Genomic DNA, 70,740 nt, shown 5'->3' with positions numbered 1-70,740 from the left:
CCTGGAAGAGTTCTTGGCCCAAGGCAGATGCCCAGGACATGGTTAATGAGTCCACATTCGATTGCTGGTTTTAGGAGCAGTGGAATGTGGGTCCCTTTTAATGACACATCACACTGTTGACCAAATCTCCCCTGTTGTTAATATCTGCAGTGGCTCTGGAGGGGGAGGGCCTCCCCTAGGCTTTAGGGCCAACTGACAGAGCACAGTGGAAACCTGGGTATCACAGGGCTCAAAGGTGAAGGTGGGGTCACCTGGAATTCTCCCTAACCAGCTGATCAAGATCTACTGGTTGATATTAGAATGTTACCTGTTAACTTTGGCCAGTCTGACGACTGTGTGTCCTGTGATTGCCTCTTTGCGATGAATCTCCCAGGTGTTCATTGAGCTGCTTGTACCTGGATATCTAAATTTCTAGCAAGGCCAGGGAAGTTTTCCTCAATTATTCCCTGAAATAGGTTTGCCAACCCCTGTGTGTTTCCTTCTTCACCCTCAGGGATGCCTATAATTCTTGGGCAAAAGACATGAACAGAAACTTTTTGAAAAAAGATAGACTAATGGCCAATAAACATATGAAAAAAAGCACAATGTCACTAATCATTAGGAAATGTAAATCAAAACCACAATGAGATATCACCTAACCCCAGATATCACCTAAAACCCAGAATGGCTTTATCAAAAAGTCCCAAAACAATAGTTGCTGGTGTGGATGCAGAGAGAAAGGAACAATTATACCCTGTTGGTGGGACTGCAAACTAGTACAACCTCTATGGAAAATAGTATGGAGATTCCTCAAAGAACTAAAAGTAGAATTACCATTTGATCCAGCAATCCTGCTACTGGGTTTTTATCCAGAGGAAAGTCATTTTATCAAAAAGACACTTGCACTAGAATGTTTATTGCAGCACAGTTCACAATCTCAAAGATGTGGAATCAACCCAAGTGCCCATCAATTTGTAGTGGATTAATAAAATGTGGTATATGTACACCATAGAGTACTACTCAGCCATAAAAATTGAATTAATACCTTTTGCAACAATCTGGATGGAACTGGAGACCATCCTCCCAAGTGAAGTATTCCAAGAATGGAAAAACAAACACCCCATGTCCTCACTATTAAATTGGAACTAATCGATTAGCACTCATGAGCACACGTGGTAGTAAAATTCAACAGAAATCATGCAGGTGGGAGAGGGGAGGAGGGGATGGGTGAAATCATACCTAATGGGTACAATGCACACTATCTGGGTGATGGGCACACTTATAACTTTGGCTCAAGCAGTACAAAAGCAATCCATGTAACCAAAACATTTGCACCCCCATAATATTCTGAAATTTAAAAAAATAGGAAAAAAAAAAAGAATGTTACCTGGACGGATGATTTCACGTGTGTGTTTTCTGCTTTGGGGAAAGGAAGTATATTTGGGAAGGGTGCTTTGTCCTTTGTTCAGCTCTGGGAGTCCTGGAAGTCATCAGGTTTTGAGCAGGTTGCACCCAAACCAGGCTGCATTTCACAGCCGACAAGGCTTTAGAAACAGACCGGCTGCACTGCTTCCAAGACACGTGATCACAGGCCATTTACTTAATCTTTCTATGAGTCAGTTTTTTCTGTCTATAAAATGGAATAATCCTAGCGCCTATATTATAGAGTGGTTCTGAGCAATGAACGAGATAATATGTGTGATGCTTTAACTTAAGCGCCTCCCTGAATGCTAGCGATCATTACTTCTGCTGTAGTTAAAGTAGAAATGGAAAGAGTAAAGCCCACTGGAGCTGGCCGTTCCGGGGCAGGAATTCTGGTCCCCTGGAAGCTCATTCTCTCTTGCTGGCGGTCTCGTGTGGAATGTCTGCTGCCCACAGGCCAGCTGGAGCGGGAATGGAGCCACAGCCACGGTGGAAGGAAATCGGGAGACGAACTCCAGGTGACAGGTATGAAAGTTGTCTGACGTCTGCAAGCTGTTGCTTGGCGTGCCTGGGTGAGGAATGGAGGGATAAGGTCAGGAATATCTTCAAGTTAAGCATTTTCTGCCTTGAGGTGACTGTATATGACAGGGGTCCCAGAGTAGTGGCATAAGCCACGGTCTCCCAGCAGACTCAGACGTGCCACGGTGGCTGGGTGGGTGGTGCAGGGTTTGCGTTGCCCACAGGAACGAGCCCACGTGTAGTTACCTGGGCAGACACATCTTCTACTTGTCTATGTGGTTCGGGATCCCGCACTATAAAACGTAAGCCCGATGCATTCAGCAGCTTTCACCTGGCTTGTTTACTGCTGTGTCCCCAGCGCTGAGAAACTGGCCCAGCTCAAGAAATAATTTGTTGAATGAATGAATGAATGCTGATTCACTTCTTCAGCAACCCCTTGTCTAGTGAGAAGGCAGAGGGTGTTGCTTTTCAACTCTGCCCTCTTCAACTCCGCCAAATTCCACTCCTCTTACGGGCTTTAGCTCCATTTCAAGCTGGTGTTTTGTTTTTTGTTTCTAAATCGCTTTTTTATCTGTCGTTGGCAGGCTATTTGTCCCTGGATGATTTGCTGTCCTGTACTGTTTTGCCACTGTTTGGTTTGGGGCGGGTTTGGGACGAGACTGCGAGTTCTGTGCCAGAGAGGCCGCGCCTGGGAACCACAGAACTCTCCGGTCCGAGGGCGCCGGGGAAAAGGAGCCGAAGCTCAGAGAAGTCAGGTCACACGGGTGCCGCACGGCCCTTCCTGTGTGTGAGTGGCCCTGCGGCTGCTTTTTGGGGAGGCTGCTGGCCTGGTCCCTCCACGTGCTCTTAGCTCTCCCCCGGGGAAGCGGGGCGGCCTTCTCCCGGAGGGTGTGGCCTTCTAAGAGGATGGCGACCTCACCCCAAGGCTCATCCGTTCCAAGTGACTCACGGTTAAAAGAAACCGGGCGGCGTTTCCCGGAGAACGTGGAGCTCCCGCCATCCGGGCATGTGCTGGGAGCGGTCCATGCAACTCCTGGAACCGGCTGCATGGACGACAACGCCTTTTTGCAGGTCTCTTACGTTTCAAGTGCTCGGGCCAGTAAGACTTGCCTAGCAGAACCGTTTGACCTTCTGATGCACCCCCTTTTGAGCTGTTTTTCAGAAACCGCGGGCTCTCCGTGCAGCCGCGCGGTCGCTGCCAGGCCTCGCACCGCCGGCTCCTTCGCAGAAGTCGGACGAGCAGCGCCCGCGGCCGGCCCTGCCCGGGACCCGCCGCGCAACCCGCACGCGCAAGGCTACAGCGACCGATTGTCACCACCTGGCTCATCGCACCGCTAGAGTCTCCGCCCTGGGCGGGGCTGACCCGCCACGTTTTGAACTTGCAACACCTGTGTCAGCACGATGTCTCATTGCGCGTGCGCTCGTCACCTCCTGGCTGACGTCCTCGGCAATGCACTTCCCCTCTTCCCTGGCTGTCCTCATGGTCTCCGTAGTTGGCAGAATTTCTGTGCCGCAGGCAACTGAGCCTGCAAAGAAAACCCCCTTTGCAGGTTCTTTCACGTCTCCTCCACCCAATGCGTAGCACAGCTGCACAAGGGAAATGATCTGTCTCACTCTTTTAGTACTTTAAAAATTATCCCTGGAATAAGCCAGACTGCCAGAGGGACATGCAGGGAGCTATACAGATGACATTGGTTTTCTTCTTTTTCTTTCTATTTGTATATGTTCTTAAAGAGCTGAACTGTGAGTCTACTTTGAGTGACATTACGACCACCAGCCTGTGAAACCCTCTGTGTGAAGGTTGCTAAGGACACTGTACCCAGCAGTACGCAGCGAACAGCTGGACTTTGGGAACACGAAAGGTGTTTCCATTCAGGAAGGAGAGAGAAACCGAGCCCCAGTTGTTGGAGAGAGTTTTGTCCTAACTGAATAACTGATTTAAAAAAAAAATTTTTTTTTTTTTTTGGAGTAGGACAACAGGCAACATGAAAGTTGTAGGGAGGAAATGTTCATGTGAGGTTCTGAGCAAAAAGCATGTAGGAGGTGACCAGTAGCTTCTTCTGGAGTCATGTGCCAATGTGCCCCCTGAGTGCTGGGAGAGAGGATGGAGTCTTGCTCCTGGCAATTTGCCATCCTTCGTGCATGGCCGACATCCTTAATCAATCACAGCACGGCTGATTTCCTGAGTGGGGCCTCGGGATTCTTCCCCACGGGGCATTCTCTTCAGCCAGGATGAGCGGGGTAACATGAACTGGGCCGCAACTGAGCGGGAGGGAAATCTGGCCACAGCCTTTCTGTAGGGCCGGCAGCCTGGGTTGTCCAAGATGCAATAATCTCAAGACCTGGGGTCTGGACAGGAAGGAATCTTTGTCCTCCAGGGAATCAAACAGGCCTCACATTAATAGTTTGAGCTTTGCCTCAACTAGAGGCTGGAATAAAGCACAGATGTGGCATTTTAGCAATCTCCTGTATTTACAGGGTTCAGTTTTCAAAGCCCACTCACAGACAGTATCTCAATTTTTCTTTGCGACAACTCTCTGAGATGAGAACTACCTTAACTTTTATAGATGAAGAAAGTGAGCTCGAGGAAGTTTCCAGTGGTCTTCCCAGACTACGTGGATGGTGAGTAGCTGAGCTTGGACCTGTGTGCACTGCCCACTGAATATGAGCCACCAAACACGGGTCACTTAACCAAGTCCACTACCCCCAAGGCAAAGGCCAGAGGAAGAAGCCTTGGAAGAGAAGCTGCAGGCAGGAACAGTGTAGAAGGGGCCCTTCAACCTGGGCCCTGCTGCTCGTGGATGTGCGTGGTGTGATATATCCCTGCCCAGTGGACGCTCCCCCCAAAAGTGACTGCCAAAGTCACTTTTCTGAGCTGTAGACAGACCATGCCCTTTCCCTATCCATCACTCTGTGTGGGTTTCCACGGTGCATTGCACTTGCCGTCTCCTCCAGGTGTGGCTGTCAGCCCGTGGCTCACCACGCAGTGCTCCTCCTGTCACTCAGACCACGCAGAGGCCTTTCCTGGTCATCTGGAATGAACACAATGTGGCCCCCACAGCTCCCCGGCCGTGCCCGCCACACGTCGCTGCTTTACTTTCTAAATTCCTCACCCTCCTCCACTCTTTGTCCCTCAGCCGGCTTTGTTTTCCTTGGCAGCGTGAGTCCCTACCCAATGTTGAATTTCATGTTTAATTGTTTATAGTGGACATTCGCTTGTTTAACTGCCTGCTCTCCACCTACGTAAACATCCCATAAAGGCAGAGGCTCCTTTGTTTGGGTGGTTGCTTCTCTCTCCCATCAAAATGTAAGCTCTAGGAGAGCTGGGACCCTAACTGTCTTCTGCATCCTGTATCCGCAGTGGCTAAGGCAGTGCCTGGAACCTAACGGACCCTCGAAATACTTTTTGAAAATGCATGGGAAAAAATAGCACAGGGTTTTGAATTGCAGTAAAGAGAAGAGATGAACAAAGACTTCAACTTCTCCGACCCCAGCCCTGGACAGAGATGTTTAGATCCCTAACTTATTTGCATGGCATGAGATACGAATCTAATTTTATGTTTTCCCAAATGACTACCTAATTGTCCCAGCACCGTTTATTAAAACGTTTATCTTTACCCTGGTGATTTGAAATGCCACCTTTGCCGTATACCTAAATTTCCATCTATCTGTATGTGGGTTTGATTCTAGAGTCCCTATATCACTGTACTGGTCTGTCTGCCTATTCCTACACGAGTACCACATTGTTCTAATTATACAGATTTTATAGTGTGTTTTAATGTCTAATAAGGATCATATTCCTTTGTAGGTTTTTTTCCCATTTTTTCAACCTGTCCTTGTATGTTTGGTTTCTATCTGAACTTTAGTATCAGCTTGTCTAATTTCATAAAATTGTTTATTGGTCTTTTATTGTGATTATATTGGATTTGTAAATTGACTTAGAGAAACCAATATCTTTATGCTGTTCAACCACTCTGTCCACGAATCAGGGCTGTCGTTCTGTTTGTGACATTCCCATCTGCTGCATGTGGGGATGTTGAAAGTGTTCTTAGTGGACAAGATGGGGACACATACCCTCACTCTGTCTGCAAATCTCACCCGACTGGTGCCACACTCCTCAGAATGCAGCTCAGCGCTATTTCTAAGGGCCATTCCTAGCAGACTGTCCACGTCTCTTTTAAATACTCGCCGGGCAATTTTGTGGCCATGGGCTTTTCTGTTTGTGACCCCAACTCAAGCTTTAGGAAGGCGGGAACTGGCCTCTCCATCCCAGGAGCCCCTGCATTGTCCCTGACATCATGGGGACTCACCAAACATCTGGTGAGTGATGAGGGAAATGGACACATGACCAGCGAAGCCTGGAGTCTCCTTTTCATGCCCCAAAGTCAACAAAATGACACAGGATGGATAAGTAAGAAGGTTCCTTCAAGGCTCCCACAAGACGCATTTGAGCAGAGGAAGTGATATTACTCAGACTATATTGACTATATTTTCTTATTTTCTGAATTCTTGATGCTTTGGAGTTTGGGCTCTTGGTTCTGGAGGGACTGCCCCTCCCAGGGTGAGCTAACTGCTAGAGACAGCAGTCAACACCCCGTGAGCACACTGATGCACGGACTAACCGATCCAGAGCCCACACATCCTTCTCTATCAAACACTCACACACCAGGTGGTTTCCCCCTGCCCTAAATCTCCCCAGAGCCAGGTTCCAGACAACTAGGGGCCACTCCTATAGCCCAGAGCCTGCCACAATTCTCCACACTCTCCAACCCTAAGCTTACACAGGGTACCTGTGCCACCTGGCCCATTCCTTCTCGCAGAGCCCGAAGTGGGCTCCAGACCAGGGTCTGCTGTCTTCCTCCCGCTGCCTCTGGTGACCTCGTCCTCCCCATGTGGCTCTGCATGGCACCTCCTGTCTCTGGGGATCTGTGAGGATGAGATGAACTCTCACGTCGGTGCAGGCTGCCCGTGCGTCTCACCATGCCTGATTGAAACAAACCCAGACACATTTTTAGAACACAGACTTTTTTCTGATGCTCTTTTGGATCTTCAAAAAAATGAATCCAATGAGGCCACACATTTGATATACCTAAGAGGAGGTGATAAACCTCAGTGAACCTCTCTCTGTGCAAATAAGCATAAGAATGGTTTGGAAATCTTGGCTGAGCCAAAAATGAAAAATAAAAAATGTGTCTGGTGGATTTCATGCTGGATGATAGAAAAGCAAAATGATGGCTATGGCTCAAAATTTTCTTGCTACAGAAGGAAAGAAGACATGTGCAGTGTTTATTGGCATTTAATATGGGTAATTTTTTATTTCATTACAAAGAACAGCAGGTTATTATAGTGATTCTCTTTGTTTAATACCTGTCGGCACACACTTGTCACGAACAGTGTGTACAGAGATGAGTTTTCTTTTCTCTGCATTATTATTAATACGTTTGTTCTAGCTCTATTTATTGAAATGTACTTTTGTGTTTGTTGGATCTAATAATAAAAATGGGACTGATTATTTGTAGGCCTTTTAAAAAGAGTTGACAGCTTGGCCCTCCCCCAGAAAACAAAGACAAGAAAAGAAGGAGCAAAGGTGTCCCAGGAGGGAACATTTGAGGAGGGTTGCTCAGAAGGCGGTGGCCCGAGGAGGGAGGTAGTCAGCCCAAGACTGGGTGCCGGGCCCAGGCAGTGGCACCTTTTTACCGCTTGTGTCCCTTGGGTCCCTGAAAGTGCTTTCTCTTTAGTGGGGGCTACGGGGAAATGAGCGAATCCCATCCCTGGGTGTCACGGAAACAACGTTGCCGCAGCAAGCAGCCCTGGCTGCCCGGAGCAGGGACCGTGCCGGGCCACCCCGCCCCGCACTGTTGGGCTAGAAATGAGCCCTCCTCGGTCCCGGGGGGTTCTCCTCCCTCCGTCACTGTCCTCAAGCCTTAAAAACCCCTGTCCCTTCTGAATAACATGAAACCCCCACACGTATGCCCCCTCCCCCACCCAGAATGCTTAGAATTTCTTATTGCCTTTGCTGCATCATTTTGTCAGCACAAGACAAGCTTCTAATCTTTCTGGAAGCTTGTGTTACAAAAACAAATCTTTTCCTTACATTTGTGAACTGTAGATGATACTGTAACCTTGACTGTGCTCACATATGTTCGACAGTTACCGTTAGCCTCGCTGCCGTGTTCCCTCCGAGGGGCGCACACACTCCTGGTCACTCGTCACTGCTGAGTCCGTGCTGAGGATCCCGGGTACACGGAGTTTTCCTGTTATTTGGACTGTGTGTCTCCCAGGGGTGGCGAGCTGGGTCCGGTGAGGTGGTCGCCAGAGCTCCTGCTTCTGCTCTGCCCCCCATGCCCTGCTCGGCCTCTGATGGCCTTGTTCTCTATTTCTTCTCCTTAGCCCGTCTCATCTCGTGGACGGGGAAGATGGTCAGAACAGTGGCAACCGCCCTCAGGAGGGAGGTAAAGCCCCTGAATCCTGCAGTGATAACTGTCTGCTCACTGGGGTCCAGGCCTGCCCCAGGGACTAGACCCCCAGAGAGCAGCAGGGCCCATCTTCAAAAAATAAGAGGCATTTGTTCCCTGAGCTTATTGCATGAAAGCACTGTTTCTTTTCTTTTTTGAATGTTAAAAAGTAAATATTCCAGCAGTTGGGAAGCAGGAAAATAGAGCAGGGTCCTCATGATCACTATCAGCCTGGACCCAGGACACACACTAAACACACAGACTCGCTGTGACGAAGCCGCGGGAACAGGGGAGCATCAAAGGGACCTTCAGGCCAGGGGCAGCCCTCGCCCTGCCTGGCAGACGCTCACTGGCCCTCACTGCAGGTCGGTCTCGTCCCTCCTCCCACAGACCTATAAACACAGGCCGACTCCTCGCTCCGCACACTCGGCTCCTGCTCTCCCTGCTCCAGGTGACCCCAGCATGAGGACCCTCGCCCTCCTCGCTGCCCTCCTCCTGCTGGCCCTCCAGGCCCAGGCGGGGCCCCTGCAAGAGACAGATGAGGAGATCCCACCCCAGGAGCTGCCCAGGACAGAGGACCAGGACATGGCCATCTCCTTTGCAGGGGACGAGAGCTCAGCTGTCAGAATTGCAGGTGAGAGACCCCAACACTGCAGAGCTGGGGCATCTAGAGAGGAAACCGGATTCCTCTAGAATCAGTCCCAACAACTGGCACCGTCTCTTTAGGTGATAACCTCCCCGGGCCTCAGTTTCCTCCTGTGTATCCTGAAAAGAAAGAACCATATAATATGAAGACACCTTTTTACTCTAAAGATTTTTGATGCTATGACAATTCTGTGAAACCCACTAATGTCATGACATGTAGAAACATAGTGGGAGTCTCTCCTGCGTCACAGAAGAGAGCCCAGTTTAAAAGAAACGTGTCTTAACATGGTCTCTTAAAGGAGCTTTAGAAACTGGAGAAGGGGCTAACGGTGTGTGTGATGGGGCAGGGGAGCGAAGTGCTGAGAAAATGGGAACGGGTCTCGAATCCTGCTGTGTCCAACGCCGCGTCTGTGTTTATTCCTGTTGATTGGGGCTGATCAGTTCTGCCTGGTGTGATGTCGCCAACATGATGAACCCGATTATCCAACAAGTACCTGCACGGGAACTCCCTTTACCACCCGCCTCCGCCCCCAGTCCTAGTGCCCAACGCTCTCTCTGTGTCCCCAGGTTCAACCAGGGACTTGACCTGCTCCTGCAGAAAAAGAAGATGTCGTTTTCCAGAGAGCGTCTCTGGGAGCTGCCTCTCCAACGGTGAGGAGTACCCCTTCTGCTGCCGCTGAGCACCGAGAACGGAAAACAATGAGTCCATCGTGCGCTTTGAGACCTAGAAGGAGACTTTTATTCCTCCTGGTCCTTGTCCCCCACTTCCTTTCCTCACCTCAAATAAAGTCCTTGTAGCAATTTCCCTGTGTTTTAACGTTTTGACATTTAATATGTGTCTTAGCAGAGACTCTTTGGAATGTGAGTGCTAGAATTTTAATTCCAATGTTTTAAAGAAAATACTGTTCTAAATTCTAGGAATGTTGGGGGTCAACCTAGGCTTCACGTAGAAATTGATATTAACACTCCAATGAAGCTCTGGATCTCTTCGTCGACTTCTTTGTCTTTCACCGTGTGTCATTTGGATGTGAATTTCTCTTGACCACAACCGTCATGTGTCAGACAAAGAACCATGGTCAGCTTCACACGTACGCAGTCATAACACTGCCATTTCTCAGGAGAGACCATCATCTTTCCGGAGGTGCTGGAGGTTTACTGAATACACCTAGATCACACATTTGCCTTTTAAGCCCTGCCTTGGTGTCAACTCTGTTGAGACGAGGTTAGCTGAGATTAGAACATGTAGCCCACAAAGACACGGTGAGCAGGACAGGAAGCAGAGGGGCAGCGCACTAGGAAGAAGTCAGTATCAGTACTTTCCAGACATATCAACTAAAACCAGAATTTTACAGTCATAAAGTTGTCTTCACACACACAAAACGTGCACGCACACTTCCGCGACTGCTCTTCGCGACATGCACTCTCTGTGCCTTAAAACTGCAGAGAAACTGACTCTCCCTGTAAAACACAGCTTCCAAGGGCTACTGGGAAAAGGAAAGTAGGGAGAGCATTTCCCCAGGAAACCGAGTCCCTGTTGGTGCTGCAGGTGCTGAGGTTCTGACACCCAGAACGTCATGCACAGGTGCGGGGGAAAGCAGGACAGGTGGGTGTGGGGAATGAGGAGTCATCCTGGCTCAGATCCACGGTACCTCCTAGGATGCCTTTAGCTCCCCCTGCTGGTAAGCCCAACCGCTGCCCACCCCAACATGCACACACATTTGGGGGCTGAGTCCTTAGCCGCTTGTCTTCCTCTTTTCCAAGAGGACACGCTCACTGCCCACACCTGGGATCTCCATGGGGCCAGTCTGACGTCTGGGTGGGCTGTGATGTGACTCTTCCTCCTGGCTCTGGCCTCTTTCTCTCCCCTGACACTCACTGACCTTGAGCACTCGTCCAACGTGTCCTGCAAATGGCCTCTCAGGCCCTGAGCACGGAGCCCCGGGGAGGAGCCCAGTGTCCACCTCTGCATCTGCTCTGGACCTCCTAAGTCCAGTTTGTGAATCCACAGCACATAGTCAGACAAAAATCATGTCTGTTCATGTCATAGCCACTCTCGTCAGAGTGGTTACTGGTAAAATGCACCAAGGGATCCAAGAGTAACAGGCAGAGCACAGCTGGCAGACAAAGGGAGAGTGTTTCAGGTGGGAATATTCACCATCCCTGATTAAAACGATCTGATGGGCCCAGACACCGCTGTGACGACCAACATTAGCTCAACTGCCCGGCCCCAGGGGAAGGGAGTGGGTGTTCTCCACGTCCGCTCCATGCCGACTCTGAGCGGGTCTCAGCCCCAGACGCAGGGTCCACCCGTCTGAAGATGCAGCCCAGGGCTCCAGGCACCGCACTGAGACCCTGCCCAGCTGGGGAGACACAGCACAGATCTCAGGGAGGACAGAGTGGGTCTGTGTCTGGCAAAGAAGTGGTCCCAGCTGCTCCCCCTTGTGTAGAGGTGAAAGTTACATATTGGGATCAGGTGTCAAGGCTGGACAGCTTCCCTGCCTTCCTGTACCTGCCACTAACTTGAGGTCATGAGGTCCCTGAACTAACTGTCCTAACTGTATTGTCTTAACTGTCCCCTGGGCCAGGCTGACCGCATCTTAGGGCATCTGTACCTGCCTCCTTCCTCCAGCCCCCGGGATCTCTGCTACAATTTCAGTTTGTCCCTGAGGTCTTTCCCAATTTCCCAATGGTAAATTGCAACCGGTTCCCCCTGGGGACCTCAACTGCCCTGCTTCCCCTTATTTTAACTGTAGAATTTTAACCCATCTCACATTCTATGCCTTTGACTATTTTCTGTAGCATTTGTCTCCCTACACTAGGAGGGAACTGCATGTTTTGCTCTTCTTTGTAACTTTGTACCAAAAATCATTGAAGATTTTATTATAGGAGAACATCATGGATACACTGTGGCTTCAGGAAGCTTTAGGATTTTAGAAAGAAGAAGCTATCATGGGTGGAGTGGCAGGGAAATATTTCATGGTGAATCTCAAATTGAGACGTAAAAATGTTTTTAAGGTGTATAGATTAAAAGAAGTGGTAGAACTGATTTTTTGGGAGGGTAGATTATGGTATCAGGGCTGGAGATATGCAGGGTAAGTTTCTAAAGCCACTGGACTTAGAGAAACTGACGTTGCAAGAGGGGAAGATGGAATAGCATTCCAAGCTGATATGTTGAGAAGCATCCCTCAATTCAAGGGCAATGCATGAGTTCCATGCATGGTGTGTTTCTTACCTACATCCTGGGCATCTGCATGTACCATTCAGATGGGAAAATGAGACGGGTTCTGATGACTTTCCCTGGGACTCACAGCAGGTAGGAGAGCGAACTCTGACATGTCTGTTCATATCATGGCTACTCTCATCAGAGTGGTCACTGGTAAAACACCCCAGGGGTCCGAGAGGAACAGAGAGAACACAGTTGGCAAAGAAAGGGACAGTGTCAGATAGGAATAGTCACCATTCTTGACTAAAACAATCTGATGGGCCCAGACACTGTTGTGACTACCAACGCCACCAAGAACTGTTCCGACTCAGAAGGGAGCAGGTGTCCTCCCCGTCAATTCCGTGCAGATTCTGAGCAGGTCTCAGCCCCAGATGGAGGGTCTCCCCGTGTGAAGACACAGGCCAGGGGCCCAGGCACCCCACTGAGACCTGCCAGGTGGGCAAACACAACACAGACCTGAAGGAGGACAGAGTGGGTCTGTGTCTGACAAGGAAATTGTCCCAGCTTTTTCAGCTTGAAGCGAAGCTGAAGGTCATGCACTGAGATTGGGGTGTGACGTCCAGGCAGCCTTCTGGGTGTCCTGCACCCGCCACTGAAGTTCTCAACTCCTTGAACTAACTCTCCATATTGTCCCTAACCGTGTCCTGGGCCAGGCTGACCCCATCTCAGGGCACCTGCACTTCACCCGGAAGGACACATGTCTCCCTCCCCAGTTCCTGGGGTGTCAGCTAAAATTTCAGTTTGTCCCTGAGGTCTTTCCTGACTTCTCAATGGTAAACTGCAACAAGTTCCCCTGGGAACCTCAATGCCCTTCTTTCCTTTATTTGTAACTGCAGAAGTTGAGCCCCTCTCACATTCTATACATTCGACTATTTACTTGCTGTGACATTTTTCTCCCTACACTAGGAGGAGAGCTGCATGTTTTGCTCATCCTGGTACTGACATGACTGTATGACACATAATAGGTGATCAATAAATTAATTCTGATTAAATTAATTATTTCCAACATCGTGTAATAGAAAATGACATTATTTTTACTGAACTGCAGAGAAGAAAGCTGAAATCTAAAAAGCTAAAGCAGTTTATACATCTAGTCTGTGTGACTGCTTCCTTTAAAAACACTAATTCAGTCACGGAAGACTGAAACATGGGTACAGTTGGCTTCATGGCTCACGAGGGCTCTAGAAGGAAGGAAGAGACCATCGTGGTCGGGGTGGCAGGGAAATAGTTCACGGTGACTCTCCGAGTGAAACACACGAGACGTGAAAATGTGGGTAAAGTAAAAGAAGGGGCAGAGCAGCAGTTTAGGAGGAGAAAACGGTCTCGGGACAAGAGAGAGGCAGGGCCAGGGCCTAATGGCATTGGATGTGAGGACACGAGGTTGCAAGAGAGAAAGAGGGATAGAGTTCCAGGCTGACAGGCTCAGGAGCATCTGTGATTCAAGGGAAGGGCCGACGCGGGCTGGGACACACGTGCGGACTCAGCGTGGACGCAGGCGCACCGGGGGCATCACGCTCCGCTGTCGCTACTACATCTACACAGGACAATGAGAGACTCAAACCCTGAGGACAGCGATGGTGGGGAGATGTGTGACCGTCTCCAAGCGACCAGGACAACTTGCCCAGACTCAGATGAGACGTGAAAGTGATTGTAGACATGCAGGTACCCTGTGTGCTGGCTGCAGAGCTACAGGATGGTATCTGCCTCAAATAAGCAGCTCCTGTGGAAGGAGAATGAAATAAAGAATAAGTCAGAGGTAGAGCATCCCTTTGAAATGTCATTTTCCAGGGGGAAGTACCCTGTCTCTGTGGAAATGCAGGGGCCCAAGCTCCCTGAGCACAAATTGGCAAACACAGATGGGCTAATCCCACCGGCCAACCGCCCGCTAAGGCCATCCAGTGCCGTCCCGGGCTCAGCCCGTGTGCCCACGCTCTCCTGCTGCCCGTCAAGAGCGCTGCTTCCCCCTCTCTCCCTACTGCCCAGTGCTGGCCCCTCCTGCAACAGTCTTCAATAAGCCATTCTTTGCGCCTTCTACAAAGCCTCTGTGCAATTTTTCTTTTAAAGTACAGGCCATTGGCTTGCTGGTGTTGGTATTTTCTGTTTGTTTATTTGAGATTCTAAACTCTGCTGACAACCTGAACAGAACGTAAGAAGCAATCAGTCCCTAAGGTGAGGTTGGTGCACCAAGACTGCTGAGGCTGCCTGGCGGTCGGAGCAGTCACAGGATGGGCTGCCATGTGCAGATGGAGCAGGGGGACCCTCAGGACCTGCCCTTCATCTTCCTGTGGAGGGAGGAGGAATTGGATCGTGAGGGCGTGGGAGCAATGGAGTGAGAGACCCAAGCCTTGTCTCGGGTGGTAACTGCCACATCAGTGGGGTGGGCTGTCACTCTGGGGAAGGAGAGTGTTCCTGCCATGTGACAGGCCCAGCAATTTCACTGTCTGAGGACATGGGCAATGGTCTCAGCCCAGAATATGAACAAATTTGGGCTATTTTGATGAACTGGTCACCAGGGGATGATTTTAGGTTCTAGTGCACTATTTATTAATATATCTCCCTTTTCCCCACTCATGGTCCCATTTACCCCACTGTGAAGAGGAGAAAGATGGTGGAATCTGACATCTTAACGTGCACAGGCCTGCCTAGTACTCCCCTCAAACAGACTAGGAGGGACCACATGAGCTAGAGCCTGCACATCCCCCACCCCCTGTTCATCCCACTCCCGCTGGGTGCAGAGTGGCTCTGAAGCCTGCTCAGAATTAGTCTGAGGACAGTTTGGGCTCAACACGAGGGGACATGCTAATAACAATCTCTCTGCTGCTCTGGCAGCCTCCTGGAGGTCCCCCCATGAGACATTAGGTCTCATGGAACAATCTCATGAGTCCTTGACCCCGATGGTCCTAGACAGTCATTCAGCATTGAGCTATCTATTGGCCATGCAAGGAGGTCTTTGTTCCCTCCAGGTACCACATGCTGCACGTGCACCATTAACTCAAGGAGAGTCCAACAGGTGTCACTCGCAAACAACGCAATGCAGGTGGTGGACAGTGTCACCCAGGTGCTCTTCAGAGTCCCTACTCTACCCAATGGCTTTGATTTGCTTTCATGGTTAGACCCCAGGTCTGGGGAGGCTGGTTGAGAATGAGAATCCAAATTCTCTATCGCGTGTATACTGGCATTTTGATCCCACTCACTTTAAAAAAGCATGTAGTGAGATATGTAGACCAGGCTTTCCAGGTGGCTCTTAATATTCCCTTGGTCCAGGTAATTCAGCCTCAGCCAACAGCCCAGGCACCGTGGGGTCCACGGCATTAGGAGTCAAGGAGAAACCATAGTTTCTTGCTGCCCGGGCTTGGCCAAGGCTGAGCAAGGTATAAGAGGGGTCCCAGTGTGGAGCCCTCTTTTAACCCTAGTTTCATGCTAAATTTCTTGTCTGCTGTGGTGACAAACCTGTTTATAGTATCCAGCAGAACTGCACTCCAGCCTGGAACACAGAAAGAGACCCTGTCTCAAAAAAAAAAAAGGAAATGAAAGAAAGAAAAAAGAAAGAAAAATTACCCAATAGAAAATAACCCCACGAAATTATGAAATCTCATCCCAAATGACCCTTAAATAGGGAAGTCTCCTGCTTGTGTGTGGTGGCTGTTGCTACAAGAGACTTGGGACAGAGGACTGCTGTCTGCTCTCTCCGGCCACCCTCCTAGCCTAAGGATCTGTAAGTAACAAGATCTGTAAGTAACAAGAAAACTTAAACTTTCACATGGTTATTTCCTCACTGAGGCCATGCCCACAGTCTGAGCCCTGACCGTGAGGCCACCCCAGGGGGACCTGTAGGTGAATCTCCAGCTGGTACACCTCTGCCTGGGGCTCTGGTGGTGCCTCCAGCTATGTTAATAGAGAAACTCAACGAGTTTCGTTCAAAACACATGTGCCTTGCTTGATATGTCCAATAGAGTGTATAGTAGCTGCTTAAAACATCCTGTTATTTATATGTACTCTAGATATAACATACCTAACAGATAAATATATGTATAACAGAAAAGTGTATTTAAATCCTTGGCCCATCTTTTTATTCAGATTATTTGTTGTTTGATATTGAGTTGTTTGAGTTTTGTATGCATTCAGATATTAACTCCTTCTCCAATGTATGGTTTGCAAACATTTTCTCTTATTTTCAAGCTTGTGTTTTTGCTCAGTTCATTGTTTGCTTTGCTGTGTATACGCTGTATAGTGTCATGCAATCTTGCTCATCTATTTTTCCTTTCATTGCCTGTTCCTTTGCTGCCATATCCAGGAAATATTGCCCAGATCAATGTCATAAGCTTTATAACTCTTTGTTCTCTGAGATGTTTTATGGTTCCAGGTTTTGTTTGGGTATTCAATCTATTGTGGGTTGATTTTTGTATATGGAGTGAGATAAAGGTCCAAATGTAAAATATATCAAATCATAAGGTAGTATTCATTAGACCAATACAATTTTTAATTGTCACTCATACCTCAATAGAGCTGGAAATAATAGACATATTTTTAGCCCTAGATTACCTTTTTATCTATACTTCTCAGAGCGGATTTCCGTAACACCTGGTGAGGTCATTGTCCTCTGTACATTGGCCCCAGCAAGAGCCTCCCCTACCTCTTCATGAGAATGGTAATGCCCTTGAACCCTACAGTGAATTAACTCTCTACTCAACTGGAATTTAGCACTGATTCCTTCTGGATCCTTGAGTGCAGGCTTTTGGCTGAATCCAAATGTTAGAGAATAAATGCTTTTACTAAAGGGATTTCCTCCGTGAAGTCTGGCTTCGCTCCAGGGGCCACACTTGGAGATCTGAAGGGGCACATGTGGCTTGAGGCCTCTGGTTCCCCAGCCCTCTACACCTGCAGACAGTAGTAGCGCCCATGGTCAGAAAATAAGAGGCATTTTTTCCCTGGGGTTATTGAATGAAAGTACTCTTTGTTTTATTTTCTTGCATATTAAAATGTAAATAGTCAAACAGATGAGAAGGAGAAAAAGAGAGTAAGGTGCTTATTTCCACTATCAGCTCCAACGTAGTACAGACATGAAAACAGAGATTCATGCCAGAGTCAGGGTGGGAGAACAGAGAAACATCTGAGGGACCTTGAGGGCAAAGGCTTTCCTCACCTGCCCCCACTCCCCTCCCCGCTCCTCCCAGAAATCCATACCTTTTCCAAATGAGAGGGTTAGAGGAGGCTTGTTGGTCCTGTGCCTCCCCCCACAGCCCTGGAAACACAGCTGACTCCTCACTGCACACACTCGCCTCCTGCTCTCCCTGCTCCAGGTGACCCCAGCATGAGGACCCTCGCCCTCCTCGCTGCCCTTGTCCTGGTGACCCTCCAGGCCCAGGCTGGGCCCCTGCAAGAGAGAGAAGAGGAGATCCCAGCCCTGGAGCTGCCTGGGGCACAGGACCCTGACGTGTCCATTTCCATCACATGGGGGGAAAACTCCCTTCCTCAAGCTCCAGGTGAGAGACGCCAACATGGCAGAGCTCCAAGGTCTAGAGCAGAGGGACAGGAGACAGGCTCTGGAATCAGCTCTGCAAGGGTCATTGTGACATAGGTGACTTTATTGAGCATTTATGGGCCTTGATTTTCTCGTCTACACATTCCACAGTGAGACCCAAATAAATTTAAGAGACCTTCTTTCTTCAGGACTTGTGATTCTAAGACAGCCTACGAATTTGCTAACTTTAAGATGAGGAGAGACCTACTGACTAGTTCTTCCTGGTTTTAAAACACTAGAACTAATCACAAAGAGAACACTTTACTCTGTCTATAGAGGAGCTCCTAGAAATTGTAGGCTGGCCAAGGGGAGCGCTCAGACGCATGTGTGATGGGGGCGGGAACACAGAGAAGTGAGGACTAATGAGAACGTGTGCATAACCCGGTGTGTGACCCATACTGCTGCTTGTATTTATTCCTGTTGATCGAGGCTGTTCATACTCCCAGCTGTAATGTAGCCAGCATTGCACATAAGCCAGCAGGTAACTCCTCCAGAATTAACTTCACCATCACTGCTGACCCCAGGACTGAATTTCTGCTGTTCTCTCTGTGTCCACATGCCTAGCGAGGAGAATGTACTGCGCTTGCAGACCATTCTGCTTTCCCTGGGAACGTCGCAGAGGGAGCTGCCAGCGGTTCTTCTCATCCTGCTGCACCTGAGCGTGGAAAAATAGAGAAAAAGCAGTTCATCCTTCTCTTGGAGAGCTAAACCACATTGCTGTCACTCCTCTGCCTTGTCCTCAATTTGCTTTCTCTTCCCAAATAAAGCCCTTGTTGCAAGACTTCTGTGTTTGCATGTCTGTAATGTTTACACGTGTCTGAACCAAGACGCTTTGGAATGCAAGTGCCAAAATCTTACTCCAAAACTTTGAACTAGATAAGGTTTCAAATTCTAAGCATTTCAAGGACGGACTGTGAGTTCACACAGTTGATGTGAAAGCTCAGATGAGGCTGCTGATTTCCGCATCTACTTCACTCTCTTTTCACTGTGACCCATTAAGTGTGGATTTGCTCTCAAAGACACCTTCCCTGTGTTATGAAAATAACAGTCGTGAGACTAAAGCGCAGGTAGCGATAGCCTCGTTAATTCCAAGGAGGTACCACACTGTATTTCCCCAAGTGTTGGAATTTTATTGAACCGTCCCCGATCACCTATCTGCCTTTTAAGGTCTGGGCTTGCATCAGCCCCGTGGAAACAACTGCAATAAAGATTGTCATGGGTGACTAACAAACGCATGGGGAGCGGAAGAGAAAGCACAGGAGACCACCCGACAGCATCTCCTTATCTGTGTCATCCAGCCACGTCTACAGACATCAGGGTTTCATATACATGAAGTGGGATTTCACACACGCAAAATGCACACGCCCAATTCATGAACTCTTCTTTGTCACATGCTCTCTCTTGGGTGCCTTAAAACTGTAGAGAAACTGATTCTGCCTGTAAAATACAGCTTCAAGGGTAGCGAGAAAAGCGAGGCCAGGGAGAGCATTTCTCCAGGAACCGGAGTCCCTGTTGGTGCTGCAGGTGCTGAGGTTCCGATACCCAAATAGTCGTGCACATCTGTGAGCAAAAGGCAGGAAAGTGGGTCTGGAGAAGCGACGGCAGCAGGAGCCCTCTCAGACCCTCAGAGTATGAGCCGGGACACCCGGGGACCCCTCTGCCACTCTGTCGGCCACTGCCCACCCCAACACACGCACCGCACTTGGGGTTTGTGTCCATATGGGCTTGTCCTCCCCCCATCCAGCAGGACGCACTCCCCGCCCAACCCTGGGGTCTGTGTGGGGCCAGTGTGACACCCAGGTGGGCTGTGACTCTTCCTCCTGTCTGTCGTGTTTTTCTCTGCCGCAGACACTCAGGGACCCTTGAACCCTCGTCCAACATGTCCTGTAAATGGCCTATGTGGCCCTGACCACAGAGCCCGGGACGGAGTCCAGCGTGAGCCTCTGCATTTCCTCTGCATCTGGTGGTTCTAGTCTGTGATTCCACAACGCACGTTCAGAAAAGGAACGTGTCCCCTCAAGTCTTGGCTCTCAGGGCAGTTACTGATAGAATAGCCCAAGGAGAACAAGCATGACAGAGAAACCAGATTGTAATGAAAGGGACAGTGTTTCAAGTCAGGCTAATCCTCACTCTCACCAAAAGCACTGTGAAGGGCCCAGACACTGAGACCACCAACACCAACAATACAGTCCCAGACCCGGGGGAAGGGAGCAGGTGTCCTCCCCGCCCACTCCCTGCAGATTCCGGGCAGGTCTCAGCCCCAGCCGGAGGGTCTGCCTGTGTGGAGACACAGGCCAGGGGTCCAGTCACCCCTCTGAGACCTGCCAGGGGGACAAACACAACACGGACCTGAAGGAGGACAGAGTGGGTCTGTGTCTGACAAGGAAATTGTCCCAGCTTTTCCAGCTTGTAGCAAAGTGAAGACCATGCACTGAGATTGGGGTGTGACGTCCAGGCAGCCTTCTGGGTGTCCTGCACCCGCCATTGACTTGAAGTTCCAAGGTCCTTGAACTAACTCTCCATATTGTCCCTAACCGTGTCCTGGGCCAGGCTGACCCCATCTCAGGGCACCTGCACTTAACCCAGAAGCATACACTGTCTCCCTCCCCAGTTCCTCGGGTGTCAGCTAAAATTTCAGTTTGTCCCTGAGGTCCTTTCTGGCTTCTCAATGGTAAATTGCAACAAGTTCCCCTGGGAACCTCAATGCCCTTCTTCCCTTTACTTGTAACCGCAGAAGTTGAGCCCCTCTCACATTCTATACATTCGACTATTTACTTGCTGTGACATTTTTCTCCCTACACTAGGAGGAGAGCTGCATGTTTTGCTCATCCTGGTACTGACATGACTGTATGACACATAATAGGTGATCAATAAATTAATTCTGATTAAATTAATTATTTCCAACATCGTGTAATAGAAAATGACATTATTTTTACTGAACTGCAGAGAAGAAAGCTGAAATCTAAAAACCTAAAGCAGTTTATACATCTAGTCTGTGCGACTGCTACCTTTAAAAACACTAATTCAGTCACGGAAGACTGAAACATGGGTACAGTTGGCTTCATGGCTCACGAGGGCTCTAGAAGGAAGGAAGAGACCATCGTGGTCGGGGTGGCAGGGAAATAGTTCACGGTGACTCTCCGAGTGAAACACACGAGACGTGAAAATGTGGGTAAAGTAAAAGAAGGGGCAGAGCAGCAGTTTAGGAGGAGAAAACGGTCTCGGGACAAGAGAGAGGCAGGGCCAGGGCCTAATGGCATTGGATGTGAGGACACGAGGTTGCAAGAGAGAAAGAGGGATAGAGTTCCAGGCTGACAGGCTCAGGAGCATCTGTGATTCAAGGGAAGGGCCGACGCGGGCTGGGACACACGTGCGGACTCAGCGTGGACGCAGGCGCACCGGGGGCATCACGCTCCGCTGTCGCTACTACATCTACACAGGACAATGAGAGACTCAAACCCTGAGGACAGCGATGGTGGGGAGATGTGTGACCGTCTCCAAGCGACCAGGACAACTTGCCCAGACTCAGATGAGACGTGAAAGTGATTGTAGACATGCAGGTACCCTGTGTGCTGGCTGCAGAGCTACAGGATGGTATCTGCCTCAAATAAGCAGCTCCTGTGGAAGGAGAATGAAATAAAGAATAAGTCAGAGGTAGAGCATCCCTTTGAAATGTCATTTTCCAGGGGGAAGTACCCTGTCTCTGTGGAAATGCAGGGGCCCAAGCTCCCTGAGCACAAATTGGCAAACACAGATGGGCTAATCCCACCGGCCAACCGCCCGCTAAGGCCATCCAGTGCCGTCCCGGGCTCAGCCCGTGTGCCCACGCTCTCCTGCTGCCCGTCAAGAGTGCTGCTTCCCCCTCTCTCCCTACTGCCCAGTGCTGGCCCCTCCTGCAACAGTCTTCAATAAGCCATTCTTTGCGCCTTCTACAAAGCCTCTGTGCAATTTTTCTTTTAAAGTACAGGCCATTGGCTTGCTGGTGTTGGTATTTTCTGTTTGTTTATTTGAGATTCTAAACTCTGCTGACAACCTGAACAGAACGTAAGAAGCAATCAGTCCCTAAGGTGAGGTTGGTGCACCAAGACTGCTGAGGCTGCCTGGCGGTCGGAGCAGTCACAGGATGGGCTGCCATGTGCAGATGGAGCAGGGGGACCCTCAGGACCTGCCCTTCATCTTCCTGTGGAGGGAGGAGGAATTGGATCGTGAGGGCGTGGGAGCAATGGAGTGAGAGACCCAAGCCTTGTCTCGGGTGGTAACTGCCACATCAGTGGGGTGGGCTGTCACTCTGGGGAAGGAGAGTGTTCCTGCCATGTGACAGGCCCAGCAATTTCACTGTCTGAGGACATGGGCAATGGTCTCAGCCCAGAATATGAACAAATTTGGGCTATTTTGATGAACTGGTCACCAGGGGATGATTTTAGGTTCTAGTGCACTATTTATTAATATATCTCCCTTTTCCCCACTCATGGTCCCATTTACCCCACTGTGAAGAGGAGAAAGATGGTGGAATCTGACATCTTAACGTGCACAGGCCTGCCTAGTACTCCCCTCAAACAGACTAGGAGGGACCACATGAGCTAGAGCCTGCACATCCCCCACCCCCTGTTCATCCCACTCCCGCTGGGTGCAGAGTGGCTCTGAAGCCTGCTCAGAATTAGTCTGAGGACAGTTTGGGCTCAACACGAGGGGACATGCTAATAACAATCTCTCTGCTGCTCTGGCAGCCTCCTGGAGGTCCCCCCATGAGACATTAGGTCTCATGGAACAATCTCATGAGTCCTTGACCCCGATGGTCCTAGACAGTCATTCAGCATTGAGCTATCTATTGGCCATGCAAGGAGGTCTTTGTTCCCTCCAGGTACCACACGCTGCACGTGCACCATTAACTCAAGGAGAGTCCAACAGGTGTCACTCGCAAACAACGCAATGCAGGTGGTGGACAGTGTCACCCAGGTGCTCTTCAGAGTCCCTACTCTACCCAATGGCTTTGATTTGCTTTCATGGTTAGACCCCAGGTCTGGGGAGGCTGGTTGAGAATGAGAATCCAAATTCTCTATCGCGTGTATACTGGCATTTTGATCCCACTCACTTTAAAAAAGCATGTAGTGAGATATGTAGACCAGGCTTTCCAGGTGGCTCTTAATATTCCCTTGGTCCAGGTAATTCAGCCTCAGCCAACAGCCCAGGCACCGTGGGGTCCACGGCATTAGGAGTCAAGGAGAAACCATAGTTTCTTGCTGCCCGGGCTTGGCCAAGGCTGAGCAAGGTATAAGAGGGGTCCCAGTGTGGAGCCCTCTTTTAACCCTAGTTTCATGCTAAATTTCTTGTCTGCTGTGGTGACAAACCTGTTTATAGTATCCAGCAGAACTGCACTCCAGCCTGGAACACAGAAAGAGACCCTGTCTCAAAAAAAAAAAAGGAAATGAAAGAAAGAAAAAAGAAAGAAAAATTACCCAATAGAAAATAACCCCACGAAATTATGAAATCTCATCCCAAATGACCCTTAAATAGGGAAGTCTCCTGCTTGTGTGTGGTGGCTGTTGCTACAAGAGACTTGGGACAGAGGACTGCTGTCTGCTCTCTCCGGCCACCCTCCTAGCCTAAGGATCTGTAAGTAACAAGATCTGTAAGTAACAAGAAAACTTAAACTTTCACATGGTTATTTCCTCACTGAGGCCATGCCCACAGTCTGAGCCCTGACCGTGAGGCCACCCCAGGGGGACCTGTAGGTGAATCTCCAGCTGGTACACCTCTGCCTGGGGCTCTGGTGGTGCCTCCAGCTATGTTAATAGAGAAACTCAACGAGTTTCGTTCAAAACACATGTGCCTTGCTTGATATGTCCAATAGAGTGTATAGTAGCTGCTTAAAACATCCTGTTATTTATATGTACTCTAGATATAACATACCTAACAGATAAATATATGTATAACAGAAAAGTGTATTTAAATCCTTGGCCCATCTTTTTATTCAGATTATTTGTTGTTTGATATTGAGTTGTTTGAGTTTTGTATGCATTCAGATATTAACTCCTTCTCCAATGTATGGTTTGCAAACATTTTCTCTTATTTTCAAGCTTGTGTTTTTGCTCAGTTCATTGTTTGCTTTGCTGTGTATACGCTGTATAGTGTCATGCAATCTTGCTCATCTATTTTTCCTTTCATTGCCTGTTCCTTTGCTGCCATATCCAGGAAATATTGCCCAGATCAATGTCATAAGCTTTATAACTCTTTGTTCTCTGAGATGTTTTATGGTTCCAGGTTTTGTTTGGGTATTCAATCTATTGTGGGTTGATTTTTGTATATGGAGTGAGATAAAGGTCCAAATGTAAAATATATCAAATCATAAGGTAGTATTCATTAGACCAATACAATTTTTAATTGTCACTCATACCTCAATAGAGCTGGAAATAATAGACATATTTTTAGCCCTAGATTACCTTTTTATCTATACTTCTCAGAGCGGATTTCCGTAACACCTGGTGAGGTCATTGTCCTCTGTACATTGGCCCCAGCAAGAGCCTCCCCTACCTCTTCATGAGAATGGTAATGCCCTTGAACCCTACAGTGAATTAACTCTCTACTCAACTGGAATTTAGCACTGATTCCTTCTGGATCCTTGAGTGCAGGCTTTTGGCTGAATCCAAATGTTAGAGAATAAATGCTTTTACTAAAGGGATTTCCTCCGTGAAGTCTGGCTTCGCTCCAGGGGCCACACTTGGAGATCTGAAGGGGCACATGTGGCTTGAGGCCTCTGGTTCCCCAGCCCTCTACACCTGCAGACAGTAGTAGCGCCCATGGTCAGAAAATAAGAGGCATTTTTTCCCTGGGGTTATTGAATGAAAGTACTCTTTGTTTTATTTTCTTGCATATTAAAATGTAAATAGTCAAACAGATGAGAAGGAGAAAAAGAGAGTAAGGTGCTTATTTCCACTATCAGCTCCAACGTAGTACAGACATGAAAACAGAGATTCATGCCAGAGTCAGGGTGGGAGAACAGAGAAACATCTGAGGGACCTTGAGGGCAAAGGCTTTCCTCACCCGCCCCCACTCCCCTCCCCGTTCCTCCCAGAAATCCATACCTTTTCCAAATGAGAGGGTTAGAGGAGGCTTGTTGGTCCTGTGCCTCCCCCCACAGCCCTGGAAACACAGCTGACTCCTCACTGCACACACTCGCCTCCTGCTCTCCCTGCTCCAGGTGACCCCAGCATGAGGACCCTCGCCCTCCTCGCTGCCCTTGTCCTGGTGACCCTCCAGGCCCAGGCTGGGCCCCTGCAAGAGAGAGAAGAGGAGATCCCAGCCCTGGAGCTGCCTGGGGCACAGGACCCTGATGTGTCCATTTCCATCACATGGGGGGAAAACTCCCTTCCTCAAGCTCCAGGTGAGAGACGCCAACATGGCAGAGCTCCAAGGTCTAGAGCAGAGGGACAGGAGACAGGCTCTGGAATCAGCTCTGCAAGGGTCATTGTGACATAGGTGACTTTATTGAGCATTTATGGGCCTTGATTTTCTCGTCTACACATTCCACAGTGAGACCCAAATAAATTTAAGAGACCTTCTTTCTTCAGGACTTGTGATTCTAAGACAGCCTACGAATTTGCTAACTTTAAGATGAGGAGAGACCTACTGACTAGTTCTTCCTGGTTTTAAAACACTAGAACTAATCACAAAGAGAACACTTTACTCTGTCTATAGAGGAGCTCCTAGAAATTGTAGGCTGGCCAAGGGGAGCGCTCAGACGCATGTGTGATGGGGGCGGGAACACAGAGAAGTGAGGACTAATGAGAACGTGTGCATAACTCGGTGTGTGACCCATACTGCTGCTTGTATTTATTCCTGTTGATCGAGGCTGTTCATACTCCCAGCTGTAATGTAGCCAGCATTGCACATAAGCCAGCAGGTAACTCCTCCAGAATTAACTTCACCATCACTGCTGACCCCAGGACTGAATTTCTGCTGTTCTCTCTGTGTCCACATGCCTAGCGAGGAGAATGTACTGCGCTTGCAGACCATTCTGCTTTCCCTGGGAACATCGCAGAGGGAGCTGCCTGCGGTTCTTCTCATCCTGCTGCACCTGAGCGTGGAAAAATAGAGAAAAAGCAGTTCATCCTTCTCTTGGAGAGCTAAACCACATTGCTGTCACTCCTCTGCCTTGTCCTCAATTTGCTTTCTCTTCCCAAATAAAGCCCTTGTTGCAAGACTTCTGTGTTTGCATGTCTGTAATGTTTACACGTGTCTGAACCAAGACGCTTTGGAATGCAAGTGCCAAAATCTTACTCCAAAACTTTGAACTAGATAAGGTTTCAAATTCTAAGCATTTCAAGGACGGACTGTGAGTTCACACAGTTGATGTGAAAGCTCAGATGAGGCTGCTGATTTCCGCATCTACTTCACTCTCTTTTCACTGTGACCCATTAAGTGTGGATTTGCTCTCAAAGACACCTTCCCTGTGTTATGAAAATAACAGTCGTGAGACTAAAGCGCAGGTAGCGATAGCCTCATTAATTCCAAGGAGGTACCACACTGTATTTCCCCAAGTGTTGGAATTTTATTGAACCGTCCCCGATCACCTATCTGCCTTTTAAGGTCTGGGCTTGCATCAGCCCCGTGGAAACAACTGCAATAAAGATTGTCATGGGTGACTAACAAACGCATGGGGAGCGGAAGAGAAAGCACAGGAGACCACCCGACAGCATCTCCTTATCTGTGTCATCCAGCCACGTCTACAGACATCAGGGTTTCATATACATGAAGTGGGTTTTCACACACGCAAAATGCACACGCCCAATTCATGAACTCTTCTTTGTCACATGCTCTCTCTTGGGTGCCTTAAAACTGTAGAGAAACTGATTCTGCCTGTAAAATACAGCTTCAAGGGTAGCGAGAAAAGCGAGGCCAGGGAGAGCATTTCTCCAGGAACCGGAGTCCCTGTTGGTGCTGCAGGTGCTGAGGTTCCGATACCCAAATAGTCGTGCACATCTGTGAGCAAAAGGCAGGAAAGTGGGTCTGGAGAAGCGACGGCAGCAGGAGCCCTCTCAGACCCTCAGAGTATGAGCCGGGACACCCGGGGACCCCTCTGCCACTCTGTCGGCCACTGCCCACCCCAACACACGCACCGCACTTGGGGTTTGTGTCTATATGGGCTTGTCCTCCCCCCATCCAGCAGGACGCACTCCCCGCCCAACCCTGGGGTCTGTGTGGGGCCAGTGTGACACCCAGGTGGGCTGTGACTCTTCCTCCTGTCTGTCGTGTTTTTCTCTGCCGCAGACACTCAGGGACCCTTGAACCCTCGTCCAACATGTCCTGTAAATGGCCTATGTGGCCCTGACCACAGAGCCCGGGACGGAGTCCAGCGTGAGCCTCTGCATTTCCTCTGCATCTGGTGGTTCTAGTCTGTGATTCCACAACGCACGTTCAGAAAAGGAACGTGTCCCCTCAAGTCTTGGCTCTCAGGGCAGTTACTGATAGAATAGCCCAAGGAGAACAAGCATGACAGAGAAACCAGATTGTAATGAAAGGGACAGTGTTTCAAGTCAGGCTAATCCTCACTCTCACCAAAAGCACTGTGAAGGGCCCAGACACTGAGACCACCAACACCAACAATACAGTCCCAGACCCGGGGGAAGGGAGCAGGTGTCCTCCCCGCCCACTCCCTGCAGATTCCGGGCAGGTCTCAGCCCCAGCCGGAGGGTCTGCCTGTGTGGAGACACAGGCCAGGGGTCCAGCCACCCCTCTGAGACCTGCCAGGGGGACAAACACAACACGGACCTGAAGGAGGACAGAGTGGGTCTGTGTCTGACAAGGAAATTGTCCCAGCTTTTCCAGCTTGTAGCAAAGTGAAGACCATGCACTGAGATTGGGGTGTGACGTCCAGGCAGCCTTCTGGGTGTCCTGCACCCGCCATTGACTTGAAGTTCCAAGGTCCTTGAACTAACTCTCCATATTGTCCCTAACCGTGTCCTGGGCCAGGCTGACCCCATCTCAGGGCACCTGCACTTAACCCAGAAGCATACACTGTCTCCCTCCCCAGTTCCTCGGGTGTCAGCTAAAATTTCAGTTTGTCCCTGAGGTCCTTTCTGGCTTCTCAATGGTAAATTGCAACAAGTTCCCCTGGGAACCTCAATGCCCTTCTTCCCTTTATTTGTAACTGCAGAAGTTGAGCCCCTCTCACATTCTATACATTCGACTATTTACTTGCTGTGACATTTTTCTCCCTACACTAGGAGGAGAGCTGCATGTTTTGCTCATCCTGGTACTGACATGACTGTATGACACATAATAGGTGATCAATAAATTAATTCTGATTAAATTAATTATTTCCAACATCGTGTAATAGAAAATGACATTATTTTTACTGAACTGCAGAGAAGAAAGCTGAAATCTAAAAACCTAAAGCAGTTTATACATCTAGTCTGTGCGACTGCTACCTTTAAAAACACTAATTCAGTCACGGAAGACTGAAACATGGGTACAGTTGGCTTCATGGCTCACGAGGGCTCTAGAAGGAAGGAAGAGACCATCGTGGTCGGGGTGGCAGGGAAATAGTTCACGGTGACTCTCCGAGTGAAACACACGAGACGTGAAAATGTGGGTAAAGTAAAAGAAGGGGCAGAGCAGCAGTTTAGGAGGAGAAAACGGTCTCGGGACAAGAGAGAGGCAGGGCCAGGGCCTAATGGCATTGGATGTGAGGACACGAGGTTGCAAGAGAGAAAGAGGGATAGAGTTCCAGGCTGACAGGCTCAGGAGCATCTGTGATTCAAGGGAAGGGCCGACGCGGGCTGGGACACACGTGCGGACTCAGCGTGGACGCAGGCGCACCGGGGGCATCACGCTCCGCTGTCGCTACTACATCTACACAGGACAATGAGAGACTCAAACCCTGAGGACAGCGATGGTGGGGAGATGTGTGACCGTCTCCAAGCGACCAGGACAACTTGCCCAGACTCAGATGAGACGTGAAAGTGATCGTAGACATGCAGGTACCCTGTGTGCTGGCTGCAGAGCTACAGGATGGTATCTGCCTCAAATAAGCAGCTCCTGTGGAAGGAGAATGAAATAAAGAATAAGTCAGAGGTAGAGCATCCCTTTGAAATGTCATTTTCCAGGGGGAAGTACCCTGTCTCTGTGGAAATGCAGGGGCCCAAGCTCCCTGAGCACAAATTGGCAAACACAGATGGGCTAATCCCACCGGCCAACCGCCCGCTAAGGCCATCCAGTGCCGTCCCGGGCTCAGCCCGTGTGCCCACGCTCTCCTGCTGCCCGTCAAGAGCGCTGCTTCCCCCTCTCTCCCTACTGCCCAGTGCTGGCCCCTCCTGCAACAGTCTTCAATAAGCCATTCTTTGCGCCTTCTACAAAGCCTCTGTGCAATTTTTCTTTTAAAGTACAGGCCATTGGCTTGCTGGTGTTGGTATTTTCTGTTTGTTTATTTGAGATTCTAAACTCTGCTGACAACCTGAACAGAACGTAAGGATGAGAAAAGTACATGTTCTCTTTTCTCCATTCAGTATGTTTTCCCTTTGCTTCTCAAAGCCCCGTGCCTATCGAGGGCGCTTACGATCATGGGGAAAGGTTCTGCTCTCTAACATGGCCTGGCAGCTCCCCCTCCAGCCTCTCTGTCCTGTGACCTCCTGCCCTACTCTTTGTGCCAGCCCTGCAGCCCAGGGCCACCCCTAACTCCTGCCCCCAGCTAGAATTCCTCCATCTCTGAGCATCAGGGACAAAGCTCCCAGGCCCTCTGCCCTCCTGACCTACTCACCTTCCAAGAGACCCCACCTCTAAATACTCTCGCCTTGGGTTTAAGATTTCAACAGATGAATTTGGTGGCAATCCACGGGAAAATCATGCTGGGGCTGGTGCCGGGTGAACACAGAAGGGACGGTCTTGCCAGGACGTTGAGATGGAAAGCCTTTGTTGCTAAAACCGCAGAGCCCTGCCAAGGTGCTGGTGCAGCCCACACAAAGGAAGGGAAGGGGACCCCAAGTGAAAAACCACCCTGTTCTATTCAAGCTTTAGAGTTTGAGAATGACCTGGGGGAGGAGCAGGCAGTGGCAGGTGAGACCTTGGCACAGACTGAGAGCCTGACGGGCCCTGGGCTGCCCTGTCCCAGCTGCAGACTCGGGAGGAGACAAGGACAAGAGCACAGCCCCCAGGGAGCCCTGGAGCAGCATCCCAGAGAAGAACGGGCCCCGGGAGGGAGTGCTGCTCCCGCCGTCTGGCTGGGAGCCCTGGTTTCCTGGACAGTCCCGGGGACCAGGACCACTGAGGTAGAGCCTGCACGTCCCCTGTTCATCCCGTTCCTGCTGGGCACAGAGTGGCTCTTAACCTGCCCAGAATTGGTCTCAGGACAGTATTTGCACACAACACCAGATCACACAGGCTAATAGCAATCGTTCCACTGCCATGGCAGCCTCCTGGAGGTCCCCCTATGAGACATTAGGTCGCACACAACAATCTCTTGAGTCCTTGGCCCCGCCGGTGCTAGACACTCATTCAGCCTTGAACTGTCTATTGGCCAAAGCAAGGAGGTGTTTGTTCCCTCCAGGGAACCACACGTTGCACGTGCACTGTTAACTCAGGGACAGTCCAACAGGTGTCATCCGTGAACAGCACAATGGAGGTGGCGGACAGTGTCACCCAGGTGCTCTGCCGAACTGCTCTGGTTTGCGGTCGTGGGGAGGCTGGCTGAGAACCAGATTCCAAATCCTCGTTGTGTGTACACTGGCATTTTGATCCTAGTCACCTTAACTACATGCTCACTGGGATATGTAGATCCAGCTTTCCTGGTGACTTTTAATATTCCCTTGGTCCAGGTAATTCAGCCTCAGCCAAGAGCCCAGGCACCGTGGGGTCCACGGCATTAGGAGTCATGAAGGAACCATAGTTTCTTGCTGCCTGGGCTTGGCCAAGGCTGAGCAAGATAGACAAGGGGTCCCTGTGTGGAGTCCCGTTGTAACCCCAGCTTCACGCCAAATTTTTCATATCCTCTTGCTGCCAGAGTTGATTCAAGAACCCAATAGAATCGTGCTTCAGCCTGGACCACAGAATAAGGCCTTTTCTCTATGAAAAAAGAAAGGGGGGGGGAAGCATCCAACAGAAATTAACCCACAAAATTAGGAAATCTCATCCCAAATGACCCTTAAATACAGAAGTCTCCTGCTTGTGTGTGTGGCTGTTGCTACAAGAGACTGGGGACAGAGGACTGCTGTCTGCTCTTGCCAGTCGCCCTCCAAGCCTAAGGATCTGTAAGTAACACAGAACTAAACTTTCACATTGTGATTTGCTTGAAGCCGTGCCCACAGTCAGACCCCTGACTGTGAGGCCACCCCGGAGGGAGCTGGTGTCTGAATCCCCAGCTGGTTCCTATCTGTCTGGGCCTCTGGTGGTGCCACCAGCTTTGTCAACAGAGAAATTCAAAACAGTTTGGTTCAAAGCACGTGGGTCCTAATTGACATGTCCCATAATAGCTTCTTAAAACATTCTTTTATTTATTTATATATATAATAGATATAATATACCTAATAGATAAAAATATGTATAATAGAGAAGTCTGTTCAGGCCTTGGCCCATTTTTATTCAGATTATTTGTTCTTTGCTATTTATTGAGTTGCTTGAGTAACTTATCTATTCTGATATTAACCCATCATCCCATGCATGGTTTGCAAATACTTTCTTTTATTTTCTAGGTGCCTTTCACTCAGTTGATTGTTTCCTTTGCTGTGCATATGCTTTATAGTTTGATGCAATCACACTTGTGTATTTTTCTTTTATTGCCTATTTCTTTGGTGTTGTAGGTAGGAAAAAAATGCCCAGATCAATGTCAAAATGCTTCATCCCTATTGTCCTTCTGGAAGTTTTATGCTTTCAGGTCTTATGTTTAGGTCTTCCATCCATTCTGAGTTAATTGTTGTATACGGTGTGAGATAAAGGCTCATATGTATGAGGCATCAAATCATAAGTTAGTATAATTAGATATACCCAATTCTTAATTATCACTTGTACCTCAATAGAGTTGGGAGTAATAAACATGTTTTTAGCCTTAGACCAACTCTTTATCTGTATCTCACTGAGCTCATTTCACCTGAAGCTTGTTGAGCACATTGTCCTCTCCACACTGGCCCCAACAGGAACCTACTCACCCCGTAACCTCAAACACACCTTTACAAGGTGGGTAATGTCTTTGAACCATGCAGTGAAATAACTCTCTACTCCACTGGAACTCAAGTCTGTCACCAGGGTCTAGACCTAGACAGTAGGAGGGCCCGTGTTGAGAAAGCAAGAGGCCATTTGTTCCATGAGGTTATTGAATTAAAGCCCTGTTTATTTACTTTTGTGAATATTGATAAGTAAATATTTAAGCAGGTGGGAAACAGAAAAAAACAGCAGTGTCCCTATTACCACTATCAGCTCAGAGTACAGACACTACAATACAGATTCATGCCACAGTGGTGGCTGGGAGAACAGAGGAACATCTGAGGCACCTTGAGGGCACAGGCTGTCCTCACCCCCCCGGTGACAGGCACACCTTCTCTGACTGAGAGGGTTAGAGGAGGCTTGTCGGTCCTGTGCCTCCTCCCACAGCCCTGGAAACACAGCTGACTCCTCACTGCACACGCTCGCCTCCTGCTGTCCCTGCTCCAGGTGACCCCAGCATGAGGACCCTCGCCCTCCTCGCTGCCCTTGTCCTGGTGACCCTCCAGGCCCAGGCTGGGCCCCTGCAAGAGAGAGATGAGGAGGCCCCAGCCCAAGAGCTGCCTGGGGCACAGGACCGGGACTTGTCCATTTCTATCATATGGAATGAAAACTCCATTCTTGAATCTCCAGGTGAGAGACCCCAAAATGGCAGAGCTCCAAGGTCTAGAGCAGGAGAACAGGAGACAGGCTTTGGAATCAGCTCTGCAAGCATCTGTGTCCCATAGGTGACTTTATTTAGCATCTACAGGCCTTGATTTTCTCATCTATAAATTTAACAGGTCGGGCGTGGTGGCTCACGCCTGTAATCCTAGCACTCTGGGAGGCGGAGGCAGGAGGATCTCTCGAGGTCAGGAGTTTGAGACCAGCCTGAGCAAGACCCCGTCTCTACTAAAAATAGAAATAAAAATTATCTGGACAACTAAAAATATATATAGAAAAAATTAGCTGGGCATGGTGGCGCATGCCTGTAGTCCCAGCTACTCGGAAGGCTGAGGCAGTAGGATCGCTTAAGCCCAGGAGTTTGAGGTTGCTGTGAGCCAGGCTGACGTCACGGCACTCACTGTAGCCCGGGCAACAAAGTGAGACTCTGTCTCAAAAAAAAAAAAATTTAACACTAAGACCCAATTAAATTTAAGAGATCTTCTTTCTTCAAGAATTTTGATTCCAAGATAGCCTGAAATGTACTAGTTTTAAGATAAGGAGAGACCTACTGACTAGTTCTTTCCAGATTTAAAAGAGTAGGTACAATTATTAACAAAACAGTTTACTCTGTCTATAAAAGAGCTCTTAGAAATTGTAGACCGCTCTGGCATGTGTTTGGGTGCATGTGTGATGTGCAAAAGCAGAGAAAAGTGAAGACTAATGAGAACGCATGTGTAACCCGAGTGTAACCCACACTGCTGTGTGTATGTATTCCTGTTGATTGAGGTTGTTCATACTCCCAGCTGTAATGCAGCCAGAAGTACACAGCCAGCATGTAACTTCTCCAGAATAATCTTAACCATCACTGCTGACCCCGGGCCTCATTTCTGATGCTCTCTCTGTGCCCACATTCCTAGGAAACCCGGTGAGCTGCAGTTGCAGAAGAGCATTCTGCAATTTGGGAGAACGTCATATTGGCACCTGCTTTCTCCGTGATAATATCTACTCATTCTGCTGCACCTGAGCATGGAGAACAGAGGAAAAGCAGTTCATAATTTGCTTGGAGAGCTGTACTCCTCTCCCTTGAACTCAATTTGCTTTCCCCATCCCAAATAAAGTCTCTCTTCCAAAATTTCTGTGTTTGCATGTCTTTAATGTTTGATATGTGTCTGAGTCAAGACACTTTGGAAAGCAAGTACCAGAATCTTAAATCAAACTTTCTGAACAAGCTATAGTTTCCAATTCTAAGAATTTTGAGGAGGAACAAGGGATTCAGACACAAATTGATAGGAAATATCCAATGATGCTGCTGATCTCTGATCTACTTCTCTGTTTTTTTCATGGTGACCCATTTAGAGTGGATTCACTCCCAAAGACAACTCACGTGTGTGAGACAAACAATTGTTGTCAGAGTAAAGTTTACACAGTTGTAGCATCACTAACTCGAAGGAGGAACCACACCCTGTTTCTCCAAGTGCTGGAGTTTCATTGAACACACCCAGATCACACATCTGCCTTTTAAGCTCTGAGGTTGTATCAGCTCCATTGAAACAACACCCCAGTATGTAATACTCTTTATCAGCGTTATCCAGCCATATCTACTGAAATCAGAATTTCCTATAGATGACGCCGGTCATCACACATATAAAATGCACATGAATAATTCCTCAATTGCATTTTGAGACATGCACTCCCTTAGGTTTCCTTAAAATGCAGAAAATCTGATTCTGCCTGTAATATACAACTTCCAAGGGGTAGCAGGAAAAGCGAAGCGAGGGAGAGCATTTCGCCAGGAACCCGAGTCCCTGCTGGTGCTGCAGGACCTGAGGTTCTGACACCCAGATCCTTCTGCAGGTTGGAGAGTGAAGACAGGAAACCAGGTCTCTGGAGGGAACGGCAGCAGGAGCCCTCTTAGGTCCTCAGAGTGTGTGCTGGGGTGGCCATACTGTCCCTGCTGCTCTGTCTCCAACTGCCCACCCCAACATACTCGCCACATTTGGGGTCTGAGTTCTGCCTGAGCTTATCTTCCTCTCTTCCAAGAGGACACTCTCACTGCCCACACCTGGGGTCTCCATGGGGCCAGTCTGACGTCCGGGTGGGCTGTGATGTGACTCTTCCTCCTGGCTCTCGTCTCTTTCTCTCCCCCAGACACTCACTGACCTTGAACGCTCGTCCAACGTGTCCTGCAAACGGCCTTCCAGGCCCCGAGCACGGAGCCCCGGGGAGGAGCCCAGTGTCCGCCTCTGCACCTGCTCTGCACCGAGCAGTTTCAGCTTGTGATTCCACAGCCCACGTCTGGAAAAACTATCACTATTCAAGCCATGGCTGCTCTTCTCAGTGGCGGTGACTGGTAGATGCCCCAAGGAATCCAACAGTGATGGAAAGAACGCACTTAGCAAAGAAGGGGACAGTGGTCAAATAGGAATATTCACCATTCTTAACAGAAAAAATATGATGGGCCCAGACACTGTTGTGACCACCACCAACAACAACAAACGCACAGATCCAGGGGAAGGGAGCGGGTGTTCCCCACGTCCGCTCCATGCCGACTCTGAGCGGGTCTCAGCCCCAGACGCAGGGTCCACCCGTCTGAAGATGAGGCTCAGGGGTCCAGGCACCCCACTGAGACCCTGCCCAGCTGGAGAAACACAGCACAGAGCTGAGAGAGGGCAGAGTGGGTCTGTGTCTGGCAAAGAAATGGTCCCAGATCTTCCACCTTGTGTATAAGGTGAAGGTCATGCACTGAGATTTGGGGTGTGACTGCCAGGTGGCCTTCTTTGACTTCCTGTACCTGCCAAGGACTTGAAGTCATGAGGTCTTTAAAATAACTCTATGGTCCTAAATGTGGCCTGGGTCTGACTGACCCCATCTCAGGGACAGTTCTCCCATCTTCAGGGATCCTGCTACAATTTCTCTTTGTCACTGAAATCCTTCCTGATTTCTCAACTTTAAGTTGCAAAACATTCCCCCTCCATTCCCCTTCTTCTCCTTTTATTAACTGTAGAATTTCAAACCGTCTCCACCTTTGGCTTCAAGAGCGCTGATTCCACCTCTGTCCCTATTACAGAGTCCTGGGCCCTACTGCAACCGTCTTCAAAGAACGATTCTTTGCTATTTCTACAACGTCTCCCGTGCAATTTTTCTTTTAAAATAAAGGACATTGGCTTATTGTTGTTGTTATTATTATTTTCTGTTTGTTTGTTTGATGTTCTAAACTCTGCTTACAACCTGACCAGAACGTAAGGATGAGAAAATGTTCCTTTGCTTTTCTCCACTCTGCATTTTCCCTTTGCTACCCAAAGCCCCGTGCCTCGCCAGGGCACTTACGATCACGGGGGAAGGTTCTGCTCTCTAATATGGCCTGGCTGCTCCCCCTCCAGCCTCTCTGTGCTGTGACCTCCTAGAGGACAGGGACCTGTCCTACTCTTTGTCCCAGCCCTGCACCCCACAGCCACCCCTAACTCCTGCCCCCAGCCAGAATTCCTCCATCTCTGAGCATCAGGGACAAAGCTCCCGGGCCCTGACCTCACCCACTGTCTTCCCAGCCTCTCACTCAGCGTCCCTCCTTCCCTGGGCACTGGCACCGATGGATGGTTCTCACGGAGCTGAGCCTCAGGGTCCCCTGGGGGGCCGCTGTCCAGGCTGCACCCAGAACAGCCGCAGTCTGCCCTTCCCGTTCTCTCCTGGTGCACTGTAGCACCTTTGCTTAAGGTCCTCTGGGATTGGCATGTTCGAAGTGCACCATGCATGTTAGTTGGAGTCTTGGCTCCAGAGTTCAGAAACCACATCGAGCTATGTCAACATTGTGACTCCCACACCTGGGAGTTTTAAGGAGGAATTTTGGGCTCCAGAAAACACTTGATCCAAAGACTGAAAGGATGAATTACATTGATGACTTCACTTTCTGTTCTCTTTCTTTCTCTTGATTTTACCCCTGTCACTGTCCTTATGTGACATCAATGTGAATGACAGCTATATGTAAGTGGCCATCACAGCTGATCGTCCTGGAGTAAATGCCTCCTTCCCTCCCCGTTGCTCCCGCGAACCCCCAGGCCATGCGCCCTCCCCTGAATCTGTCCCTGAGGGTGCAGGTTTGTACCACGACTGGGTCCCACCCTGCCTGTGCCTCCCCGGGAGGGATTTAGAACACGGACGGGGCAGAGCTGTCTCCACGGTGGCCATCTAGTCACAGGCAGTGTGTGCCTCCCCCAGGGAGAGGGACCAGAATAGTAAGCAGATGCTCTCATGTCGCACAGATTGTCCAGGAGAGAACACCGGGAACCACCGGGGAAGCCATGGGAAGCCCCCAAAGTGGGTAAGGAGAGGTTCAGGGCAACTTGCCAGCCGAGAACTGGCTAAGAACTGGGAGAAGCTTGTGGACATGGGGAAACAGTCGGAGTGAAACCCCCAGGCTCGCAACCCGAGACAAGCTTTTACAGTCTTGGCTACAAGAGAATCCCCAACCCACGCAGGTCCTGGGCCTAACACAGGGAGCTGCCTGGAGATTGCATGGAGATGCCGCTCCAGACAGGGGACCCACGCGACATCCCACAGGCATCCAAGCCTGCAGCAGCTCGCCCTGGGCACCTCTCGGGCAGCCTAGCTACTGCGGAACTGCATGGCCCTGAGGAGGGACAGAGGAGCCCAGGTGCCACCTTGCACTCCTGGGAGGGTCCCCAGCACCCTGCTGGGAGCTGATGCATTTTTAGTGTACACAGGCCTGCCTAGGCCTCCCCTCAAACACCCCAGGAGGGACCACATGAGGTAGAGCCTGCACATCCCCCCACCCCGTGTTCATCCCACTCCTGCTGGGCACAGACTGGCTCCCAGGCCTGCACAGAATTGGTCTGAGGACAGTATTTGAGCACAGCACCAAGTGGTACAGGCTAATGCCAATCTCTCTGCCACCTTGGCAGCCTCCCGAGGTCCCTCTGAGAAACATTAGGTCTCACATAACAATCTCAAGTGTCATTGGACCCAATGGTCCTACGTAACTATTTAGTGTAGAATTATCTGTTGGTCAAGCAAGGAGGTGTCTGTTCCCTCCAGGGAACCACTTGCTGTACGTGCACCGTTAACTCAGGGAGAGTCCAACAGGTGTCACCCTGTGAACAGCACAATGCAGGTGGTGGACAGTGTCACCCAGGTGCTCTTCAGCATCCCTACTCTGCTGAATGGCTTTGATTTGTTTTCATGGGTAGACCCCAGATCCTGGGGAGGCTGGATGAGAACCAGATTCCAAATCCTCCTCTGTGCGAACGTTGGCATTTTGATCCTAGTCACCTTAACTATATATTCACTGGGATATGTAGACCAAGCTTTCCAGGTGGCTTCCTTTGGTCCAGGTAATTCAGCCTCAGCCAACAGCCCAGGCACCGTGGGGGCCACTGTCTTAGGAGAAACCATAGTTTCTTGCTGCCTGGGCTTGGCCAAGGCTGAGCAAGATAGATAAGGGGTCCCTACGTGGAGCCCTGTTGTAACCCCAGCTTCACGCCCGGTTTCTCGTCTGCCCTGGCAGCCAGAGTTCTTTAAAGTACCCAGTAGAACTGCACTCCAGCCTGGGATACAGAGACAGACCCTATCTCTAAAAAAAAGGAAAGAAAAAGAAAAAATGTATCCAATAGAAATTAACCCACAAAATTATGAAACCTCATCCCAAGTGACCCTTAAATAGAGAAGTCTCCTGCTTGTGCATGGTGGCTGTTGCTACAAGAGACTTGGGACAGAGGACTGCTGTCTGCTCTCTCCAGTCACCGTCCTAGCCTAAGGATCTGTAAGTAACAAGAAAACTTAAACTTTCACATCGCAATTTCCTCTTTGAAGCCATGTCCACAGTCTGACCCCTGACTGTGAGGCCACCCCAGAGGGACCTGTAGGTGAATCTCCAGCTGGTGCACCTCTGCCTGGGGCTCTGGTGGTGCCCCCAGCTATGTTAATAGTGAAACTCAAAGTATTTTGTTCAAAACACACGGGTCCTGCTTGACATGTCTGATAGAGACTATAATAGCTGCTTAAAACATTCTTTCATTTATATGTATAATGTCTAGTAAATAAGCATATATATATATGTATATATATATATATACATATATATATGTAATAGGAAAGTCTATTCAGGTCCTTGGCCCATTTTTTATTCAGATTATTTGTTCTTTGCTATTTGGTTGTTTGAGTTCCTTATATATTGGGATATCAACACCTTATCCCATGTATGGTTTGCAAATATTGTCTCTTATTTTCTAGGTTGCCTTTTGACTCAGTTGATTGTTTTCTTTACTGGGCCTATACTTAATAGTTGCAATCACACCAGTCTATTTTTCCTTTTATTGCCTGTTCCTTTGGTGTCATTTCCAGGAAATAATTTTGCACATCAATGTTAAAAAGTTTTTTTCCTATTGTTCTTCTAGAAGTTTTATGCTTTCAGGTCTACGTTTAGGTCTTTAATCTGTTCTGAGTTGATTGTTGCATATGGTGTGAGATAAAGTTCCAAATGTAAAATGTATCAAATCATAAGGTGGAATACATTAGATAAATAAAATTTTTTTGTCACTCATACATCAATAGAGCTGGAAATAATAAACATATTTTCCATCTTAGACCAATTCCTCAACTACTAATATAACTTACAGAGCTCATTTCACATATTGTCCTCTCTGCACTGGCCCCAGCAGGAGCCTACTCTCTCCATAACTCAAAAACCCCTTCATGAGAGTGGTAACGCCCTTGACCCTGCAGTGAATGAACTCTCTCCTACACTGGAGTTCCGGTGTGGCACCGGGGGCTAGACCTTCAGACAGCAGCAGGTTCGTTGTTCAGAAATAAGAGGCATTTGTTCCCTGAGGTTATGAATGAAAGCACTGCTTATTTTCTTTTGTGAATAATAAAAAGGAATTATTTAAGCAGGTGGGAAACAGGAAAAAAAAAATCAGTGTCCCTATTACCACTATCAGCTCATAGTACAGACACTACAATACAGATTCATGCCACAGTGGTGGCTGGGAGAACAGAGGAACATCTGAGGCACCTTGAGGGCACAGGCTGTGTCCCCCCCGGTGACATGCACACCTTCTCTGACTGAGAGGGTTAGAGGAGGCTTGTCGGTCCTGTGCCTCCCCCCACAGCCCTGGAAACACAGCTGACTCCTCACTGCACACACTCGCCTCCTGCTCTCCCTGCTCCAGGTGACCCCAGCATGAGGACCCTCGCCCTCCTCGCTGCCCTTGTCCTGGTGACCCTCCAGGCCCAGGCTGGGCCCCTGCAAGAGAGAGAAGAGGAGATCCCAGCCCTGGAGCTGCCTGGGGCACAGGACCCTGACGTGTCCCTTTCCATCACATGGGGGGAAAACTCCCTTCCTCAAGCTCCAGGTGAGAGACGCCAACATGGCAGAGCTCCAAGGTCTAGAGCAGAGGGACAGGAGACAGGCTCTGGAATCAGCTCTGCAAGGGTCTACGTCACTTAGATGGCTTTATTTAACATCGATGGGGCTTGAGTTTCTTATCTAAACACTCAACACACAGACCCGAATAAATTTAAATGATCTTCTTTCTCCGAAGTCCTTTGATTCCGAGAGGGCCTGTGACATGTGCTAGGTTGAAGGTCTAGAGAGACCTACTGACTCATTCCTTGTGGATTTAAAAGAGTAGATTTACTTACAGGGAGAAGATCTGACTCTATCTGTAGAGGAGCTTTTAGAAATTGTAGACTGGCCTGGGGTGTGGTCAGACGCATGTGTGATGTGGGCAAAAGCACAGAAAAGTAACGACTAGTGAGAATGTGTGTGTGACCCTGAGTGTGACCCGCTGTGCTGTGTGTGTTTATTCCTGTAGGCTGAGGCTGTTCATACCCCAGCTGTAATGTAGCCAGCATTACCCATAAGCCAGCACGTAACTTCTCCAGAATTCCCTTGACCATCACTGCTGACCCGGGTCTCAATTTCCGATGTTCTGTGTCCACATGTTTAGCCAGGAGCACAGCTTGCGCTTGTAGAAGACCAGCTTGCATCGAGGGGGAAAGTCGCATTGGGACCTGCCACTTCGGTAATGATGTCTATGTATTTTGCTGCTGAGTGTGGAGAAGAGAGAAAAAGCAGTTCACTTGGAGTTTACTTGGAGACCTACAGGGCATCGCTGTCACTCCTCTACCTTGTCCTCAATTTTCTTTCCTCATCTGAAATAAAGTCCTTGTGCAAAGACTTCTGTGTTTGCCCCTCTTTTGCATACGGTATTTGGCTGGCCAAGACATATTAGAATCCAAGTATCAAAAACCTAAATCAAGCTCTTTGAACAAAATACAGCTTCATATTCAAGGCATTTCAAGGAGGAACTGTGGGTTCAGACACACATCGATACGAAAGCGCAAATGATGCTGCTGGTGTCTGTATCTCCTCTGTCGTTTCCGCCTTTAGAGCGGATTCCCTCGGAAAGACACCTCCCGCATTGTAGGGAAACAATCATCATCAGATTAAAGTGCACACCACCACAGCATCGGTAATTCTGAGGAAAACCACACCCTGTTTCCCCAAGTGTTGGAATTTTATTGAACAGGCTCAGGTCACATACGAGTCCTTTAAGGTCTGGATTGTATCAGCCCCACTGAAACAACTTTAAATAAGGTGGGAAGAAACACAGGATGAGTAGAACAAAAGCACATGAACGCCTTGTTAGGATGTACTCGTTATCAATATTATTCAGCCATATCTACTAAAATCTGGATTTCATAAAGTTGGTCATCACACACATAAAATGCACATGAATAACTCCTCAATTGCACTTTGTGACATGTACTCTCTTGGGTTTCCTTAAAATTGAAGAAAATCTGATTCTGCCTGTAATATACAACTTCCAAGGGGTAGCAGGAAAAGCGAAGCGAGGGAGAGCATTTCGCCAGGAACCCGAGTCCCTGCTGGTGCTGCAGGACCTGAGGTTCTGACACCCAGATCCTTCTGCAGGTTGGAGAGTGAAGACAGGAAACCAGGTCTCTGGAAGGAACGGCAGCAGGAGCCCTCTTAGGTCCTCAGAGTGTGTGCTGGGGTGGCCATACTGTCCCTGCTGCTCTGTCTCCAACTGCCCACCCCAACAAACTTGCCACATTTGGGGTCTGAGTTCTGCCTGAGCTTGTCTTCCTCTCTTCCAAGAGGGCACGCTCACTGCCCACACCTGGGGTCTCCATGGGGCCAGTCTGACGTCCGGGTGGGCTGTGATGTGACTCTTCCTCCTGGCTCTTGTCTCTTTCTCTCCCCCAGACACTCACTGACCTTGAACGCTCGTCCAACGTGTCCTGCAAACGGCCTTCCAGGCCCCGAGCACGGAGCCCCGGGGAGGAGCCCAGTGTCCACCTCTGCACCTGCTCTGCACCGAGCAGTTTCAGCTTGTGATTCCACAGCCCACGTCTGGAAAAACTATCGCTATTCAAGCCATGGCTGCTCTTCTCAGTGGCGGTGACTGGTAGATGCCCCAAGGAATCCAACAGCGATGGAAAGAACACACTTAGCAAAAAAGGGGACAGTGGTCAAATAGGAATATTCACCACTCTTAACAGAAAAAATATGATGGGCCCAGACACTGTTGTGACCACCACCAACAACAACAAACGCACAGATCCAGGGGAAGGGAGCGAGTGTTCCCCACGTCCGCTCCATGCCGACTCTGAGCGGGTCTCAGCCCCAGACGCAGGGTCCACCTGTCTGAAGATGCAGCCCAGGGCTCCAGGCACCGCACTGAGACCCTGCCCAGCTCGGGAGACACAGCCAGATTTCAGGGAGGACAGAGTGGGTCTGTGTCTGGCAAAGAAGTGGTCCCAGCTGCTCCCCCTTGTGTAGAGGTGAAAGTTACATATTGGGATCAGGTGTCAAGGCTGGACAGCTTCCCTGCCTTCCTGTACCTGCCACTGACGTGAAGTTGTGAGGTCCCCGAACTAACAGTATCGTCCTAACTGTGGCCTGGGCCAGGCTGACCCTATCTCAGGGCATCTGCCCTTCACCTGGCTCCCTCCCCCAGCTCCTGGGGTCTTGGCTACAATTTCACTTTGTCCCTGAGGCCTTTCCTGATTTCTCAATTGAAAATTGCAACCAGTTTGCCCTGGGGACCTCCAGCCCCCAACTTCCCTTTATTTCCAACTGTAGAATTTCATCGCATCTCACACTCCATACATTTGACTGTTTACTTTCTGTAACATTTGTCTCCCTACACTAGGAGGGAGCTGCATGTTTTGTTCATCATTTTACCACATTGTCTAGATTAGTGCCTTACACAGGTGATCAATAAATTAATTCTGATTCAATTGATTAATTATACCAAACATCACATAATGGCAGAAAATTATATTATTATTATTATTACTAAACTGTTCATAAAATATCGGAAACCTAGAGAAGTAAAGCAGTCCAGGTCTCTAAGTCATGTGACAGCCACCGTTAAAAAAACCAATAGAAATCATTGGAGACTATGTTATCAGAGAATATCACAGATACAATGTGGCTTCATGAAGCACTTTAAAAAGACTTTAAAAAGAAGAAGCCATTATGGATACAGTGGCAAGGATGTATTATATGGTGAATTTCAAATTTAAACATAAAAATGTTTATAAGTTGCATACAGTGAAAGAAGGAATAGAGCAGTTATTCTGGTAGAAAGAATGGTACCGGGGCAGGAGATACGCAGGGTGAGAATCTAATGCCCCGGATTTAGAGAAATTGATGTCGCCAGAGGGAAAGATGGAATAGAATTCCAGGCCGATATGCTCAGAAGCGTGTCTCAATTCAAGGGGAAGGGGCGGCTGAGAGATGGAACATCCTTTTTCACTCAGGATGGAGAAAGGCTGGCTGGCAGCATCACATTTGGCTTTTGCTACTATAGTCCAGGTTGTGCAATGAGAGACGCAAACCCTACGACCGAGATGAGATGCAGAGAGACCTGTGAGGGTCACCAAACATCCAAGGCAACTCACTCGGCCTCAAGCAACACCCAACACTCATTACTGAAACGCACATCCTCTGTGTTTACTGAAGACCTACAAGACATTTTCTACCTTACATAAGCAGCTCATGCGGTGGGCCAAGAAAATAAAGAATAAGTCCAGTGTGGAGCCATCGCCTTGAAATGCAATTACCCACAGAGATGCACCCTTGTCCCACGTTAAGGCGCCCATGGTGTGGCTTTGAAGCCTCACAGACCTTGGGCACATGGAGGGACGAAGATAAGATCTGGGCTCGCGTTTGGAAGTCCTGGATCCACTTGACAGCTCCATCTCCACTATGCCACTCCCGTTCCTAAGTCCTCACTTTCACAATGATGAGGTGTGTCCGTGACATCTCCAGGAAACTTCCCAGCCCCAATTTCCATTCCCAACTCCTTAGCCAACCCCCATCCTGTAGTCTGCACAATCCACACGTGGTCCTATTGGAAGCTTCTCATGCTTTCTTTCTTCACACCATTCTCCACACCTGGAATTTGTGGGCTGACCTCTCTCTCGTCCCAATCCTGTTCTTCCTTCAAGGAAGACACGAAGGCTTGACTGCTCCACCGTGTCACTTGACTGCAGTTAGGCACTAACGTGGACAGTTCCTATGTCGTGGTCTTTCATCCACATGAACTTCACAACGCCATAAACTGCTGGAGTCATTTGAAAATACAAGGCCTGGGTTTCTAGCTCTCTTGAATGTTGGCCTTTTACCCCTGAATGCAACACTCAAATCCTACGGAGTTCAGTATCGTCTCCTGTAAAATGAGAACACAAGTGTGTCCCGACCATTTGTGGTGGGAGGAAGACATCCTTGTGGGACTACACAGAAGTGGCATTAAATGGATAACTGCTGTATGCCAGGAAGTCTTCTCAGGATATATAAAAACATTTACTGTACTCACATGAGCTAATATGGATTGATTACCAACAGCTTTTCTTCCAACATAATAAATAATTTTCACGTTAACTCTATTATGTACCTACTGTCATTAACCAATTTTTTTTACAGGTGGGAAAATAATCTTAAACAGGTTAATTCCCTTACTCAAAGTCAAAAAAGATTAGGCAACAAGGCTGATGGCAAATCCCATATATTTAACCACTACCTTATTCCCTCCTCTAAGTTTTCTGCAATCTAGAGTGCTAGATGCTGCGAGCAGTGGCCGTTATTTGAGGCCAGAACTGGACAGCTGCTGACGGTCAGCACATTTGCTAAGTGATGGTCCCCTATGGGTATTGCAGCCTCCCCTCGGGATACGCTTTTGCAAATCCACTCTTGGGAGTTGATGTGAGGCTCTGCACCTTTGTCACACAGCATGGACAGGGACGTTCCATGGTTCATCTGCCCCTTTTCCTTGAATTGACAGAGCACATCAGCTTGGATCCTGTGCCATCCTTGTCTCGCACATCAGCCCCTCCAAATTCAGCAGAGTTAGAACTTATCCCCAAATGGCTTCCTGTCCTGAAACCATTTTCTCTACGTAAAATGATGCTGTGCCCCTTCCTTGAACGTATCCAAGTTTTAAACTTCTTACATGTTGCATTATAAGATTCATCATAAAATCCACTCCAGCCACTTCTACTTTCTAAAGTCCTAATACTTCCTTATTTTACCCATGATATTCTCCTATTATATAGTCTTCAATGATTTTTATGAATATTTTAGAGGTAGCTGTCACATGAAGTAGACACATGGACTGCTTTACCTCTGTAGGTGTCAGATGTTTTCTGTGCAGTTTAGTAATAATAATGTAATTTTCTGTCGTATGATGTTTGACATAAATAATCAATTGAATGAAAATGAAATTATTGATCACCTAATATGTGTTAGGCAATCATCTTGGCACTGTGGTACAAGGACAAGGAAAACCTGCAGCTTGCCTCACAGAGTATGGAGACAGATGTCACAGAAAGCAAGCAGTCAAATGTATAGAATGTGAAATGGTTTGAAATTCTACAGTTACAAATTGAGAGAAGAAGGGCATTGAGGTTCCCTGGGGGAACTGGTTGCAGTTTTCAATTGAGAAATCAGGAAAAACCTCAGGGACAAACTGAAATTTTAGCCAAGACCTCGGGAGCTGGGGGAGGGAGTCAGATGTCCTTCTGGGTGAAGTGCAGGTGCCCTGAGATGGGGTCAGCCGGGCCCAGGCAACAGTTAGGAAAAATATGGAGATTTAGTTCAGGGACCTCATGACTTCAAGTCCTTGGCAGGTGCAAGAAGTCCAAGAAGGCTGCCTGGCTGTCACACCCCACCCACATCAAAATACTTGACCTTCACCTTCCACACAGAGGGAAGAGCTGAGACCATTTCCTTGTGAGACACAGAGACATGCACTCTGTCCTCTCTGAGGTGTGTTTGAGTTCCCCAGCCATGTGGGGTCTCAGAGGGGTGGCTGGACCGCTGGGCTGTGTCTCCACACAGGCAGACCCTCCGGCTGGGGCTGAGACCTGCCCGGAATCTGCAGGGAGTGGGCGGGGAGGACACCTGCTCCCTTCCCTCGGGTCTGGGACTATATTGTTGGTGTTGGTGGTCTCATTGTCTGGGCCCTTCACAGTGCTTTTGGTGAGAGTGAGGATTAGCCTGACTTGAAACACTGTCCCTTTCATTACAATCTGGTTTCTCTGTCATGCTTGTTCTTCTTGGGCTATTCTATCACTAACTGCCCTGAGAGCCAAGACTTGAGGGGACACGTTCCTTTTCTGAACGTGCGTTGTGGAATCACAGACTAGAACCACCAGATGCAGAGGAAATGCAGAGGCTCATTCTGGACTCCGTCCCGGGCTCTGTGGTCAGGGCCACATAGGCCATTTACAGGACATGTTGGACGAGGGTTCGAGGCTCCCTGAGTGTCTGCGGCAGAGAAAAACACAACAGACAGGAGGAAGAGTCACAGCCCACCTGGGTGTCACACTGGCCCCACACAGACCCCAGGGTTGGGCGGGGAGTGTGTCCTGCTGCATGGGGGGAGGACAAGCCCATATGGACACAAACCCCAAGTGCGGTGCGTGTGTTGGGGTGGGCAGTGGCAGACAGAGCGGCAGAGGGGTCTCCGGGTGTCCCGGCTCATACTCTGAGGGTCTGAGAGGGCTCCTGCTGCCGTCGCTTCTCCAGACCCACTTTCCTGCCTTTTGCTCACAGATGTGCACGACTATTTGGGTATTGGAACCTCAGCACCTGCAGCACCAACAGGGACTCCGGTTCCTGGAGAAATGCTCTCCCTGGCCTCGCTTTTCTCGCTACCCTTGAAGCTGTATTTTACAGGGAGAATCAGTTTCTCTGCAGTTCTAAGGCACCCAAGAGAGAGCATGTGACAAAGAAGAGTTCATGAATTGGGCGTGTGCATTTTGCATGTGTGAAAACCCACTTCATGTATATGAAACCCTGATGTCTGTAGACGGGGCTGGATGACACAGATAAGGAGATGCTGTCGGGTGGTCTCCTGTGCTTTCTCTTCCGCTCCTCATGCGTTTGTTAGTCACCCATGACAATCTTTATTGCAGTTGTTTCCACGGGGCTGATGCAAGCCCAGACCTTAAAAGGCAGATAGGTGATCGGGGTCTTTTCAATAAAACTCCAACACTTGAGGAAACAGGGTGTGGTATGTCCTCGGAATCAGTGATGCTACGACTGTGTGAAATTGATTCTGACGACGATTGTTTGCCTAACGCATGCGAAGTGTCTTTGGGAAGGAACACACTCTAAATGGGTCACAGTGAAAAGACAGAGAAGTAGATCAGGGATCAACAGCATCATCTGAGTTCTCATAACAATTTGTACCTGAAGCCACAGTTTCTCATTGAAATTCTCAGAATTTGAAATCATATTTTGTTCAAAAAGTGTGATTTAAGATTCTGGTATTTGCATTCCAAAGTGTCTTGACTCACACACATATCAAACATTGCAGACATGCAAACGCAGAAATCTTGCAACAAGGACTTTATTTGGGATGGGGAAAATACCATTGAGGACAAGGTAGAGGAGTGACAGCAATGTCCTTTAGCTCTCCAAGCAAAGTGTGAGCCCCTTTTCCACTATTCTCCACAATCAGCGGAGGCGGCAGCAGCGGAAGAAGGTACCAATAGGGAAGGGACAGGCCTCTCTGAGATATTCCCCACGCAAGCAGAATGGTCTGCAAGGGCAGCGCATGCTCCTCACTAGGAATGTGGGCACAGAGAGAACATCAGAAACCGAGTCCCGGGTCAGCAGTGATGGTCAAGGGAATTCTGGAGAAGTTACATGCTGGCTTATGGGTAATGCTGGCTACATTACAGCTGGGGTATGAACAGCCTCAGCCTACAGGAATAAACACACACAGCACAGCGGGTCACACTCAGGGTCACACACACATTCTCACTAGTCGTTACTTTTCTGTGCTTTTGCCCACATCACACATGCGTCTGACCACACCCCAGGCCAGTCTACAATTTCTAAAAGCTCCTCTACAGATAGAGTCAGATCTTCTCCCTGTAAGTAAATCTACTCTTTTAAATCCACAAGGAATGAGTCAGTAGGTCTCTCTAGACCTTCAACCTAGCACATGTCACAGGCCATCTTGGAATCAAAGGGCTTCGGAGAAAGATCTCTTAAATTTATTTGGGTCTGTGTGTTGAATGTTTAAATAAGAAACTCAAGCCCCGTCGATGTTAAATAAAGCCATCTAAGTGATGTAGACCCTTGCAGAGCTGATTCCAGAGCCTGTCTCCTGTCCCTCTGCTCTAGACCTTGGAGCTCTGCCATGTTGGCATCTCTCACCTGGAGCTTGAGGAAGGGCGTTTTCCCCCCATGTGATGGAAATGGACACGTCAGGGTCCTGTGCCCCAGGCAGCTCCAGGGCTGGGATCTCCTCTTCTCTCTCTTGCAGGGGCCCAGCCTGGGCCTGGAGGGTCACCAGGACAAGGGCAGCGAGGAGGGCGAGGGTCCTCATGCTGGGGTCACCTGGAGCAGGGAGAGCAGGAGGCGAGTGTGTGCAGTGAGGAGTCAGCTGTGTTTCCAGGGCTGTGGGGGGAGGCACAGGACCAACAAGCCTCCTCTAACCCTCTCATTTGGAAAAGGTATGGATTTCTGGGAGGAGCGGGGAGGGGAGTGGGGGCAGGTGAGGAAAGCCTTTGCCCTCAAGGTCCCTCAGATGTTTCTCTGTTCTCCCACCCTGACTCTGGCATGAATCTCTGTTTTCATGTCTGTACTACGTTGGAGCTGATAGTGGAAATAAGCACCTTACTCTCTTTTTCTCCTTCTCATCTGTTTGACTATTTACATTTTAATATGCAAGAAAATAAAACAAAGAGTACTTTCATTCAATAACCCCAGGGAAAAAATGCCTCTTATTTTCTGACCATGGGCGCTACTACTGTCTGCAGGTGTAGAGGGCTGGGGAACCAGAGGCCTCAAGCCACATGTGCCCCTTCAGATCTCCAAGTGTGGCCCCTGGAGCGAAGCCAGACTTCACGGAGGAAATCCCTTTAGTAAAAGCATTTATTCTCTAACATTTGGATTCAGCCAAAAGCCTGCACTCAAGGATCCAGAAGGAATCAGTGCTAAATTCCAGTTGAGTAGAGAGTTAATTCACTGTAGGGTTCAAGGGCATTACCATTCTCATGAAGAGGTAGGGGAGGCTCTTGCTGGGGCCAATGTACAGAGGACAATGACCTCACCAGGTGTTACGGAAATCCGCTCTGAGAAGTATAGATAAAAAGGTAATCTAGGGCTAAAAATATGTCTATTATTTCCAGCTCTATTGAGGTATGAGTGACAATTAAAAATTGTATTGGTCTAATGAATACTACCTTATGATTTGATATATTTTACATTTGGACCTTTATCTCACTCCATATACAAAAATCAACCCACAATAGATTGAATACCCAAACAAAACCTGGAACCATAAAACATCTCAGAGAACAAAGAGTTATAAAGCTTATGACATTGATCTGGGCAATATTTCCTGGATATGGCAGCAAAGGAACAGGCAATGAAAGGAAAAATAGATGAGCAAGATTGCATGACACTATACAGCGTATACACAGCAAAGCAAACAATGAACTGAGCAAAAACACAAGCTTGAAAATAAGAGAAAATGTTTGCAAACCATACATTGGAGAAGGAGTTAATATCTGAATGCATACAAAACTCAAACAACTCAATATCAAACAACAAATAATCTGAATAAAAAGATGGGCCAAGGATTTAAATACACTTTTCTGTTATACATATATTTATCTGTTAGGTATGTTATATCTAGAGTACATATAAATAACAGGATGTTTTAAGCAGCTACTATACACTCTATTGGACATATCAAGCAGGGCACATGTGTTTTGAACGAAACTCGTTGAGTTTCTCTATTAACATAGCTGGAGGCACCACCAGAGCCCCAGGCAGAGGTGTACCAGCTGGAGATTCACCTACAGGTCCCCCTGGGGTGGCCTCACGGTCAGGGCTCAGACTGTGGGCATGGCCTCAGTGAGGAAATAACCATGTGAAAGTTTAAGTTTTCTTGTTACTTACAGATCTTGTTACTTACAGATCCTTAGGCTAGGAGGGTGGCCGGAGAGAGCAGACAGCAGTCCTCTGTCCCAAGTCTCTTGTAGCAACAGCCACCACACACAAGCAGGAGACTTCCCTATTTAAGGGTCATTTGGGATGAGATTTCATAATTTCGTGGGGTTATTTTCTATTGGGTAATTTTTCTTTCTTTTTTTTTTCTTTCATTTCCTTTTTTTTTTTTTTTTTTTTTTTTGAGACAGGGTCTCTTTCTGTGTTCCAGGCTGGAGTGCAGTTCTGCTGGATACTATAAACAGGTTTGTCACCACAGCAGACAAGAAATTTAGCATGAAACTAGGGTTAAAAGAGGGCTCCACACTGGGACCCCTCTTATACCTTGCTCAGCCTTGGCCAAGCCCGGGCAGCAAGAAACTATGGTTTCTCCTTGACTCCTAATGCCGTGGACCCCACGGTGCCTGGGCTGTTGGCTGAGGCTGAATTACCTGGACCAAGGGAATATTAAGAGCCACCTGGAAAGCCTGGTCTACATATCTCACTACATGCTTTTTTAAAGTGAGTGGGATCAAAATGCCAGTATACACGCGATAGAGAATTTGGATTCTCATTCTCAACCAGCCTCCCCAGACCTGGGGTCTAACCATGAAAGCAAATCAAAGCCATTGGGTAGAGTAGGGACTCTGAAGAGCACCTGGGTGACACTGTCCACCACCTGCATTGCGTTGTTTGCGAGTGACACCTGTTGGACTCTCCTTGAGTTAATGGTGCACGTGCAGCGTGTGGTACCTGGAGGGAACAAAGACCTCCTTGCATGGCCAATAGATAGCTGAATGCTGAATGACTGTCTAGGACCATCGGGGTCAAGGACTCATGAGATTTTTCCATGAGACCTAATGTCTCATGGGGGGACCTCCAGGAGGCTGCCAGAGCAGCAGAGAGATTGTTATTAGCATGTCCCCTCGTGTTGAGCCCAAACTGTCCTCAGACTAATTCTGAGCAGGCTTCAGAGCCACTCTGCACCCAGCGGGAGTGGGATGAACAGGGGGTGGGGGATGTGCAGGCTCTAGCTCATGTGGTCCCTCCTAGTCTGTTTGAGGGGAGTACTAGGCAGGCCTGTGCACGTTAAGATGTCAGATTCCACCATCTTTCTCCTCTTCACAGTGGGGTAAATGGGACCATGAGTGGGGAAAAGGGAGATATATTAATAAATAGTGCACTAGAACCTAAAATCATCCCCTGGTGACCAGTTCATCAAAATAGCCCAAATTTGTTCATATTCTGGGCTGAGACCATTGCCCATGTCCTCAGACAGTGAAATTGCTGGGCCTGTCACATGGCAGGAACACTCTCCTTCCCCAGAGTGACAGCCCACCCCACTGATGTGGCAGTTACCACCCGAGACAAGGCTTCGGTCTCTCACTCCATTGCTCCCACGCCCTCACGATCCAATTCCTCCTCCCTCCACAGGAAGATGAAGGGCAGGTCCTGAGGGTCCCCCTGCTCCATCTGCACGTGGCAGCCCATCCTGTGACTGCTCCGACCGCCAGGCAGCCTCAGCAGTCTTGGTGCACCAACCTCACCTTAGGGACTGATTGCTTCTTACGTTCTGTTCAGGTTGTCAGCAGAGTTTAGAATCTCAAATAAACAAACAGAAAATACCAACACCAGCAAGCCAATGGCCTGTACTTTAAAAGAAAAATTGCACAGAGGCTTTGTAGAAGGCGCAAAGAATGGCTTATTGAAGACTGTTGCAGGAGGGGCCAGCACTGGGCAGTAGGGAGAGAGGGGGAAGCAGCGCTCTTGACGGGCAGCAGGAGAGCGTGGGCACACGGGCTGAGCCCGGGACGGCACTGGATGGCCTTAGCGGGCGGTTGGCCGGTGGGATTAGCCCATCTGTGTTTGCCAATTTGTGCTCAGGGAGCTTGGGCCCCTGCATTTCCACAGAGACAGGGTACTTCCCCCTGGAAAATGACATTTCAAAGGGATGCTCTACCTCTGACTTATTCTTTATTTCATTCTCCTTCCACAGGAGCTGCTTATTTGAGGCAGATACCATCCTGTAGCTCTGCAGCCAGCACACAGGGTACCTGCATGTCTACAATCACTTTCACGTCTCATCTGAGTCTGGGCAAGTTGTCCTGGTCGCTTGGAGACGGTCACACATCTCCCCACCATCGCTGTCCTCAGGGTTTGAGTCTCTCATTGTCCTGTGTAGATGTAGTAGCGACAGCGGAGCGTGATGCCCCCGGTGCGCCTGCGTCCACGCTGAGTCCGCACGTGTGTCCCAGCCCGCGTCGGCCCTTCCCTTGAATCACAGATGCTCCTGAGCCTGTCAGCCTGGAACTCTATCCCTCTTCCTCTCTTGCAACCTCGTGTCCTCACATCCAATGCCATTAGGCCCTGGCCCTGCCTCTCTCTTGTCCCGAGACCGTTTTCTCCTCCTAAACTGCTGCTCTGCCCCTTCTTTTACTTTACCCACATTTTCACGTCTCGTGTGTTTCACTCGGAGAGTCACCGTGAACTATTTCCCTGCCACCCCGACCACGATGGTCTCTTCCTTCCTTCTAGAGCCCTCGTGAGCCATGAAGCCAACTGTACCCATGTTTCAGTCTTCCGTGACTGAATTAGTGTTTTTAAAGGTAGCAGTCGCACAGACTAGATGTATAAACTGCTTTAGCTTTTTAGATTTTGGCTTTCTTCTGTGCAGTTTAGTGAAAATAATGTAATTTTCTAATATCACATGAGGTTGGGAATAATTAATTTGATCAGGATTAATATACTGTCCACCTATTATGTGTCATGTAAGTACCGGGATGAGCAAAACACGCCGCTCCTCTCCTAGTGCAGGGAGACGAATGTTACAGAAAGTAAGTAGACAAATGTATAAAATGTGAGATGGGTTCAAATTCTACAGTTAAAAATAAAGGGAAGAAGAGGATTGAGGCTCCCAGGGGGAACTTGTTGCAATTTGCAGTTGAGAAATCAGGACAGACTTCAGGGACAACATGAAATTGTAGCAGAGACCTCAGGCACTGGGGAGGGAGCGAGGAGCATTTCGGGGTGAAGTGCAGACGCCCAGAGATGGGGTCCGGCCCAGGACACGGTTAGGAACAATAAGGAAAATATGTATGTTGAGGAACAATACAGACATCCTGAGGTCCTTGACTTAGTCCCTGAATTTGTTTGCTTGAATTAGTTCAAGGATGTCAGGACTTCAAGTCCGCGGCAGGCACGGGGCACCACAGAAGACTCCCTGGCCTTCACAGCCCAAATCTCAGTGCATGACCTTCACCTCCACGCAAGGTGGGAGAACTAGGACCGTTTACTTGTCAGACGCAGACCCACTCTGTCCTCCCTGAGGTGTGTGCTGTGCTTCCCCAGCCCTGTGGGGTCTCCGTGGGGCGCCTGGAGCCCTGGGCTGCGTCTTCAGACAGGTGGACTCTGCGTGTGGGGCCGAGACCTGCACAGAGTCAGCATGACGTGGATGCAGAGGACACCTGTCCCTTCCCCTGGGTCTGCCCATGTGCCGTTGGTGTTTGTGGCAACAGCCGTGTCTGGGCCCTTCAGACTGGCTCTGCTGAGAATGGTGAATCATCCTGCTTGAAACACTGTCCCTCTCTCAGTCAACTGTGGTCTCTCTGTCACTCTTGTGTGTGTTGGGGTCACTCTACCAGTGACCACCATGATAGTATTAATAGTAGCCATGACTTGAACTGACAGACTCTTTTTCCAGACACAGATCCAGAGTCACCGTGAGTGGCTGCGGGTGGACTTCTCCGCAGGGTCTGTGGTCAGGGCCTCACCGGGTGCTTGCGGACCACGTTGGAGGATTGTTCGTGGGTCAGTGAGCGTCTGGGGACAGAAAAGAGGAGAGACAGGCGGAAGAGTCACGTCACACCCCACTAGGATGACACTGGGTGTAGGCGTTGAGCGTTTCCTCTTAGAGGAGAAGAGAAAGACAGGAGGACACAGATGCCAAGTGTGGCCTGTCTGGTGGGCGCTACGGCTGTCCCTGTGCACACTCTGTGGATCTAAGAGGGCGCTCTTGTTGCTGTCTTTCCCCAGACCTGATTTCCTTCCTTCACTTACCCACGCGTGTGTTGTGTAGGGTGCCAGGTTCTCAGCACCCGTAGCACCAACACGGACTCCCGGTGCTCACAGAAGTCTTTTCCTTCCCTTCACGTCCCACGTACACTTTTGAAGCTGCATCTTGCAGGCAGAGTGAGGCCCCTCTCAGTGTCGAAGCAACTCAAGAGTGTGCACGTGCAGCGGAGCAGTGTGCGTGTGTATGCAGACAACTTCATCTTTCTCCAGATTTTACTATCTACGGCTGGATAATACTGATAACACGTACATGCAAGCTTGGTGCTCCTGTGTTTTGTCTACTCACTATGTCTTCCTGAACAACCCGTTCTGATCTTAATTAAACTTGTGTCAATGGAGCTGGTACAATCCCAGATCTTAAAAGGCAGATGTGTGAGCTGCGTCTACTCGATATAACTCCAACATGTTCGGAAAAGGAATCGAGGTTTTTCCTTAGACATAAATATGCTATAATCATGTGACCCGGACGCTGACAGCGATTGCTCGTGTAACACATGGGAGCTGTCCCTGCGAGTGAGTCCACCCCAGTGAGGCTCGGGGAGGAGGGAGGGAAGCAGATGGAGAGAGCAGCCGCGTCACTGGTGCTTCCGTATCAATTTGTGTCTGAAGCCATTTTCATCCTTGATAGTCCTAGAATTTAGAATCGCATTTTGTTTAAAAAGTTTCATCTAGGATTCTGGTACTTCCATCCCAAAGGGTCTCAACCAAGACACATCTTGATCATCAAAGAGGTGCAGACACAGAGAACTTGCTATGAAGGCTTTATTTGAGATGAGGAAAGGAAGTGGGGGACAAGGGACAGGAGGAGTAAAAGTTCCGTTGAGGTCTCGCAGCACATGTTGAACTCATTGCTCTCTGTTCTCGGTGCTCAGCGGCAGCAGAATAGGTAGCGGAAGCCAGCGTAGAGGCAGCTACCATAGATGCGCTCCAGAAGACGACACCTTCCGATTCTGCAGTAGCAGGTCAAGCCCCTGGTTGAGCCTGGGGACACAGAGAGCATCGGGCGCTAGGATTGGGGGTGGAGGTGGGCGGTAAAGGGAATCCCCGTGCAGTTATGTGCTGGGTGAGTGGGTTTGTCATATTGGCGATATTATAGGTGGCAGCATGATTGGTCCCAATCATTCGGAATCAATACACACAGCAGTGCTGGATGCACACGGGCTTAGAGTCTCATTCTCACTTCCTCGCCATTTTGCTCTCCTGCCCCATCACACCCACGTCTGAACACCCCCTTAGGTCTGTCTCCACTTTCTAAAGCTACTGCAACAGACAATGTGAAGGACGTTTCTTAAAGGAGGAGCTCTTGTCTGTGCTGCCAAAGACACACCCCAGTATGTTTCTACATAGCAGAAAATCAGTGAGTTTCATAGAATTGTCTTAGAGTCAAAAATCTTTGGGGAAGAAAATTCTCTTGATATCATCTAGTTCTTTCTTTTCAGGATACACAGGAGGAAACTGAGGCCCCGGGAGGTGATCACCCAAAGAGACAGAGCCAGTTGCTGGGACTGATTCTAGAGGAATCTGGTTTCCTCTCTAGACGCCCCAGCTCTGCAGTGTTGGGGTCTCTCACCTGCAGCTCTGACACCTAAGCTCTTGTCCCCTGCAAAGGAGATGGCCATGTCCTGGTCCTCTGTGTCGGGCTGCTCCTGTTTGGGGGCCTCCTCAGCTCTCTCTTGCAGGGGCCCCGCCTGGGCCTGGAGGGCCAGCAGGAGGAGGGCAGCGAGGAGGGCGAGGGTCCTCATGCTGGGGTCACCTGGAGCAGGGAGAGCAGGAGCCGAGTGTGCGGAGCGAGGAGTCGGCCTGTGTTTATAGGTCTGTGGGAGGAGGGACGAGACCGACCTGCAGTGAGGGCCAGTGAGCGTCTGCCTGGCAGGGTGAGGGCTGCCCCTGGCCTGAAGGTCCCTTTGATGCTCCCCTGTTCCCGCGGCTTCGTCACAGCGAGTCTGTGTGTTTAATGTGTGTCCTGGGTCCAGGCTGATAGTGATGATAAGGACCCTGTTGTATTTTCCTGCCTCCCATCTGCTGGAATATTTACTTTTTAACATTCAAAAGAGAAATGGAACAGTGCTTTCATGCAATAAGCTCGGGGAACAAATGTCTCTTATTTTCTGAAGATGGGCCCTGCTGCTCTCTGGGGGTCTAGTCCCTGGGGCAGGCCTGGACCCCAGTGAGCAGACAGTTATCACTGCAGGATTCGAGCATTGCCACCCTCATGTGGGAGGCTTTGGAGGCATCTGGTGAGTAGGTGGCTGCTGGGCCCGGTGTGTGTGGGGGACAATGACCTTACGAGGTCACAGGTGAAATGAGCTCAGTGGGATACTAGGTCAATAGTTGGTCAGATGAAAACCGAAAGATTTATTTCTAGAAGCCAATGTGATCTGAACACATCATATAAAATTTGTACCGGTTACTTCTTTCCACTTTGAGAAACATAAAAGCAGTTGATATGGACACAGCTCCCTTCTGAGATCTTTGATTTTTTGTTTGTTTGTTTAATTTTAGGAAATTTTACGAATCTCATGCTCTACCGACTGAGCTAGCTGGGCACAATTTTAGGAAATTTTAAATCATGCACAAGGAACAGAATTCAAAAGGTGGAATGAGTCATGAGCTCCTATCTCTGCCCCCATCCTGCAGTTCTTCTCGGGGAAACCACCACTGTTTAGCCTTATACACATGGCTGTGTACTCTGCTTTTTGCACCTAATGCTGTATCTTAGATACTTTGTATATCAAAACACATAGAACTGTATCATTTAAATACCTTGATACTGTTTCAGTGTTTTTATATGCTGTCACTTAACTAGTTTTGTATTGATAAAATATTGCTAACTTGTTACAATGTGATTATTCCTAAACTTTTGCAATAACAAGTAAAACTGAAGTAAATTTCGTATCGTATATATCATTTTGCCCACATGAATAAATTTCTAGAAATAGAATTGCTGCATCAAAGAACGTGTCATAAGCTGGGCTCAGTGGTGTGCACCTGTAGTTCCAGCTACTTGGGAGGCTGAGGCAGGAGGATCTCTTGACTGCAGGAGTTTGAGGCCAGCCTGGGCAACATAGCAAGACCCCACCTCTTAAAGAAAAAAAGAATATGTCTTATCTATTTTAAAGATAGAACTTCCAGTACTATGCCGAACAGAAGTGGTAGGATTGAGCATCCCTGTCTTGTTCCTGATCTTAGAGGAAAAGATTTCAACTTTTCACCATTGAGTATGATGTTAGCTGATTTGCCCTACGTGGCCTTAATTGTGTTGAGGTACATTCCTTTTACATCTTTGTTGAGAGTTTTTATTATGAATGGATGTTGAATTTAGTCAAATGCTTTTTCTGCATCATGTATTTGTGAGTTTTCCAAGATTCTTCCTGTTATGCATTTCCGGTTTCACGTCATTGTGGTCAGAAAAGATATTCAATATGTTTTAAATCTCCTTAAATTTCTTAGGGCTTGTTTTGTGGCCTCACATGTAATCTATCCTGGAAAATGTTCTTTTTGCACTTGAGAATAACGTGTATTCTATTGGCTCTGGATGAAATGTTCTGGATAAGTCTGTTGTGTTCATTCATGAAAACTAGCCTTAGATGCTCCAGGTCATGAGCGAGGCCAGGAGAATGTGCTGTGGGGACCATCGGCCGGCAGGGTGCCCCCCCTCAGGAGGTAGGGGCCCTGGACCGGGGTGGGGGTGGAGAAGGTTGGGCCCCCCTTACCCACAGAGTGTCTCAGGCCTGACAGAGCCAGAGGCTGTGTGCAGGGGAAGTTTACCCCACACCCAGGTTCTCTTTGCCCTCTGGGCTCCAGACGCTATTACATGGTTGGAAGAGTTTGTCCTGTGGGACCCATTGCACTTTGTGAACTAGCTCAGGGATGTCTCTGGACAAAAGACACGAATGATCTTTGTCTCTCACTGTCTCATTGGAGGGGAGAAAGGTGAGACTTTGCAATCACTGCAAAGACTTCATGAAGGGGGAGGTTGTGGTGGGGAAATCCGGGTGTCTCATGACCCCTGGGAGGAAGGCACCTCTAAACAGCACCTCCTCATCTCACAGGCTGCTGGAGCAGGGCTTCTTCCCAAAGAATGTTCTCCTGCCCAAGATTCTGCCAGTGCTCTGTGCTGATGAGCAGTGAGGCCCCTGTGCATTGGCATCGGGCCTAGTCTGCTCCGGCCGCTTAGCAGACTGGGCAGCCAAAATCTGGAAAAGATCCCCCAGGGAATGAGTGACATAAGAGAAAGTTAAAATTTGGATGGTAGTGGATGATCGCCTGAATGAATTCAATGGACTTTGGGGTTAAGAATGTAGTATTCAAAGGCGTTGCAGAGGCTGGAGAAATTTAGGCAGGCTGTGCACACCAGGAGCTTAGGCTAAGAAAGCCTCCACTGGCTGCTGTCCATGGCCTGGTCCTCGGTTCCTGCCTGTGGTGGGGATGTGTACAGCGTTAGCATCCTGCAAGGCCTCTGTTCCTGCACCCTCCCTGCCGCCTCTCCTTGGTGAGCCAAGGGCAGGGCTCTAATTCCCAGAATCCTTTGCAGATCAACCCTTCCAGGTGAGACTAAGTTAGATCCTGGAAACAGACTTCCTGCAAGGCCGAGAGGAGGCTATTTTTCCGGTTTTTCCAGTCTGCCTCTTTGTCCCGTAGCCTCCTTTTACCTCGATGCAAAGGTTCCACAGCGAGGTGAGTGGCTTGCGCCTGGGTGGATCAGAACACCGTCTTGCTCTCGTCCAGACTGGTTGGAAGTGGTCAGGGAGGGAGACCAAAAGATGTCCTGGCGTTCCCTGACTTCCCGCCGGCTCAGGCTGCAGGCTGCGTGTGCACCTCCCCAGCCTGCCGTGGGAAGTCACCAGGGCAGGGTGTGGTCCTACTCATGGAGATTTCGGAGGACCTCAGGGGTTACCCCATATCTTGAGGCTCGGAGGCTCAGAGCAGGGGGCTGGCCTGGCAGGGTCCCCTCCCCAGGGAGGGGGCATCACTGTGGCTTCTAGCTCTGCCATGTGCTAGCTTTGACTTATTACTGTGCGAGCTACTTAACCTCTGTGTGCCTCTGTTACCAGATTCTCAAAAGAGGGATAAGGAAAATAGTTATTATAGAATAACGGTACCCACCTCACAGGCTTGTTTGAGGATTAGGAGGGATAAGGGCAGTGAATGACCTTCTTAGCCCTGTTCTTGGCTCGTAAGTGGCAGCCGTGGAATGTTAGTATTGTTTTTCAGTGATATTTAAGAGATCTTTAAATTTCCCTTTTGGTTTCTTCTCTAACCTGTTGGTTGTTGAGGAGTGCGTTGCAAATAGCACCATATCCTGATTTCCTTTCTGTTACTGATTTCCAGTTCCATGCCATGGTAGTGAGAAAAGATCGGAGATGATGTCAGTCTTAAATTTGTTAAGACTTTTTTCGTAGCCTAATGGAGAATCTGTGCTGCAGAAGGCTCTGTGTGTGCTTCAGAAGAATGTGTGTTCTGCTGCTGTTGGACGGAATGTTCTGTACATGCCTGTTGTTTTGTTTAATATAAGTATATACTTACATGGCGTGTAAGTATAACCACCGCTCCTCTATTGGTTTCCATTTGCATGGGACACCTTTTCCATGCCTTCACTTTCAGTCCGCACATGTCCTTAAAGCTGAAGTGAGTCTCTTGTAGGCACCATAGAGTGAGTCTCTTTATTTCAGTCCATTCAGCCATTGTTCTGTCTTTTGATTGAAGAATTTATTTATTTATTTTTATTTCAAAATATTATGGGGGTACAAATGTTTTGGTTACTTATATTGCCTTTGTCCCACCCGAATCAGAGCTTCAGGTGTCTCCAAAATACACTTTCTTGATTTCACATCTTGAAGAGGACACTGGCAAATTGGAGATTCCCCTGGGTGGACGAAGAGGCTAATGAGAGAATCTTCCGTTGCCAGCCTTGAGTTCTGAGCTCTGCAGGACAGAGAAGGGAGGCTCAGGGGAGCAGGATGTCCGCACACACATGAAGGGCGAGCAGAAGGGGGAGCTGAACCCCACATCTCTACGGTTCTGTGAAATGTGTTTCATGCTTTTAGGTGAAAGTTATTCTGTGAGAAGCCCAATGCCGAGGAGACAGAGTAAACAAACTCAGTCTGGGGTCTTCAAGCCCTTGTTGTCTCAAACAATAAGAGGTTAACAAATAATAGAGGCTCCAACTGGCTCATGATGTCAAGGACACATGCTGTTTTCCCAGCAGGGATGAGGTGGATTCTGTAAGCCCTGCTGTGTCCAGGGCGGCCCCGCAGCGCCCAGACCCCTGTGGGCAGAGAGCTGGGGTGCGGGGAGAGCAGCCGGCTTCTCCTTTTCTCATCAGGCAGGGGGGAGCAGCTGCGCTGCAGCCCCAGGCTTGTCTGCCCGGACCTGCCAGAGTGCACCTGCCGGGGAGCAGACCTGGGGCCTTGACTTCCCCAGGTGCAGGGGAATTCTGCAAGGGACCTACGTGACGTGTGTCTCTCTCTCTCTCTCTCTGTCTCTCTCTCTCTCTCTCTCTCCTCTTCCCCGCTCCCTTTTCCTTCCCCTCCTCAGCTTATTTCTTCCTCTTTTTCCCTTTCTCTCCCTTCTTCCCTACTTCCTTTTTTTCCTCTACTTTTCTTTCATTAAAATATCAACCACCATTATGTTCATCTTAATTTTTCTCACCTTCCCTACATCCTCCAGAAATTTCTCTCAGGGATTACAAACAGTAGTAGCCTTCAATATCCCTAGATCCAAAGTAGCTTTTCTCTGACTCTAACTTGTTACGTGGAAATCGTGACTTGAACTTAATCACCCCGATTCTGGACCCTAATAGGGGGAGGCTCAATCAAGGGTCCCAGAGGCACCATTTTTTTTTTTTTTTGGTGCCGCCATTAAAATACTCTCAATTCCTTCCCCAGCCACAGACTCCTTTGTGATTCCCCAAGGACATCTGGGCTGAAACACAACCTGTGCTTAATGCATGAGTTAAAATTCTTAATCACGTTCTGGAAGGAAAATCAAAGGCCTTCATGGATGAAATCACATGCATCAAAAAACTACTGAAACATCTATTTTTGAAAAAACTAATTGTCTTGTTTGGTTTTTGGATATTAAGGAAGTTGATCTTTGACATGAGAAGGGAAGAATAAGAGAAACAAGAAAGAAGAAAATGGAGGCAATGGGGCAGAAGTAAGGCGATTTTTGCGTTGTGGTTAACTGGGACAGAGTTCTGCAAATTTAAGGGAAATCTACGCAGGCTTGCTGGGTAATGTTATTTTCACATTTCTCATGTGGCCATCTTTCTTTTTCATTTGCAAAGTGAGTAGGTCGCGTTAGATATCTCTGAAGGCTCCTGTAGTTGTTAGTCAATGCAGTTAGATGAGGAGGCAAAATGATAATTATCTACAGATTTACGATTGAAAACCTGTTGGGAAGTAACCACAAAAAACCAAAACCAATGAGATTTCAACCTGCAGGCTAGTGATCAAATTAGGATATAAGATCAATAGCTTTCTCTATGCAAATAGCAGCCAACTATGAAATACAATGAAAGAAGAGTGTGACTCAGATAGTAAGAGAAACCGTAAAATACTATAGTTAGAAATAACTAGAAATAATGTTATAAAAATGTTTTGAATCCACGTGAAGAGACATCTTGAAGAGTACCAAAAGGATATGTTAAAATAAGACAAAAACATGTAAAGTAAAATTTTGTTTTTAGGAAGTTTCCATAATCTACGTGTTATTCTTGTTTCTTAAACAAAATCTGTAATTTTTTATTTTGTTATTTTGTAAGAATGAATCATTAAGAGTAGCCATGGATTCTGCAAAAGACTGCTAGAAGCTGCACTGATTAAAATTACATAGTGCTGGCACAAGAGGAGATAAACAGGGTAGGGGACGGTGGAATCCACTCCAGGAGCAAGGAACACCCAGGCACTTGGTATCTGGCAAGGTTATTTAAGTGCTCAGAAATGTTATAGGCAGCAAGGATGCAAAATGTTCCGTCTGTCCTCTCTAGGATGTCCTGCCATTCTCCGTACATCAGGGAGCCCTGACATCTTCAATTCCTTAGACTCCTGTGTGATGCTGTTTCTCTACTGTACACAGACTTGGTTTTCTATGAGAACAGAGACATGAATCCAGACATGTGCCTTTCACATGAGATATCACAGAGTGCGGAAATTTCTGTACGCACAGGAAATTCATATTTTGGATGGGATAAGAAACAGGTTTTCATGTCATTGCTGACAACTCAAGTCTGTCATGACTTTTCAGAACAGCCTCCATCCTAGGGCTGAAAGAATTAAGGACAAAACTGATCAGGAATACAGACACAATTAGGTAAACACACAAACAAAACAAATACACTCGAGGGAAATCAAACGTGAACAGTGCAAAAAGTACTCACTGAGAGTAGCCATGCATTTGGCTACCACATGAGCAAGTACAAAGTAGAAAGCAAGCCAGAAACCATTTCTGCAACAAGTGTGACAAAGGAATAATGACCTTAAATAGGCATGGAGTTCTAAGAAATCAATAAGTGAAGATGAGTGACCAGGCAGAAAAATGGTAACAAGTCATAAAAATAACCAGTGAACATTTAAAATATGCTCAGTCTCAGAAACAATCATGAAAAGGTATGTTAAGACAAACAGGAATGCTATTATTCATTCATACAACTGACAAATATTAAAACAAGTGATAATAATCATGGTAAGAATATTGATAGTCAAAATATACTTCCGTACACATCAGTAACAGGATAAAGTGGTACAACAGTTTCTAAAGTGGGCAATGGAGCAATGTGTATTAAAACTTGAAATATGTATAGTTGTTGACATGCCATTTCTAGGAATTTATACAAAGTAATAGTCACTAAATTTAAAGAGATATACACAGTCATATAAATGTATGAGGCAAATACATTTGAACAAATATTAAAGTGTTTCCAAGATATTATTTAAATAGAAAAAACATGCAGTGGAGCTGGTTATGAAGTATGAGTCTATTTAACATTTTAAACATAAAACAAATATTTACATGATTTTATTTGCAAAGGAAAAGAACTAAAACACTCTGAATTGTAAATAGCCGTTATAATTGAAGGGAGAGGCTATGCATTTTTTTTTATCCTCTACTTTTTTACATTTCTATTATTTGGAATTTTGCAATATGTAAGTATTACTTTTTAAAATCAGAAAAATAACAGATTTAAGTGCAAGCAAATGATAAAATTCAAATTCTAGGAATAACGTGGGTACATTTCTCCACTAATTTTTAACCAGTATGAACTTTCTTCCCTGCACATAGATCCTCTAGGAAGGTTATAACTAACCCACTGCCCTTTTGGCTTTTTTGTTTAAGGAGCCCTGGGACATCTGATCAACTTGCCCCCAAATCTTTTCCAATTCCTTTCCTCATCTGTGAGGGACCATCCTCCACTTTTTTAACGGCTTAACTCTGGGTGCTACCAGTTGCCTTCCCACGCTGGGCCTGCGCTCCACCGCGACGTCATCGTCCTGTGATGCGGTGGGAGGGGAGAGGGGGCCTCACACACAGGTGCTGAGAGAAGAGCAAGGCAGGTGGCCTTGGGGATCAGGAACAGCGCCGGGTGGGCGAGTCCTGCTGGTGGAGGAGCAGAGCCTGGGGCAGCGAGAAGTTCGTCTGCGTGCGGATCTCGGACTACGACGAGTCCCTAGACAGAGAACTGCAGCCTTCTAACTTTGCCCCCGTGGTTCTTACCGCCAGGGCTTCGGGATCCTCAGCTCTGTGATGATGAGATTCCACATTTTCCTCACCGCTCTCTTTGCCATCTTCCAGGTACTGCCCGGTAAATACCAACCATCATGCCCGTTCTTGTTATTCTGTCTTCCTTTCCCTAAGTCAGCAACAATTGGAAAGTAAACCCACAGGAAGCTACTCAAAGGCCATCGCTACACCCCAGGATAACCTATTGAGAAGTTTAAAAAATTCCTCTGTAAGTGGCTGTTGTGCCTTCATGGCATTAAAAGTCTTGTGAGGTGGTTATTAATATCTTCTACTCCCCCCAACCAATGAACTGGATGATTTGAGAACCAAGTCCATGGACGCACCTGATTAGCATACACCAGTGTGGGGACAGAGATTCTTTCTGTTTGCCCTGACCCGAGACCTCTTGTCATTCACACCACAGTAGTGACTTGAGTTTGTATGAGAATGTGAGAGTCGGGTTGGGTTATGTTGGGAGGGCAGGTGGGGCACCTGGAGAGACGTACCAGGCAGTAGGTAGTGATTGTGTGACACGTCCAACACACGAGCCAATACCCCGTCACTCCCAGAGCAGGGTGGACAATTCTGTGGGCAGTTATATTAACAACGATGGCATCTTACGAGAGGGTGAAGGTCTCGGAATCAAACCTGCTTGCTGCTTCAGAGGGTGAGCGCTCTTGCTTTCCTCATTGGTCTTTCGGCTTCATACAAACATCTTTTTGTATTTCAGGCATCACTTGGGCGCTCAACTTTGAAAGGCCCTGCTACCTGCGGGGTGGGATCTGCCTGAAGCAAGGAACCCCAGACTGTGAGCCCTTCAGGGGACCCTGCCGAGCTTTCACCGTTTGCTGCAAAATACGGAGGAGGTGAAGGAGGGAGCCCAGTGGAGGAACAGCGGCCGAGGTCCGAAGCGTGCCTCCTTTCGTCCAAACGAAAGCAAACAATATTCAAGTCTAGATAACTGATTGTTTTACCAGTAGGATTGATTAAAGGAAGATTTGTTTTCCATAAAGGGGTCGGTATTGTGTGGGAGAAAATTATATGAATTAAATTTATGTTATGGTTTAAAGTACACAAAGCATTTTTATTCACATAACATGTTTCATTCTTAAAACCATTTTGGTTTATAAATCCCATTTCACGGATGTAGAAACCAAACTCAGCTAGGTTAAATAACTGGCCCATGATCGCACAGTCAATGAATGGAGGAGTCTAATCTAAGACCCTTCTTTTGGTTGTTCTACAACTATCTACCTACGCAGAAGGGAGGATGGAGATGGACGAATTCGCCACGGTGGGGTGAGGAGGTGTGTGAGGACAGGGACTGGCCTTGGGACCGTCCGCTGCAGTGGGTTAAGCGCTGAAGAGGAGGAATCCCAGCAAGGGAGCACAGAGCCAGGGGCATTGTAGTGTTAGAGACACGCAGGAGAAGGGCACAGGTGTAAGAGAGACTTCCTGGAAGAGTCGGCCCCAGGCGGACATGTGGGCAGAAGCCGGTTGAAAGGTGGGAATTCCAACTGCAGGTCAGAAGGCTTATGCTACGAGACTGCAGTCCTGGGATAGGCATGATTATCTGCATCTTCCTTGGTCACTCTTCTTGTCTAGGTCTTGAGATCACCTGTAGTGTCCTGAGCAAGTCTCCCTACATAAGCATCAATTCCTGTCTCTAGTGAGGGCATGATCTTGGAGGTGACTTGCTTTCTGTAATTTACAATGCAAGGTTAGGGGTGTGTGTGGGCTGGGGAGGGTGGAAACAGGAAACACTGCAAGGTGCATGGGAAGGTGGAAGACAAAGAGAAAGGATAAGAGACACTAACATTCGACCCAAACGTAAACAATCACATGGAAAAGAAAAGAGAGTTTGGTTGGCATGCGATGACTAATGAACAGAACCAACGGTAATTGGGTCCCAATCAATGAAGAACTAAAGAAAACTCAGTGCAGGTTTGCAGATGAGCAATGGATTATTATCAGCTGTCAATCAATGTTTTAAAAAGTATCCTGGTAAAATAAAACTCTCCTAGTTGGTATGAGTTGATGGGACAGGGATCAAAGAAAGTGGCAACTTGATTTGACTTGAACTATTTCTTGTAAACACCTATATTAAGAGAATTTAAGCTTAACCATTCAGAAGCAGCCAACAAACTTTTAATTATATCATTAAGAACTTTCCAATGGAATTGATCAAATAAAGCAACCTTATAACTGTAACCAATCAAATATGTTCTTTGCAATATGTCTACGTTCATCCTATAAAATTCCCCTTGCATTCCCTGGGTGGAGCTCCCAATCCACATCTGGCTGGGAGCTGCCCAATTCATGAATCATTGTTTGCTCAAATAACCTCTTAAAATAAAACAAAACTTCACCGTGCCTCAGTTTACCTTAAGAGTACATTAAAATATCCTCATCAAACATAATACTTAATGATGAAATGTTATTATTACATCCTTTGGGCTCAGGAACAGCACATATGCATGCTAGCATTGCTACTATTTAACATTATAAAGGAAAAGCAATAAGGCAAGGAAAATAGATAAAAAACATAAAAAATTGGAATGTGATAATACTCATTTTTTGCAAATGATATAATCTGCACAAACCACAGGAGAAAATTTATAGATAAATTATTACAATTAATAAGATAATTTAGAAAGATTGCTGGATATAAGAGCAACATAAATAAATTTAGATTTATAAACAATCAATATGTACTAATAAAAATGAATTTTTATGGAAAAACCACTTATACCAAGCACAAATATAAAAGTTAACAAGAAATAAATCTAAGAAAACATGTGCAAAACCTTTATAGATAAAGTTATGAAATGTTAACAATAGATATTAAAATGACCTAAATATACATTTTCATGGATAGAAAGGTTCATAATGAAAAGATGTTACCTCTCCTCAACATTGATCTATAAATCCAATAAAATTACAATAGAAATGCCAACAGGATTTTTTTTCTGAAGCTTGAAAAGCTGCTTCTAAAATGTTTGTGAAATAGCACAGAGCCAAGAATTTTTAAAATGGTGTTTTAGTAAAAGAAAGAGATGGGATCTTCCAGCCAGGTGTCAGTGCTCAGTCTACTGCGTATAGTGATATACTGGGATATTACCACAAGCACATGCAAGTGGAGCATTGTGACAGGTGTGAGCCTGGAAGCAGACCAACATGCACGTGAAAATGTAGCAGATGATGTGGATGACGGGAAAGGCCATTAAATGAGCTATTCGGGAACAATCCAGGTTACTGACATAAAACTGATGCATGCGTTGAATGGTGTTCCAGGAAGATTTGAATTACAAGAGAGGTTTTCTTAGCTAAACATTACGAAAGAACTGAATTCGACAGCCATGACATAATAAAACATTTTAATGTCTTATGTTATTCAATAAAACTGCAAGGAGGAAACAATGAGAAGAACAGAAAGACCCCGGAAGATTCAGAACTGGTGGGCACTTTACCTACTTCATGCCTGATGCCTCGGGCAGCCTCCGTGTCTGAAAGGTGTTTGAGGCGTGACCGGGCGGCGTGTAGGTCATGCGTTTGGGGAACGTTCCACCCTCTGCACAAGCAGGTCTCTGAAGAATCACTGCAATTGAGCCCCCATCCTGAACGAGACTCATGATCATTGTTCTCCTTATCTGAGAGAGTTTACCTTGCACCATGCATTCCCAGGGGAGGGAGGTTCTTGCAGAGACACAAAGTGGGAATTTTAAGGTCTTGGATACGTCAGGTTCACGATCTCCTTAGCTACACTGACCCCTCTTCATACCCAGTTACGAGTCACGTGGCCATGATCAGCAATATCCCCTGCTAATCCCAAGATCCACTATATGTTAATACAAAATGGGAATGAAAATATCCATCCCTTATAAGATTGTTGTGAGCTTCAGATAAGTTAACATGTGTGAATGGGCTCAAAAATTCAAAAGCACCATGAAAATGGTTCTTATTGTATATTATTTATATCAGTTAACGTGGACACGTTGTTTTATGTATTTTACATGAAGTACCAAAGGCCAAGCTAATAAATAATAGGGTAGTGCTACCAACAAAGCAAAAAGTGGAGGGTGCAGGGAGCTAAGAATGAAAGAGAGTTGTCTCAGCCTGAGTCAACACAGGCAAAGGGGACACACCAGAGAGAAATCAGGCCAGGTTCTAATCTTGTGACCCACAGAAGACGGTGAATATTCAACAATGAGATTGTCTCTTTTCAGATGTAGTAAGCATTTGGGGGAAGGCTCAAATGCCATCATTTACAGTGACTATCATTTACTGGAAAGTTTCCATGTTTCAGTCACTGTGCTAAACCATTTTTATCTATGCTCTCATTTTGCCTCCATTTCAACCATATAGAGCTGGTAATACCGCCATTCCTATTTCGCTTTACAAAGGCAAAAGCTGGGGCTTGCAAAGTCTGAGGGTGTCCAAGTTCACGTAATCACAGAGCAGTGGACTCGGAATTGGAAACCTGCCTACCTGTCTGCTTGTGCGATGCCGGCCCCCAGACAGCCCTGGCAGCTGTTAACATTCTAATATCAGTTTATGTTTCACTAAATGCTTTCACAGACACTGTTTTCCTTAATCTTCACTAAAATTCAACCACATTTCCTGGGCACAATATCAGTAACAGGCCTGGGTGATAAAAATGTTAGTTAAGGCACTGATCCTACTCTCATATTTTTGGGGGTGGGGAGTGGGGCGAGGCAAGAGAGAGAAGGAGAGGGAGGGGGGGAGAGAGAGAGAGAGAGAGATGGTTCTTATACTGTTCAGTGTTATCACAAAGGCAAATACAAATTACTTTGGAACGTGATATCCATTCACTTTAAGAATAGAGCATTTTATTTATTTAATTTTTTCCCGAATACATAAGGAAATTTCATTAAAAATAAAATAGCTAAACGTTTCTGGGAATGGTATAGGGCTGTGAAAATAATTTTATATTAAAAATATGCAAAATAATAAAACAGTAATTCTGGAAGCTTCAAAACCATCACCAAAGATAAAAACTAAAGAACAGCATCTTCTATTTTTTTTAGGGGCTCTAATCAATTTGATCATCATGTATTTATCTTTATGAGGGAAATGAGTAAAGTGTCTAAAGAAGACGAACGGAAAGAAAGAAAGGAATTCTGGCAATTTTTTTTGAACTTTGCACATTCTACCTGAGGAATCCAGGAGATGGCGTTTCCGTCCACGTTTTCTTCTACACCTTAGACTTGCACTTCAGCTCTTGGACAATAACAGACTCCAAACCCCTTATCTCAGCTTTGCCAGAGTTTCGGGGAGGAGTCCTGAGGGCCGTGGAGTGAGGGAAGGAGGCTGGCAGTTTCATCTTTAACTGTATAGATTTTTATTTAATTCACCTGTTGTTAGCTCAGAGCCTCATTGACACTTTAGCTCTGCCCGGTGTTCCAAGCCCACAGCCTTCTTGGTTTAGCCTTTCAAAAAATAACCTGTGCACCGTCCACTGAGGTGGAAGCGGGAGTAGGCAGGCAGGGAAGGGGATGTCAGGGTCAAACTCTCCTCCTCCAGCCTGGCATCTACTCCCACCGGGGCCAGCCCCGCCCTGCCTCACCCTGCCTACTGAGCCGTAGGTGCCTCACCCTCCTCAGTCCTCTGGGGTCCTGAGCATTTACTGGCTTGGTACCCCCTCATCCCGCTTTCATTTTGTAGGGACTTGAGTTTGCTTTTTTAAGGCCTGAGTCAGCCTCCACCTATATATCCACTTTTTGTAATATTTACATAAACTTTTAAATTTTAGAACAGTTGTCAATGTGTAGAAAAGTTGTAAAGATAGTACAGAAAGTTCCATATACCCCGTACCGTTTCCCCTTGTTATTAACATCTTACATCACCACGCCACGTTTGCCATGATTGATGAACCAACATCGGGGCATCATTACTGACTAAACTCCGTACTTTGCTTGGATTTCATTAGTTTTTCCCTAATAACCTTTCTGCTCTGAGAGCCCATCCAGAACACCACGTTACATTCAGTCATCACGTTTCCTCAGTCTCTGGGGTGCAAAATTTCTCAGACTTTCCTTGTTTTTGATAATTTGACAGTAATGAAGAGTATTGCTGCGATGTTTTGTAGCATATCCCTCAGTTTGCATCTGTCTGACATTTTTCTCATGATGAGACTGGGGTTTTGGGTTCAGGGAGGAAAACCCCAGAGATGAAGTGCCTTTCTCAACACATCCAATCAAGACCACGTGCTGTCAGCATGACTTATGGCTGATGATGTGAGCCGCACCCTCTGGCTACGGCAGTGTCTCTCCTGGGTAAATCTACCTCTTTCCTCCTCTGTGCTGTGCTCGAAGCAAGTTCCTAAACTTGGGCCACGTTTAAGAGGTGGGGATTTTAACTCTACCTCCTTGAAGGGGAAGGTATCTATGTAAGTTATTTGGAATTTTTCCATGTGGGAAATCTGTCTCCCCATTTAGTTATCGAACCATTTATTTATACCAATATCAGCATGGATTTATAGATACTAGTTTATACTTTGGATTATAATCCAATGCGATGAGACTTTTTGTTGTTGCTCACGCTATTACAGCTTTGGCCTCTGGGAGCTCTTTCCGTTAGCCTGGCTGTCCCGTTGATCTACCCCCAGCATCGTGCTTTGCTGCTTTTTGGCATTTTAGCAAAATGCTTTCACAAAGTGGCTAATCTCTTTGTTAAGGTCGTGTCTGCGAGGATTCTTCTCTACATAGCTATTGTTTCTCTTTGAAATTACTAATTTGGGGAAGATACTTTGGGATGATGCAAATATCCTATTTCTGCTTAGACTTTCGCCCACTCATGGTGGACCTTGCTGGTGGCCATGGTTAGTGTGGTGTTCTCACAT

The 70,740-nt window shown here is 47.8% G+C and overlaps 2 protein-coding genes and 3 long non-coding RNA genes across 6 annotated transcripts; 3 read left to right on the top strand and 2 right to left on the bottom strand.

Annotated features, from left to right (window-relative positions):
* Nucleotides 1-15,850: 15,850 nt before the first annotated feature.
* On the top strand, nucleotides 15,851-18,545 carry LOC123626566. The gene is made up of 3 exons (XR_006730906.1): nucleotides 15,851-15,958; nucleotides 17,544-17,726; nucleotides 18,329-18,545. It is a non-coding gene; the product is annotated as an uncharacterized LOC123626566 (long non-coding RNA).
* A 4,724-nt stretch (nucleotides 18,546-23,269) lies between these two features.
* LOC123626564 lies at nucleotides 23,270-25,964 on the top strand. The gene is made up of 3 exons (XR_006730904.1): nucleotides 23,270-23,377; nucleotides 24,963-25,145; nucleotides 25,748-25,964. It is a non-coding gene; the product is annotated as an uncharacterized LOC123626564 (long non-coding RNA).
* A 12,300-nt stretch (nucleotides 25,965-38,264) lies between these two features.
* Nucleotides 38,265-40,787, top strand: LOC123626565. The gene is made up of 3 exons (XR_006730905.1): nucleotides 38,265-38,369; nucleotides 39,778-39,960; nucleotides 40,558-40,787. It is a non-coding gene; the product is annotated as an uncharacterized LOC123626565 (long non-coding RNA).
* A 6,690-nt stretch (nucleotides 40,788-47,477) lies between these two features.
* On the bottom strand, nucleotides 47,478-50,184 carry LOC123626563 (neutrophil defensin 4-like). Of its 2 annotated transcripts, none has more exons than XM_045535638.1 (3): nucleotides 50,077-50,184; nucleotides 48,309-48,491; nucleotides 47,478-47,710 (listed from the first exon to the last, which is right to left on the bottom strand). In XM_045535638.1, exons 2-3 carry the CDS (start codon nucleotides 48,478-48,480, stop codon nucleotides 47,601-47,603), a joined length of 282 nt encoding a protein of 93 aa, XP_045391594.1. In that variant the 5' UTR covers nucleotides 48,481-48,491; nucleotides 50,077-50,184; the 3' UTR covers nucleotides 47,478-47,600. The 2 variants fall into 2 exon arrangements, with proteins under 2 accessions (XP_045391594.1, XP_045391595.1); XM_045535639.1 differs by having other exon boundaries at nucleotides 50,061-50,168.
* Nucleotides 50,185-54,903: 4,719 nt separating this feature from the next.
* LOC123626562 (defensin-5-like) lies at nucleotides 54,904-56,000 on the bottom strand. Its single transcript, XM_045535636.1, has 2 exons — nucleotides 55,729-56,000; nucleotides 54,904-55,139 (listed from the first exon to the last, which is right to left on the bottom strand). The coding sequence occupies exons 1-2, from the start codon at nucleotides 55,898-55,900 to the stop codon at nucleotides 55,027-55,029; spliced, it is 285 nt and encodes a 94-aa protein (XP_045391592.1). The 5' UTR covers nucleotides 55,901-56,000; the 3' UTR covers nucleotides 54,904-55,026.
* Between the last annotated feature and the right edge of the window lie 14,740 nt (nucleotides 56,001-70,740).

Source organism: Lemur catta, chromosome 22, assembly GCF_020740605.2.
Source record: "Lemur catta isolate mLemCat1 chromosome 22, mLemCat1.pri, whole genome shotgun sequence".
NCBI lineage: Eukaryota > Metazoa > Chordata > Mammalia > Primates > Lemuridae > Lemur > Lemur catta.
Note: the sequence above shows the minus strand (reverse complement) of the source record. Positions and strands in the feature narration are given on the sequence as shown.

What these genes read in the sequence shown, in the direction of transcription:
- LOC123626562 (XM_045535636.1), bottom strand. Translation starts at nt 55,900, where the DNA reads ATGAGGACCCTCGCCCTCCTCGCTGCCCTCCTCCTGCTGGCCCTCCAG. An exon ending in CTTAGGTGTCAGAGCTGCAG is followed by an intron (nt 55,140 to 55,728) that starts GTGAGAGACCCC and finishes CTGTGTCCCCAG; the next exon opens with GCTCAACCAGGGGCTTGACC.
- LOC123626563 (XM_045535638.1), bottom strand. Translation starts at nt 48,480, where the DNA reads ATGAGGACCCTCGCCCTCCTCGCTGCCCTTGTCCTGGTGACCCTCCAG. An exon ending in CGCCCTTCCTCAAGCTCCAG is followed by an intron (nt 47,711 to 48,308) that starts GTGAGAGATGCC and finishes CCACATTCCTAG; the next exon opens with TGAGGAGCATGCGCTGCCCT.